Source organism: Salvia splendens, chromosome 6, assembly GCF_004379255.2.
Source record: "Salvia splendens isolate huo1 chromosome 6, SspV2, whole genome shotgun sequence".
Classification (NCBI taxonomy): Eukaryota; Viridiplantae; Streptophyta; class Magnoliopsida; order Lamiales; family Lamiaceae; genus Salvia; species Salvia splendens.
In genome coordinates this window covers 29,468,492-29,540,580 of record NC_056037.1, presented here as the reverse complement: position 1 = coordinate 29,540,580, position 72,089 = coordinate 29,468,492, and the positions used below count along the sequence as shown (strand labels likewise).

General features: G+C 35.7%; 5 protein-coding genes across 9 annotated transcripts; 2 read left to right on the top strand and 3 right to left on the bottom strand.

Annotated features, from left to right (window-relative positions):
* Positions 1–1,175: 1,175 nt before the first annotated feature.
* LOC121807812 lies at positions 1,176–9,848 on the bottom strand. 5 transcript variants are annotated; one of them, XM_042208147.1, is made up of 13 exons: positions 9,711–9,848; positions 9,379–9,480; positions 8,866–8,985; positions 7,325–8,155; positions 6,766–6,835; positions 6,611–6,684; positions 5,120–5,975; positions 4,738–5,036; positions 3,721–3,827; positions 2,781–2,928; positions 2,213–2,365; positions 1,894–2,053; positions 1,176–1,582 (listed from the first exon to the last, which is right to left on the bottom strand). In XM_042208147.1, the coding sequence occupies exons 1-12, from the start codon at positions 9,750–9,752 to the stop codon at positions 1,919–1,921; spliced, it is 2,937 nt and encodes a 978-aa protein (XP_042064081.1). In that variant the 5' UTR covers positions 9,753–9,848; the 3' UTR covers positions 1,176–1,582; positions 1,894–1,918. The 5 variants fall into 5 exon arrangements, 4 of the variants coding, with proteins under 4 accessions (XP_042064081.1, XP_042064080.1, XP_042064082.1 ...); XM_042208146.1 differs by having other exon boundaries at positions 1,898–2,053; XM_042208148.1 differs by having other exon boundaries at positions 1,898–2,053; positions 7,337–8,155.
* Positions 9,849–23,597: 13,749 nt separating this feature from the next.
* On the bottom strand, positions 23,598–28,451 carry LOC121809076 (amino acid transporter AVT1J-like). The gene is made up of 3 exons (XM_042209628.1): positions 28,301–28,451; positions 24,201–24,799; positions 23,598–24,119 (listed from the first exon to the last, which is right to left on the bottom strand). The coding sequence occupies exons 1-3, from the start codon at positions 28,449–28,451 to the stop codon at positions 23,598–23,600; spliced, it is 1,272 nt and encodes a 423-aa protein (XP_042065562.1).
* An 11,147-nt stretch (positions 28,452–39,598) lies between these two features.
* On the bottom strand, positions 39,599–44,097 carry LOC121807956 (amino acid transporter AVT1J-like). The gene is made up of 3 exons (XM_042208293.1): positions 43,820–44,097; positions 40,268–40,866; positions 39,599–40,186 (listed from the first exon to the last, which is right to left on the bottom strand). Exons 1-3 carry the CDS (start codon positions 43,983–43,985, stop codon positions 39,665–39,667), a joined length of 1,287 nt encoding a protein of 428 aa, XP_042064227.1. The 5' UTR covers positions 43,986–44,097; the 3' UTR covers positions 39,599–39,664.
* An 11,732-nt stretch (positions 44,098–55,829) lies between these two features.
* On the top strand, positions 55,830–58,833 carry LOC121808581 (uroporphyrinogen decarboxylase, chloroplastic). The gene is made up of 6 exons (XM_042209139.1): positions 55,830–56,094; positions 56,485–56,606; positions 57,166–57,276; positions 57,433–57,621; positions 57,968–58,093; positions 58,185–58,833. Exons 1-6 carry the CDS (start codon positions 55,995–55,997, stop codon positions 58,698–58,700), a joined length of 1,164 nt encoding a protein of 387 aa, XP_042065073.1. The 5' UTR covers positions 55,830–55,994; the 3' UTR covers positions 58,701–58,833.
* Positions 58,834–63,542: 4,709 nt separating this feature from the next.
* Positions 63,543–64,516, top strand: LOC121807429. The gene has a single exon (XM_042207659.1). It carries the CDS (start codon positions 63,551–63,553, stop codon positions 64,340–64,342), a length of 792 nt encoding a protein of 263 aa, XP_042063593.1. The 5' UTR covers positions 63,543–63,550; the 3' UTR covers positions 64,343–64,516.
* The last annotated feature ends 7,573 nt before the right edge of the window (positions 64,517–72,089 follow it).

Here is a 72,089-nt window from a genome sequence, read left to right as displayed (position 1 = left end):
TTCCTTCTCTCAAATGCTTCCGCTAAGTAGTTGTCTTTCTTTTGAGTTCTTGTATCGTTGAGATAATATTCATTTTTGAGTTGTTGAATGTTGATTGTTGAGATACTCTGATTTTATTCGAGCTATTCCCATTTGTTTCGAGCTATGGTCGAGTTGCGTTGTTTTCCCCTTTCTTTCCCGCTTCTTTAATCCCCCCCTAGTCGCGATCAACCGTGTTTCCTATCCTTAGAAAATGCGGGCGTGACAAGAGTTTAGTTTGTATTCCATTTATTTAGGTTAAAATTGAGATTTAATCATTTATTGCAATACTTTTTAATATAAAGAGTAGTGTAAATTCTCACATTATTCAAAACAAACAAGATGCATAAAATATTATCGTTATTTTAAGTGAAGTAATTTACTTTTTATACGTATATGTGGCGGGAAGTAAGAAATTTATTCTTTCTAATATAAAAAAATCATTTAGTCTTTGGAAATGTATATCAAGTTATGCTATGGTCTGAAATAAAAAGAAAGAAATAAACAGTCAACTAAAATGTGATTATTGGATAATTCAAATTTTCTAACTTGACTTCTCAAAGATGTTTTAAATTTTTATGATTTATTCATATATTTAATGTGGATATGTTTAATATTCCATATATTTTTTTCAAATTATTTTTTTATAAATTAAGCTATTAAATTTATATATTAATTTACCTTTTATTTGGATTAATGACTTGCATACCACTTTCAATAAACATCTTTACTCACACATATTTCCTTTATTTGTATATCTTATTCTAATTAATTCATACTCTTTGATCATTAGTCACACATCTTATTTTTGTCATTAATTTTATTATTTTTACTTCACTTAGATTATAAATTAAAATTGCATAAATGTTTCATTCACTGTGGAGTAGTAAATTCTTCATTTTGAGTGAGATAAGATAAGTACATTTCTGTTTTTTTAAATTTTCATATTTCTTTCAATTCTTATTTTCTATATATTTATTATATTTTATATTCATTATCTGAAACTCTTATGTCCCGTGTATAGCTCGGGTGTTAATACTAGTATTTGTAAAATTCAAGCTAAAAGTTACAATGGATAAAAATTTAGACTAGTATTATTATTTAAGAATAATCCTTAAAGTTACAATGGATAATAATTTAGACTAGTATTATTATTTAAGAATAATCCTTTAGCATTTTGACAGTATAAATACAAGCTATTCACAAATAAATCGAATCATAAGAATACTAACACCACAATCCTATGAAGATTGATAACAAACAAACGTAAATAGGTTTATACATATGCTATTATCACTTACAATTGACAAATAGAGTCTCGTGACCGCTGGCATCAATGCTCCTTGTGGCGTAGATTACAGCAAACTGTCTGGCGATTCTACTACCGGCAACTGTAACCGGTTTTCTTCTGCAATGCTAATGAGCTATTTTCATCAACTTTTTTAGTGCATATACGTAATGTTACACTTTTCACACGTACGATATTATGAAGGCCAATGTTTTCATCAATTAGAAACTCCAGTCCTTATGGAAGAAGGTTGCTGTTCTCTGAAGTATATTGCTCCTGTTGGCAAAAAAACAGTGTGTTAGAATTCAAGCACAAACTATATAACTAGATAACCTTGACGCTTATGAAGAAGGTAAGAGGATAATGGACATTGATTTCTTTGGTAATAGAGAAAGGGAAGGATAAAAATATTGAGATCACTCCAAATAGTTAAAGAAGCAAGAATTTATACAGTTTGGACAAGAGCTGGATTAGGCTCATCAATTGATATAGAATGCCTAATTAAATGTAATCAGCTTCAATGTAAGATACGTTTATGGTTTCAACTATTGCAACTAATTCAAATTGAAAAAAATAAAATGACGCACTTACGAGATATGACAATGGAAGAAATCATATTTCTTGACTTAATTCCATGGGTTCTAGGTGCCTTTGAAGCTGAATAGAAGGCGAATGCCGTGAATTCCCTTTCTCCTCCAAAGGAATAAGTTGTCCAGCAAATAAGCACTTTATGATCCAGTAAACCGACTGCATAAGATTCAAAAATCATGTGTCATTATCCCTGTGGACAGGACCATATTTATGCCCGGTTGATACTAGATCATTTATTTCCTAATATGTCCTTTTCATTTTCCAATTCAAATGAGAGTTCATTGCAGCATGAGACTGATGGCATCGATAACTAACCGTTACATGTATATTCTGGTCCATGGCACATTGTCTCAAGTGACGAGAAGCACAAGTCTCCTCCTCAGCAACAAGTACAGCCATTGAAATTCTCCCAGTCTCAAGAGTTTGTATCAAACCTTGCAGAGTTTTGAAAATCTGCCCACCACCATGCTGGCCAGGATACAGATCAAATAAAGGATAGAGCCATGAGTTTTCCGTCATGAAAATGAGCTAGCCAGATAGTATCTCAAAAAAAAAAGAATGGTAGCATCTTATCATACATGAGTAGATAAACCACATTCAAATTACTGCCAAATTATGAAGATGAACAGATTTATGCTGTTTAAACCTTATGGACATACTACGAGTAAACAGAAAAATGAAGGAATCTAATATCAAGAATGAATATATAATTGTCTAGGCAATGTTGTCCTTTAGTATATATTTCGGGCAATTATTTCCCCAATCCCACCATCCAATTTCACAGGATGTCGTCAGCAACAAAAGCATAAAAATTACAAGAATCCAAAGCTCTTTGGCATGCATATTGTTTCAAAATAACAGTATACAAGCATATGTATCATACCTTGAGAATAGTAGTAATGTTTGTAAAATATTTGGTCTTTCCATGAAGCATGACTCCTAGATTGTTAAAGACAAGAGAATGAGTGTTGTACTTGACAGCTGTATAAACTTGGTCATTTCTGCTAATATTCATGGGCAGGATCATGTACCTGAAAATTTGAACCATCAGAACATGATAAAATGAAAAAGCCAAAGGAAAATTAATAAAGAACCCATAAACAAATTCAAAAGAGACAAAGTTAAGAACCTTAACAATAAGGGATTGGTGGCACGTAGTAATTCATAGGATACATGTCAAATTGATTAAGATTGAGGGAAAAGATGCAAAAAGTTTATTAGTTACACAGCCAAAGCACCAAGTCCTATACCCTAAATGAAGAGGATAAAAGAAAAACCTTCTGTACATATAAAGATAAGGTATCGGATATTAAATAGCATGCTGCTTAATAAGATGGACCAAGTATAATTATGTCGACCGTTATTCATTGATAGGTGATAAGTGAGTGAGAATCTGCTCAAGCCATGTACAGAATGCATAGGTTTGTAAGGAAAGTTGAAGCACAGCCTCTTAAACCTTAAATGTTTAATCACTCGATGTGTCCATTGGTGGAATGTCAAAGTGCACACGAACCTAGATGCCTCTAATTTAGAGAAAATTGTCTAATAAATTAGCAACATTATTTTACCCAAAAGCTTTATTGTGCACAGAAGGCTTCCTATTAATTTAGAACATGAAAGATATTTTATGTCAATTTAATGATCCTACTTCGCTGATCATGCGTCTACTATAAATTCTCCAGGAGAAACAACTTTCAGGATCAGAAAAATACATATAGATGCAACAATCAAATGCATTTTTATTTAATAAGCTCAAGTATTTACCTAAAACTAAAAGAAACATGAAAGAAAATATTAGTCTTACCAACATATCACAAACATACCTGTTTGGCTGCACGACAAAACCTGCTGCAATGGAATCAATAAGCCAATTAACTTTGAGTACATATGCATTCACAGCACATCCATACAAAAACTTGAATGATTGTATCTGAGATAGCAAAAGAACAAGAATTAGACATTTATACAATGCAAGAGAATATTAGCAATTACTATCACCGTCCTTTAAAATTTTTAATGTACAATTGGTAAAGTAAGAAAGAGATAGAAAGAAAAAGTGATTGAAGTATTATTAGTGGATAATGGGTCTCACCTCATTAGAAAGAAAAAAGTTTCATATAATACAAAGTTTCTAATTTTAAGACACGGACGAAAATGGAAATAGTTTATATATTTAAAGAATGGAGGTAGTAGTAGCCATCTTTTAGGTGTAGAATAAATTTATAATACAATGTAAAAAGCAGCTCAATATTTATGAAGGGCAATATCAGGTATTGTAAAGTAGATACCTAATGTAGGAACATATTCCACTTTCGAATAAGACTTGTATGCCACGTATTAAATGTCAAAAGACAAAATAACATGTTTTGTATTCAAATAGTGGCCATTGCTCCCTATATTATTACTCAAACATTGCAACTAGAAAGAAATATCTAATACTCACAGTGTACAGAAACTAAGATGATGAAACGAAACAGAACCAGGTGCTGAGTCAGAAGTTCAGACTCAACTTTCGCTAACTCCTCTTCTAATTCCAATGCAGGAATATGAGCTACATTTAAAGTTACCAATTGTAGGAAAGACATTTAAAAAGAAGTTATGAGCCTCTTCGTATGTCATGATCCTTATAATTGCAGTTTTTCTGAGTTCAATAATTTCCCCCTCGACTCCTAGTGAAATGATTAATCTACAAACCAAACTTATGACCTTTGAAAGTTTATCTTCTTTACTTGATATTTGATGGGCAGCCTTCCACGACGGGATAAAAATTTGCGCAGAAAAATATATACATGCTTTATATACAGCTGAAGATTGAAAAAAACATTAAAGTCGGCTCTAACCTTCTTCAAACATAAAACAACTGGAAGGGCCCGAGATTTGGACCTAGAGCTTCTCTTTCCCTCTGCGTTTGCAGATGGAATTTGAGAGAGAACTATGCCACCATACTTTCTAATGAGACCATCAATTTCCTTTTCCTTTTGCTGAGAGAATCCAGTAAGCAAAAATTCCATATGCTGAAATATCAACCTTTTTTTCTTCTTATCCAAGTTCACTCTTAAATATCTGTCCATCTGTTGAGCTCTAGACTCAAGATGAGCACTAGGTCTAGTTAACCTTTTCGCAGCTCTGGTAGAATAGCCTGCAAAGATGTTAAAAGTCGTTAATATAGAACTATCAGCGACTCAAATTTATGAGTCATATGGAAGTAAGGGTTTTTCTTACAAGGTTTTGATGCAGTTTGCAACTTCGGAACTTTTTTGTTGTCTGGAATGTCCGTTTCCCTTTCAGAAAAGTGAACTCGTTTCCGCGTTGGTTGCTTTTGGGTACTTTGATTTTCACATTGTAATAGCTTTGACTGCAGTTTATCATAGGGCAAGTGCTTCACCAAGCTTTCTGGTTGTGTTTCTTCAACAAAATTTTGCCTACAATAAATAGAATCCTGGAAGTGGGATTCTGTTCTATGGCTAAATACAGGAGATAGACTTTGAGCAGTATTTTCTTTATTTAGAATTTGTAGATCAGCCCCAGCCTTCACCTCCATCAGAAATGAACATTTCTGATGACTATCTTTTCTAGAAAGCATTGTGTGGCTAGGCAACGACACACTATAATCCCTAAGAGCGGCTGATCGCCTAGAAACTTTATCCTCTGAGACATCGCTATCAGCTGTTTGCCTGGCAATATTTTCTTCTTCAGCTGGCATATTGTAAAAATAAGGGGTACCCAGCACATTATCTTTCTTAGATTCAATTGTAATAGGAACAACTGGGTCTCCATAGTTTAGATTTGGTAAGGAACACACATTTTCAGGAATACTAGATGGCACAACTGAGCAAAGGGGGTCCACCAAGGATGGACTTGAAGATCCTTCATCTTGAGAAAGCAACAAAACATCATTTGCTCCAGAGAAATTTTCACTGCGTATGCTCAGCTGAGAAGCTACTAAGGCCTGTTTATCATGATTCTGGACAAATGAGTTCACATCTGGAGCAGTATATGCAGATTCTGACAAAAAACTAGTTTGAGCAACAAAAGATTTTGGAATGCTGCATTTCTTAGTAGCACACTTCACTTCATTCTGCAAACATAATAAGAAATGCAAAAGAGGGAAGGTCAAAACTAACTTACAGATAAAAAGAAGAGATAAACAAACACACTAATCGTTTTTGAGAAAAAAAAAGAGATGACTCGTCACTCTCCTATTACCAGATTGTTGCTTCAGTTTTACCAAAGCATGTCTTAAGACTTTCAGTTCAGATTAGTTAAAGTTTTTCTTGAGGTTATTAAGAGCTTGTAGTTCTAATTCTATTAAGTTTATACTAGTAAATCATATACGTGTTACTAAAGGAATACCAAAAGAGAAATTGAGTTCAGATTAGTTAAAGTTTATCTTGAGGTCATTAAGAGCTTGTAATTCTAATTCTATCAAGTTTTTTACCAGTTACTAAAGGAATACCGAAAGAGAAATTCAGACGATTTATTCATGGTAAAACATATTACAAGGAACTACGTGAACACTGACAAAGTACAAAAAGTGCTTACGTGCTAAATAAATTACTTTAAACTAAAAAACACTTAGTCGAGAGGTTTCTTTAAGGTTGTGCAAAGTTGTTCCAATAGAAATTTTCAATCAAATTAATACATGTGTCACAAACCGTAATTTATTGATAGTAGTTTGATGAGACAAAAAATGCAACATCAACATTTACTTACATTGCTTGACCATCCACCAAGCCAGCGGCTCTGAAACCTTTGTTGAACTATATTTGGTTTACAATTATCGTTTTCTGCAAAGAGAAGAGAATTGACTAGTTGTGCTCGGAGTTGTTTTCAAACAAAATAGAGGGAATAGGAAAAAAGAACTGTACCCTTCATAATAGGAGAAGAGCTCACATAACTTTTATGTGGATTGCTTTCTGGTGTGAGTGTATTGGCTTCCTGAAGATTGGAGAAAACAGTAATCAGTACATTGTACAAAACTAAAGGTGCTGAATGTTATACATTGGCATTTGAAAATTTAATAAATAGTCAAATCACATTAAAACAAAAGGAAAAACTCAAATGCAATCAAAATTTATTTAAAAGTTATCTGGATCTTGTGAGGCAGGATAAGTTATATTGCCAGGGAAGCTTTCATTGCTACAGGCCTACAGCTACACCAAGTGCATGTGCATCGAGGATGTTTCACCAAAAAAATACTCAGTTACACTTGCATAATGTTTAATATGCATCTTGCCAACAATAAGCTAAAGGCAAAAAAATTGTGGGAACAGCCTATGTATATGAATTCTCATCTTAATATCAAATTGCTTAACTGTGTTCCTCCCCTGAACTTTACAAATCAATAGCCTGTCTAAAATGAAATGCATATGGTTTATTGAAAGATAGATGGAAAATTGTCAACAGATAAATTTGAATCAAGATTACATTCTTCCGAACCTCTGCCGCAACTGAAGGAAGGCAGTTTGCCTGAAAATTAACAGCCATTGAGAAATCATTGCAGTGTCCAGCATCAGTGCCCACATCACAAGATGGATTACAGTTTACAATCTCTTGTGGATCACCGCCACTATATACGGCAGCCAAAGCCTTTTTCAATTGTACGTCATTGTCAAAATTATAGTTACCTGAATTTTCACAATCGGAAGTACTTGTATTCTTGTGTTCAACTTCATCATTATGCTCAGATTCCAAAGTATCCTTAACTCGAGATACACTTAACTCATTTCCAGGCAACTCACTGAAGTGAATACCAGCATCTTCATACACAATTTCCATAGTTATATCATCCAAGTCAGATAAGTTATCTGTGTCACTTGTCATGGTAAATGAGTCGGGAAAGGTGCTTTCCCAAACTTCCAACCGTGCTTGCTTTAGCTTAAGAGAAGCTTCAAGTATAGCTGAAGCTGAGGAAGATTTTACAAGTGAATCACTGTTGATCAATTCATTAATGACCAGTGCTTCAGATGCTGCGATACAAAGCTCTACGGCATCAGATGCAGGTTCAGATAAATGTACATTGTCATTAAGCTTCAGCAGTTCGATCTTTTTATCATCCCTCTCCGACTCTTCCATTAGGGTGCAATTTACTGCACCAGAATCCGGATATGTACTTAAATTATCATCCTTCTGAACTTCTAAAGTTCCAATAGGTTGAGCCACAACAGGGTAATTAGTCTCTGTTTCACATGCATCATTACTTAGAGCTGCATTTTCTGAATCACTATCTGACGACAGACAAAGATGAAAGTGTTCCACCTTCAGAAAGAAAAAGACATAATGTAAGCCAGATTCTGTACATAATATATTTTCCACTGAGTAAAGAATGTACTATAAAGCATAGATTTCACATAATGGCCAAGAACAAGGTCCAAGGATACAGTCAAAAAGTGTGCAACAGCTTGTGGGACAATATGAGGAAAATAGCCACATTATGATTTCTCAGTTCAATAGTTACCAATGTTTCCTTGAACTTGTTTATTTTTCACTAGAAACTGCATCATAACTTCATAAACACAAACACTATTTTAGCATTATTTATGAAAAATAATATAATGTCAGACTTTATACGACTCTTAGTTACAGTCTAGAACATTTAGAATCACGAACAAACACTCTATTTATCATTAAGCTTAAGCCAGACAAGGGATATATACCTAAGATTTTCTAACCTTTTCAAGCAGCCTAAAAGAATGCCTCTTTTTTTAGGGCTGGTTAATGATGATGATGCATTATTACATAGATGCCATAACAGAGAAATAGAGGAAGAATAGGAGAATAAAAGTTTCTGTGTAGGATCATCATTCGTCATTAAATGCACACAAAGTCTACCTCTTTGCCGCTTTCTTAAAACAGATTTCGAACATAAAGATTGGGAATATAAAAACTCACAGTCACGGACAAATCCCCACCTATCTATTGCAAGGAAGGTAACGGAAACTGAATCCATTTTATCAGTAGAAACTTACATCATTAGCAGAATGAGCACAACTGAAGGGAGAACTATCAGTTCCAGACATAAATAATTGACCAATATCACATCCACCTTTGTCCCTCAACGAATCTCCACTGTTAAAGTCTCTAAATTCCTGTTAAATACATTCATGAGATTATGGCTCCTAGAGATACATTTTCGAGTAGAATATGAGATAAATAATTTTCACTCCATAAGAAAAAGAGATCTGGCATTTGTCTCCAGCAGAAACAACAAGCTGAAATTGGTTGTACACTACTTCATAAAGTTGCAACGAAACCATTTCATTCCTGTCCATGTATCAGCATTTCAATACTGACTGCCGCCTGATCGAACAAACCTCCCTATTGCAACAGCAACTTCAACAAATAGTATACACTTCACATAAAGTTGATCTATATTACTAATTCGAGCTAGCATTGACCAAATGAGAAACCAGTGAAAACACCTAGTAAATGCAGCACGAAGTTTAACAAAACATATAAGAGAAATTCTGCTTTCACCATACCTCAACCCGCTTCTCAAATGTAATGTAATCTTCCTCCATGGTCTCGGCATCCAACCATTCCTCATTGCATTGCTGAAGCCAGACAGGCAACCACGTATCCTCCTGCCATATGCCCAAAACAAGCAGTGAGTGTAGATTAATTCGTAGCCAAGACAAAGCGAAATCCCTCAGATTAGAAAGAAGCAGATCGAATTAGTACTTACTTATCAAAAACAGAAGCACGAATTCGACCATAGAGAAAAAATTTAAAAAATTCGCAGAGAACAATAAAAACATAGATTACAGCGGCGAAGCAAAGGGGAATGGAACAATTGAAAATAAATAAATCTTACCTCGGAGAATTGTGGAGGGCGAAAACCGGCTAATCTTCCCATAGAGTGATTTAGGCGAAAGATAGATTATTATGCCCTCGTAAAAGTGCAATTCCGGCGCCGGCAGTGCCTATTTGTTTGGCGCCAAGGGTATAGTTTCCCGGGAAATTGAAGTATTGAACGCCAGCGCCCATTTTATGTACATTTTCAGCAAACGAATTTAGAAACCAAATATGATAGAGGAAGAAGGCCCAGCCCAATAATCAATCTAATTTTCAATGTTTTTCAAAATTAAAGAAGAGGATGTAGGCCCAGCCCAACATCTAATTTTTTATTCATACTATAAATTACGCAATTAATTAAAATTGAGTGGAAAGTAAAATATTAGTAATTACTTAGTGGATGATAGATGTAACTAAAATTTAGTGAATGGTAATTATAGTAAAATAGTAGGACTATTATATACTTCATCTTTCCATTAACAAGTGAGACATTTCTTTTCAGCACATAATTTTACAAAATGGAGTTTTGTTTAGTTAAGTGGATGAGAATAAAGTAAGAGAGAGAAGAAAGTAAGAGAGGAAAAATTAAGTGAGAGAATGTCAAAAAGGAAATGACTCATTTATCTTGGACATCCTAAATAGGAATATGTTATAGGTTTTCAGCCATAAGAGCATATGCATCGGTGCTCGCCAATAAGGACGACGTCTGTGTCGTCGGTGCCGCATGCAGCTGCTCGCCGCTGTGCTCTTGTCGAAGGCACGGCCCTGCTCGATGCATCGATCACGTCCATGTCGCTGAGCAGGGTGATGTGGCGCGCTTTTATTGGCCAACGGCAATGCCGTTGGCATTTTCCCTTTTTTTAAAAAATATCGAAAATAATACCATATATATATATATATATATATATAGTTTCCAAAAATATAGCCGTTTTATTACTGTTTTTTTTGAATTTTTTTAAATTTTTTAAATACGAAAATCATCTATAAATACAGACATTCATCATCCATTTTTCACATCTATAGTTTTTTTAATTTTATGAATTTAATTATGTAATTTAAAATTTTTAGGATTTTAATTATGTATTTTTAAATTTTTAGGACTTTAATTATGAAATTTTTAAATTTTAGGGTTTTAATTATGTAATTTTTTATTTTTTAGTAATTTGTATTAGTATTTTGGGTATTTTTAATGTATTTTAATATTGTGGAAATGTTTTTATTTAAATTGAATAATAGAATAGTGGGACTCTTGAGCATGCTCTTGCGGAAGAACATGGATGTGGGTGTTATGCTCTTGCCAAATAGCATAAAGTAAAAAATGAATAAAAGTGGATCCGAACCCACATCCATGCTCTTTGGCAAGAGCATGGATGTGAATGCTCTAACTCTATAATTTTATGAGCTAATTGACTAGTCCATTGAATTCGGATTGAACTGACGTCCTATATTTTAGTGCTCTATCCGTCACATAATAAATGACACACTTGGTTAATTATACAAAATTTTAAGAAATGTTGTTTTAAGTTTTAAGTAGGGAGAGAGAAAATAATATTTATTATTGTGAAATAGTATTTAAAAAAAAGAAGAAATATAACATTTTTATGGAAAAAAAGTGTAACAATTCTTATTTGACGGATTAGATGAGTATATAGTTGCAGCTAGTGCATGTATTCCTTGTCACAAGTTTCTACTATAAATTTTCATTTCCTGCTACGTTCAAAAGATTAATTGAATAAATTAAACTGACTTCGCATAACTTTTCCGACAAAAGTAGATAACGAAGACCCCATTTTGGATTCTATAATGTCAGTTTCAGGCTTTTAAAGCTCCTTTTTTGCCAAAAAAAGGTGCTTTAATAATTTATACATGCATGCGTCAGGCGTGAAACTCGTTTAAGAATTTTTTTAATATAATTTATTACTACTATTTATTATAGTTAATTAGAATTTAATGAATAGTTAATTAGGATTATTAATTCATAACTATCGTTACTATCTAAATTAAAAATAATTAGTTTATTATTAGGATTTATTAATTCATAACCTTATTAAAAGGAGCTGCAAATTCCGGCGTCTCTCCCCCATATTCACATAGACTCATAGTCATTCATTTTATTTTCCTCATTTTAGACTAGTTAATATTTTAAGATGTTAATGTTACTGGTATCATTATCACGATTCCAAACTCATTGGTATAAAATCCCAAAACAAAATGTAGTAAGACCATCCACAACGCTGTTCCTATACCGTTCCTATACCGTTCCTTAAACCACTATTTGAGGGCCCCACTGTACTTTTTTACTCCATTCCTTAACTAAGGAACGGAACCTGCAACCCTTCGTTCCTTAACCGTTACTTAAATTACTATTCATTCAATTTCATTTTTTTTTATTTCCAACCCAATTCAATTTAAATAAACACACTTTATTAAAAAACACACAATATTAAAAAAAAATTCAACTTAAACTTAAAAAAAATAAAAAAAAGCACACAATTAAAATCCTAAAAACATAAAAAACACAAAATAAAAAACACACAATTAAACGTGGGAAAATAAAAAAACTACTCCGCCGGCGAATCATCCTCCGGAGGCGGTCGAGGTTGAGGGGGAGTCGGAAGGCCAAGTTGTGATGCCATATACACAATTCCGTTCCACCAGGCCGTGAATTGGGCGTACGAGAAGCGGGAAGTGTCCGCCATTGTGGCGGTCATGTACGCCACCATAAGTGTGTCCGAGCCTCCCCGCGAGCCCGATCCCGAGGCCGACTGGCTTGATTTGCCTCGGCCCTTCCTCGCTCTAACCGTCTTCGCCGCCTTCGTCCCTTGCGGCCGACGGCGCCCACGGCTGGATCCCCCGTATTCGTCGGGCATTGGATCCCCCGTACCCCCAAACACATGCGGTGTACCCTCGCTGGCCTCACCGGTGTCACCAGACGAGTAGCGGCCGCTCGCCGTGTGCTTCGTGCGCTTTGAGGTTGAGCCCGAGCTCGAGCGGACACCGCCGGCCCACCTTTCCTCGTCCTTGACGAGCTGCCAAATATCAACATATTTGAACTGTAGGCCGGTGTCCTGGTAGAAGACGCGCAAAGCCGCCCTCAGAATGTCGGCGCCCGAAGCTCCGCTTTGGTAGTTCGCCGCTTCGGCCGCGTAGATGCCGCAAAATTTTTTGACCTGTGCGTCGACTCGGCCAAAGTGAGCACGGAGCATTGTATATTTGCGCTTCCGGGCCCCTTTCGGCTTAGTCTGGTGGTAGACATCACGGACCTTTTCCCAGAAGCACTTGGCGGCTTGTTGGTTCCCGACGATGGGATCGTACGAGACGGTGAGCCAGGCGGTGTACACTGCCTTAGTTTCTTCGTTGTTGTACGGATGCCGGCCCAGATCCTCCAGTTCCCCCTCCTCCTCCTCCTCGGGTGCCTCAGACGCAGCCCTAGAGCTTCCACCGCCTCGGCTTCCTCCCTAGGTGGGTTCTACGGGGATATCCTCCCGAATCTTGGACAAACCCTGAGAAAGCCGCGAGCCGGGTGGTCGAGCGTAGGCATCCACATCGAAAGTGGGTGGTTGGTACCCACCCGGCGTCGCCGACCCCTGGGTACCCGGCGTCGACGACCCGGAACCACCTAGTGTGTTGTACATGGTCTCCCAATCGCCGAACGCGTTGAGATCCCACCCACCGGAGCCGCCACCGCCGTAATTCCCGTCGCCGGACATTTTGTGAAGGAGATTGAAATAGAAAATTGGAGAGGAATTGATGTTGGTTTAGGAAGAGTAGATGTGTAGTTGTGTGTGAAATGTAATAAATTAGGTGTATTTATAGAATAAGAAAATAAAAATAAAAATAAAAAAAATTAAAAAAAAGTTAAAAAAACGGTAATATGACCGTTTAAAAAAAAATTTATAAAAATATATTTAAAAAAAATTAATTATTGCGTCATCGCTGACGTGTCCCACTCGCGGGCCGGCGAGTGGGAAGCACGCACGAAGCGGGGAGCGCCACGTCGCCCGAGCGCGTGGCGGCACAAGCCGTGCCGCGTTCCGTGCCGTCGGCACGTGGAACGGAATGGGAGCGGAACGGTGCGCCGCAACGCGTTCCGCGGCGAAACCGTTCCGGCGAAACGGCACGCGGAACGCCGGCGGCACGCGTTGCGGGTGCCCTTATAAGCGATTTTGCCATAATCCTCACCAAATGTACTTTCAAATTCTATACCGAATCTCAGAGTACAATTCAACTACGATAATTTTTCCACAAACCCCAACACAATAAATTGTCTAGAAATTACTCTTATATATGTATAATTAATTAATTAATTATTAAGTTCGTTGTTAACTATACACTGAAAAAACAATAAATTTACTGACGGAATTTTCTGTCAGCTATTCCAGTTTTCCCGTCGATAATTACATCAGTAATTCAACTTTTTTATAGTGATAAAAGACTCGAATAAAGATATTTTTTTTAGTGAATAAGACTCGAATAAAGTTTTTTAAGTCAATAAATCACAATGTTCTTAATTATGCTATATCAAAATTAACGGAATCAATAAAATTGACTAAATTCCAACAGTTAACAACTTTAGCAGAACTTTGTTGACATTGGTTCACCTTTAGCAGATAATGAAGGCCCCATTTTGAATTCCATATCTTCACTATGGTTTGTCGTTTCAGGCTTTAGAGCATCCACAACCGTGCTCTTGCCAGCGGTACGGTTGTTGGCCCGACCCCACTATTTCTGCATGCTCTCTGGCAAGAGCACAACACCCACAGCTGTGCTCTTCCGCAAGGACGAGCACAATTAATTTAAAATTCAATTACACAAAAACATTTTCATAATACTAAAATTCATTAAAAAACCACAATAAATATTACAAATTACAAATAAAATAAAAAAGACATAATTAAAATCCTAAAAATTAAAAAATACATAATTAAAATCCTAAAAATTAAAAATTACATAATTAAAATACTAAAAATAAAAAGTTACATAATTAAACTCCTAAAAATTAAAAATTACATGATTATTGGCTAATATTACCCGAGGAAGACTACGCATCCGGCGGCATATTCCGTTTCCGGACTAGGAAACGGTTGTGCACCAAACCATTCGGGGTTCCAACCGTGAGAGGGCGGGTTGTCATCGCCTTGGCCGGACATTGTTAGGGTATGAGAGAATGAAGATGAAAATGGATATGAGAGAATGAAGATGAGAATGGATATTAGAGAATGAAGGTGAGAATTGTGTAGTTTGATGTGAATTTTTTGGTGTGAAAGTGGAGGTATTTATAGATGAAAGTGTGTATTTTTTGGGGGGAAAAAATAAAAAAATAATAAAAAAGTGTAAAAACGGTAATAAACGGTTATAATTTTTTTGGGAAGTGAATTTTTTATTATTTTTTATCAGTTTTTTTAATTAAAAACTGATTTTAAATTAAAAAAAAAACCTTTTAATCGCCGCGCGACACGTCAGCTGCTCGCTGGCGCGGCGCGAGCGCAGCGGCGGCGAGACACATCCGTTCCAGCGGCGCGGACGGCGGTGGCGACGGCTGCCACCGTTGTGGATGGTCTTAGGCTGTTCCTTGCCAATAAAAAGGTGTTGGAGAAGACATGACCGTTGGAGTCGTTAGGCGGAGCTGGCATATGACCGTTGGAACGGTTAGAAGATATTTTTGTTAGTTCGCTTAGAGTATGAGCTGGCAATGCTTTTGCTTTTAGCTTCTTCATGTTTAGCTCACGTATAAATAGCTAGCTACCGATTATAAACGTTTGATTCAATTCAGTAATGAAATAAGATTTCTTTCATCACATATTTCCCCTGTTTGTATTCTTCATCAAGTCTTGTTTGGTGTATGAGATCTTGTTTGGTAGTATTTGTATTTCTACAAAAGGGGCCACACAATCATTCCATACATGCGTCAAACTCGTTGTTTGGCCTTTGCTAACCGGGTATAAACATTCAAATTTAATTATTTATTTATAATAGTTAACTACAAGTTAGTCAATATATAATTAATATTTATTAAATCAAAAATATAGTTTACTGTTCATGATCAGAAACTATTAGTTATTATTATAATTTATTAATTTATAGTTAGAGTTTGATAATTCATTTGAACTTGACTAATATGCTTGAACAACAGATACACAAATAAATTAATTTTTTTGCTTCATCTAGATTTGAAATCATAGATTCAATAAAAAAATACAAATGCGGTAGATATTTGTGAATAACAAGTTAAAAAATGTTTCTCTTTTATACTTGCATATGGGATATGGCATTATAATTTTTATTTGAATTAACTACACTATTAGTCCCTGAATTTGTCGAAAAATGCACAAATGGTCTTTAAAATTTTTTATATCATTTTTTGTACGACTAAAGTAACCCTATGCACTACTAGTGTGAATATTTAATATTTGGGTGCATTTTGGACCTTTCTACTCTCCTTTTAATTTTTTTAGATTTTTTCTTCCATAATCATTTTCTTTTAAAAACTCAATTAAACCCTCATTTAAATAATATTTGATGCTTTATGATTGCAAAAATTTAAATAAGAAACTAAATGTTTAAATTATGCTTTATTTATTTTTATAGTTAAATATTGTTTAGTATACAGCTCAATCAATCTGTATATTTGCGAAGAAAAAATTAAATCTAATAGTAACATTTTTTAATAAAAATATTAAATTGAACTATAGAAAATTCAACTTAAAATTTTTAAATTTGAGAAGAAAAAAATATTATAGTGAACTATAATAATTTTTATTTAAAAAATATTACTTAAATATTTAAATATTACCCCTATATTTAAGTGAAAAATAAATATTTTAAGTATTGCACATTCCATTTAACTCATTTCCCCATTTTTCTTCACAAAATCAAACAATTTTTAAAACTCATGCCGAGTCGAAATAGGACTATAAATGATAGACGGATAGAGTATTATTAGCACCTAAAATAATACTGCAAGTGGACAATGATACTCCAATATAACCAATGGTATGTACAAGTAGTGTATCCATATATATTCCCTTTGTAGTAATGGGGCGCCCTATGGTCAATAAGTGAAATTTTATAAAAAAAAAAAATTAAAGCAAATCTCAGCCATTGGATCATTAGATTGGATGGTTGTGATAATAATATACGAGCTACATTATTAGCCGAGCTACATTATTAAACTACACAATCTACATTATGAGACTAAAACACGTTACATTATTAGCCGAGCTACATTATTAGACTACACAATTTATATTATTAGATTAATGGTTACATCACAAGATCCAATGACTGAAATTAACTTCTAAGTACTGCTATTTAAATAATCTTGCACTATCTAGTTTACATAAGTTGAATGTTTGTTTTAACTAACTAAACAAATATAAATGATAAATAAAGATAATAGATAGAAAACAAAGTTGAAACAATTAAAGAAGAGAATTTTAGGATATTGATTTTAAGTCGTGGGTTAATTTAGTTATAAAGTAATATCCAATTATGACTTCACTTGTACTGATCACACATATATAACCTTAATTAATTCTTCAATGTGTCGTGGATTATACACAAGGAGCAATTCTGCATTATGAGTATGAATACCAAAGTGAATTATTCAATCAGGCCAAACAATCAAAATCACTAGGAATACGAATTATCTAAATAAAATAAGATTTAGATATTGAATAAATAATCAAAATATCATTAGAGTTAACTACTTTTAAATCTTATTAAAATTCTGAGTATTTAACTATTATAATAGGTAAATAAACTAAAACAATTATAAAAAAGAAAACACGTTTAACATAATTTTTTCTGAATAATTCAAGCAAATTCTCTCAGTTAACCACCCACAAGAAGTAAATTGTCCCAATCCAATAATAAGATTGGGTTAGCGACGTATGTTTTATTTAATAAGCTGTAGATAAAGTGTTACTTTCGCAACCCATGTTGCTGTTACATTTCCTACTACACATACATAAATATGGGTGATCGACTCCACCATCACTTATTTTTATAATAGAAAATGTAGTAGGAAATGTTATAGGTGATCTCTTGTGGTTTTCCAATTAGGATTTGAGACATTTTTTTCGGGCACGGAGATTAAGAAAAATGTGTGTAATGTATTAAAGAATGAGAGAGGAAAAAGGAGAGAAAAGAAAATAAGTGAGAAAAAATGTATTAACTTTCATTAAAAGGAAATGACTCTATTGCTATAGAACGTATCAAAATGGCAAAATGATTATATCGTGGAATGAAGGGAGTAAATACATCGACAATAATACGACATAAATAAGGTACATTGATATAATAATCGAATAAAATTTAAAATCCAAACGTGCGATGATTATTGAACCGTTTAAATTTGAATTCATTCACATTCACTAACAAACATTTTTTAGATACGAATTTATCATTAATGTTGGATTCAAACTCATATTTAATTCGACATGTTAACTTAGTTTTCAAGTATTTTTATAATTTTGATCTGCTTTTAAAAATGGTTTCTGTTTTGTGCCACAGTCCAATGCTAATCAATTGTAATTTCTTAGTTAAAGTTCGTTCCCTTTTTTAGTGCACATCGCATCTTCGTAACTTTTGATCATTAATACCTGAAGAATTGGGTTCAATCGTTCATTCTTATTCATTGTTTAATGTACAAGATCATATACCTTTATATAGGCTACAAACTCACAACTTAAGGTAACCTTAATTTACATTCATTGCATATCAATCTATCTATGGTAAGCTAGGATTGCATATCAATTATGTACCAATCTACTGATTTCTTTCCTACACTCCCCCTCAAGTTAAGTAACATGATTACCGATACTTAACTTGCCTAGTACTTCTCGGAATGACTTTGAGTTTACCGCCTTCGGCAGAATGTCAGCCAGTTGATCTTCAGATTTGACATATGGCATCTCCACCACCTTAGCTTCAATGTTCTCCTTGATGAAGTGTCTATCTACCTCCACATGTTTGGTTCGATCATGTTGGACTGGATTTTCGGATATAATGATCGCAACTTTGTTATCGCAGAACAACCTACATGATTGATTAGGACGAAGGTCCAACTCTGTCATAAGTCTTCTTAGCCATAATATCTCTGTCAACCCACTTTTGATTCCTCGGAATTCTGCCTCTGTACTATGAAGTGCAACCACCTTCTGTTTCTTACTTCTCCATGTTACAAGATTACCTCCTACGAAGGTAAAATAGCCGGCGGTTGATTTTCTGTCGTTCAGGTTGCCGGCCCAATCAGCATCAATAAAGCCATGGATCTCCTTATGCCCATGCTTCTCAAACATAAGTCCGTGTTCAGCTGTCCCCTTCAAGTAGCGTACTATCCGCAACGCTGCTTCCCAATGTTCTTCTTGAGGTGCATGCATAAACTGACTTACTACTCCCACCGCATAGGCAATGTCCGGTCTTGTGTGAGATAAGTAGATCAGTTTTCCTACTAATCTCTGATATCTCCCCCTATCGGTCAACTTTCCTCCTTCCTTCAATTGTAACCCATGATTCTGAATTATCGGGGTATCTGCTGGCTTGCAGTCTATCATTCCAATTTCAGCCAATAGGTCTAGTACGTACTTCCTCTGATTTATGAAGATTCCCCTTTTTTATCGGAGTACCCATATTCCCAGAAAATACTTAAGTAGTCCCAAGTCTTTCATATCAAATTCTCTGAACAGGTTCTTCCTCAACTCGCTAATTTCCTCTTCGTCATCTCCTGTAATGATCATGTCATCCACATATATGATAAGACACGTGATCTTGCCATCCTTTTTCTTGAGGAATAAAGTGTGGTCTGAATTGCTTTGGGTGTACCCATACTTTTTCATTACTTTTGTGAACCTTCCAAACCATGCTCGCGGGGACTGTTTCAATCCGTAGAGAGTCTTCTTCAATTGACAGACTTCACCATCTCGAAAATTTTCTGTAAACCCAGGTGGAGGCTCCATAAAGATAGGTTTAGGTAACTCTCCATGGAGGAAGGCATTGGTCACATCAAACTGATGCAGTGGCCAATCCTTGTTGGCCGCAATAGAAAACAGTACCCTTACGGTGTTGATCTTGGCCACGGGGGAGAAGGTTTCAACGTAATCCATGCCATATGTCTGAGTGTATCATTTCGCCACGAGTCGAGCCTTGTACCTTTCTACCGTACCGTCTGGCCTTCTCTTGATCGTGAACACCCATCTGCACCCAACCGTCCTTACTCCTTTAGGCAGTTCGCCCTTCACCCACGTGTTGTTCTTCATCTAAGCCTTCATTTCAGTAATCATGGCCTCTTTCCAGTGTTTATGTCTCATTGCTTCTTCGGCTGACTGTGGAATTTCTTCCTCCTCATATAATGCGGCTGCAAAGGCTTTAGCCATTTTTGTCAGGTTTCCTTGCACAAAGTTTGACACTCCATACCGGCTCTTTGTTCCTATCTTCTTTGGGGAGTACCTCTTTGGCGGTATACCCCTCGTACTCCGAGGTGGAAGCACATATTGTCCAATATCTCCATCAATGGTATTTTCCTCCACTAGCTCTGTTTCAACAAGGTCATTGGAAATAGGGGTAGAAGAGGTATCTGAGTCGGAAATTACCTCGGATATCGTCGGAGGAGAACTTTGGGTTAGCGGTTGAGATGACTCGTGTGGTGAGACCTGCTTGGCGGTAGTGACAACTGGTTCTGTTGGATCCTCAATCGAAGAGCTTGACGATGGCACAACCCAACTTAGATAGTCGATAGTACTACCTGGATCACTCTCCCCCTGACTATCAAGGTGGGTTTGGTAAAAGAACTCGGTTTCCAGAAAATTGCAGTTCATGGTGGTGATAACCTTTTTGGTGTGAGGATCAAAGCATCGATACCCTTTCTGGTTTCGCCCATACCCTACGAAGACACATTTAGTTGCACACGGGGATAATTTAGTTCATTCGTGTTTTGGGACATGGACGTAAATAGTACAACCGAAGACTTTTGGGGAGAGGTTTAGGTAGTCGGGAATTTTGGCGGTTTTGGACAAGGTGTCAAGGGGGGTTTTCATGTGAAGAATCTTAGTTGGGAGACGGTTCATGAGGAAGATGGAAGTGGCAACTGCTTCTGGCCAAAACGACTTAGGGACTTTGGATTCAATCATCAAGGCTCGGGTCATTTCTAGGATCGTTCTGTTTTTCATTTTGCTACCCCATTTTGCTCGGGTGTATATGAGCAAGAAGTCTGGTGGATGACACCCTTTTCCTTGCAGAATTGGGTGACGGCATGGTTCACAAATTCCCTCCCGTTATCATATCTAAGGATTTTAATGATAGTGTGATATTGTGTTTGGATAAGTTTGAGGAAGGAGACAAATTTATCAAATACTTCTGATTTATGTTTCAAGAAATAAACCCATGTCATCCTAGTGCAATCATCAACAAAAACCACAAAATACCGAAAACCATTCCCACCCACAATTGGAGCCGGGCCCCATACATCAGAATGTACTAAAGAAAACATGGAATTCATTCGAGTATTTGTGGGTTTAAAAGATTGTCTGTGGCTCTTGGCCAAAACACAAGTTTCACAATAAAAATCAGCAGAAATAGAGAGGTTCGGATAAAGGAGTTTAAAATAACCAGGGGAAGGGTGCCCTAGTCTTCGGTGCCACAGCCAAGTTTCTTGTTTCGTGGACCCGTGAGCCAGCATCGCACTACCATGTTGAGCTATCTCATCCACGTAATAGAGTCCTTGCTTCTCAGTGCCACGCCCAAGAATCCTCCTCGTCTGAATATCCTGCAAGATGCAAAAATCAGGGTGCATTAGGAGTGTGCAGTTTAATTCCTTGGTGACATGGCTAATAGACATCAGCCTTTGAGACAGTGTGGGGACATATAAGCAGTTCGTAAGACGAAGAGTTGGAGATATCTCAATAGTTCTAGATCCTACAACTGTAATTAGTTCTCCATTGGCAGTTCTAATATAGGATTTATCAACTTCACAACTAAGATCAATAAAATCATTTTTTTCTGGAGTCATCGTATCTGTCGCCCCACAATCTAAAATCCATCCCTTTGTATGTGTATCAGCCAATTTTTCAACATGAAATGCAGAGGAAATATTCTGTAAAGGTGCAAAGGGGTTCTTTGACACATAGTCACAAGTATTGGGGTGCATTCGAAATTTCCGGGAGTTTATGGGGTCAGTTTTATAATTCAGCAAATCTGGGGTGATATTTAATATGGTGGGGTCTGTTTTCTAATATACCATAATTTTGGGGATTAAAGTATGAGAGTGAAGAGATGTTAGGGTTCGGTTTTAAACAACCAAACCCTTTACCTCCTTGATTCGCCGCCACCATCGTTTCACTCCCAGTTCGTTCGGCGAGGTTTCCAGCGCTTCGTACGCCGCCGCCACCGGATTGGCCCTCTTGGCGGTTCTCTCCAACACCGCCGGTTGTTTCCCTCTGAACCCCGACATCTGTCTGTCGGTGCTGGCCCTCTCCGCTTACTCCAACGGCGAATTTCGCCTTTTGCCTCTCCTCCCACCACTCCGGTTTCCCATGTGTGTTTTTGTCTTCCACAGTAGGAGCACCATAGTTTGGAGGTGTCGGGTCGGTGGTTCCCCGGTCGGCCTGTGGCTGAGGTGGCTGCGGGGCGTTGCGGTGGCCCGCTCCAGTCTGTGCGGTGTGGTGCCCCATTCCAATGCGGCGGTCGATTGCTCTGTGCAGCCAATCCGTGGCCGATTTCCCCAAATGATGAATCGGCTTTGTCGCCATCGGCATCTACGATGGGTATGCCGGATTTTGGTAGCATGACCCGACGTCGAGCCGCTTCCGTCTTCACCCACCCGTAGGCCGCTTCTACTGATGGGTAGGGCTCCTCCTTTAGTATCTCTCGCCTTATTGGGTCGTATTCTTGATTCAATCCCGTCAAGAATTTGATAAAGCGTTTCTCGTTTGAGTGCACTCTGTACTGGTCGATCCCCTTATCGCAGCATGTTACGGGTTGCTTCTGGCATCTGTCGATGTTGATCCACAATCTGTGGATCCTTCGGTAATACGTTTCTAAATCCATATCTCTTTGTCTGATTGAAATAACTTTCTCTTCCAAATCATAAATCAAATACTTATCTGCCTTGTTTTCGTATGTCACGGCGAGGCTCTCCCACAACGCCTTTGATGTTTGGTGGTGCGCAAAGTCGGAGATGATGTCGTTTTCGATGTTGTCTACGATCCACGAGAATACGATGAGATCGTTTTCTTCCCACTCCTCGAACCCCTTACACCCGGGGTTTGGAGGTTCATTCCGGATGTAAGTATAGGCTCCTCTGCCGCCTATCTTAACCTTCATTAGCCGAGACCATAGTGGGTAGTTCCTCCCGTTTAATTTGAACGCCACCATGATACTCTTGCTGTTCCTCAATCTTTTGGTTTCGTCTGGGGTGATTTTCTTTTCGTCCTCTGTATTTGTTTCTGACATGGTAAGGTTTGATTTCTGGATTTGATCTTGGCTAAAACAGGGTCGGGATTGATATTTGGCTGTGATGAAAGTTTTCTGAGCCTAGGATCGGCTTTGCTGCTCTAGTACTATGAAGAATTGGGTTCAATCGTTCATTCTTATTCATTGTTTAATGTACAAGATCATATACCTTTATATAGGCTACAAACTCACAACTTAAGGTAATCCTAATTTACATTCATTGCATATCAATCTATCTATGGTAAGCTAGGATTGCATATCAATTATGTACCAATCTACTGATTTCTTTCCTACAACACCCATAACACAACTTTATTCATTCACTTTAAGCTAGAAGACTAAAGAAGTTATAATTACATTTTCACCTTCATCACATAATATTCTTAAGATTGCTAACTGAAATAATCAACTTATATTCTTTATAGTGAATACAAGATCATCAGATTTCAAAACACAATCAATGTGAAATCAAATTGTTCAAAATCTCCAACAAAGCTGTATAAGTACCAACTACAAGCACAACAACACCAACCACCACAATCCCACACAACACAATCAACTCGCTCCCGATTCGGATATAAATCCCCGAGATCTTCATATAGCACAAGCAAGGCAGTATGATTGAAGCCGTGACGCTTAGAAACGCCCCCACCAGTGACATCAGATACCCAAAGAAAGGCACAACCATGGCCACAAAGATCGTGCTCGCCACCAATGCGGTCCTAATCAATATGCTCCACCGCATGCTACGCCCCGCCAAGAATCGCCTCTCGAGAGATTTCACAATTGGACGCGACATCAAAGCATATTTAGCCAACGGATTGACCAACGTAGTGTAGATGGCAACTTTGGAGCTGACCAGGTTAGTAGGGAGATTCAACGTCACTTGAGACTGCACCTCTGACCCGAACATCAGATACCCTAGGACAGCCATTGAAGCATAGCTCGTTGTGCAAACAAGAAAACATACGAGCAGAACCTGCAACCATCATATATGTCAAGATCAATGACAAAACTACTACCGTTGTTGGCGCCAAAACTAATTATTTCATCACATAACCTTGGAAAACTGCTTTTGGTTCCTCATGGAAGTGTACATCGTCGGGAAAACTGGATGCGCGCAATAGCAAAATGCATAAAGGCTAATCGCGGTAGGGATTCCTCTGCTCTGGAACAGAGTAACCTGCTCCTGAAATCCGATGCCATCAAAAACAGCACACCACAGAACAGAAGCGATGAGCAAAAAGGAAGCGACTACTCCAGTGGCGGATATGTAAGATAGAACGACCATGTTGTCTAGCCACACAGTAGGTAGCAAGATGAGTCCGATGATCAGAACAAACGCCTGCTTCCCGGTTACAAAATCCCCTACTCCAACAGCCGGAAATAAATTTTGTAGATTATCGCCTTCGAGGATAACAAAACCGGTTGCCACAAGATACAACTCCACGTTCGTTGTTACTGCTACGAACATCCTCCCATATGATCCGAATGCTCGCTCCCCTATATCGGGATAGCTTCGGATGTTTGTGTCCAAGTCCATGCATCTTTTGATCAGTAGAGATGTGTAGAATGTGCAACCAGCAATGAGGAAGAGTAGTATCAAGCTAAGCCATCCGCCTGATGACAGTGCATAAGGAACTGATAGTATTCCTACACCTGAAAAAAAATTAAAATATAGGTCAAAATTCGTAAATCAGATTATTCAATAAAATTTGGATGTTATGAATTTTGACCTAGAGGGTTAAAGGACTAGAGCAAATGGCTACGAATATTGGCACCTAGCTTAGAGAATTAGAACTAATTACTACGAACTATAACAGATTATAGACATGATAAATATTTTTTAATTCTATTAAAAGATCATCAAATGATCAATCTATTGTTATTTTGCTTGTCTTGGAAAAATAAGCAAACTATTTTTATTTTTATGTTTATTACTGTATAATACTCTCTCTGTCCGCCATTAGGAGTCTCATTTATTAACGTCACGAGTTTTAAGAAATGTTAAAAAAAGTTAGTGGAATAGGGGTCCCACTTGTATATATTAGTATTAAATGAAATGTGAGTGAAATGAGTTATTGGAATGTAAGACCCATTATCATTTATGATAAAAGTGAACCAGAATTACTATTCACGGACGGACTAAAATGAAAAAACGGGACTCCTATTCGCGGACGGAGGGAGTAGTAGTTAGTAGTACCTCCTTTGTCCACGATTTAAAGAACCATTTTCTCATTTTATGATGTTCATGATTTAAAAGTCTAGTTACTTTATTATATTTTTGGTATGCAGACCCCACATTCTACTAATTTTTTTTTCACTCACAATCTAGTAGTAATAAAACTAATACCTACTCTGTCCACCATTTAAAGAGGCATTTTGACTCGACACGAGTTTTAAAAAATTGCTTGACTTTGTGTGAAATAGTTTTTTTATATTAGTTTTATAATGAATTGTGAGTGTAAAAGTTAGTTGGATGTGGCGTCCATATACCAAAAATGGAAAAAAGAAAATAGTTCTTTAAATCGTAGACAATCAAAAAAATGACAAAATGACTCCTCAAATGGTGGACATATGGGGTAATAAAAACGAGACTCACATTCCCACTAACCCCTTTCTTTAATTTTCGTCACAAAGTCTAATAATTTTGTAAAATCTATACCTAGTTAAAATGACTCTTTAAATGATGGAGGAATGAGTATCTTCCAAAAATTTGACATTAGCTAGAATTCAAAAAATAAAACCCCACCAAGATTTTTTTTCCTTCCATAGAATATTTTCTTATAAGATCAGTTTATTTTTAATAAAAGCCTGAAGAACCACGTACTTTGTAACACATGTGAATGAGAGTGGATCACCTACTCCATAACTCCTACTCCACGCTCACAATAAAATAAAATAATATTATAAAATTTATAAACATGAGCAATGTTAATACATGTCCAATTTAATGATTGATTGTCTAATACATGTACGCGTTACCATAGTGTCGATAACGCTACATAGACTAAAGGGGTGTACGTTTTGCAAGATTATATCCGAGATTATATATATTGTGTTTATTTTTTAGAATTAATCCCACAATTCAATCCTAGATGGATAATCATGGGATAAATAGTCATAGCTAACTCCCTTATACTAAAATAATCTCACAACTCAATACTAGATTATATCTTGTTATTATTTTATCTTAGAAACCGAACACCACCCAAGTAAATAAAATTAATACTTCTATTTAAATTGCAAATTACTATTATCTCCTTTTCGGTTGATTCACACTTTTTTCGAATAAAAGTAAAGGGTTCAAAACATGAATGATGAGCACAAGTTACTCCGTTACCAAAAGTAGTAAAAAAATGAGAGTGTCAATTAATTAGGAACAGACGAAAAAGAAAATTGGTATCAACTAATAGGGGACGGAGGGAGTTATACATACGTATATATTTTTTAAAAATATCATCAGACATCCTTAGACATTGATATAATATTATTGAAAGTATTTCTGCATTTTTTTTAAAACTTTTTTGATCTAAAATATTCCCAAACTATAAGAATTATTTAGTTATATCTTTTATATGAGAGAAAAACCGTCACCACACTTGGTACATTTAATTCTGTTATAAGTATTTTCTAAGAGAAATGAATGAACTAAAATGACTATTCTCTTGCACATAAAAAAAATACTCCAGAAATAATTATTGTAGCCTATAAGATATTTTGATCCAAAAAAAATGCAAATATTTTTCCAGTGTTCTTATATTAGTGTTCAATAACATCTAATAATTTTAAGAAATAAAAACTACAGATGATATTAGTGCAATATTCATGAACTAAAATTACCATTATCACCTAAAGTTTGTGATTGTCATGACATGAACGTAATTAAAAATATATATGTGTTATGTATGACACAGCACATCCATCCTACTCAAATGGATAAATGAAAGGTTAGAGATAAGAGTGTCAGAATTTACTATTATGCAAATTTTGCTAATCCATGTATTTCATATAGATGTTAATTAAACAGAGTTAGTTGTATACTTTCGAAATTAAAGGACAAAACGGCTGCCACCAATATACTTACGGAACAGTTTACAGTTTAATAGGATAAATAACTTATCTATCTTAAATTTATAATATAAAATAATAAATAATAATTTAAAATATATGCTTCTATTTTATTTACTTTTCCTAACTTGCTACTTCATAATATAAAATTGGGCATATGCGTTGAAGCTACAAACTTAAACCGCAGTACTAATATTTTACTCGGTATAATATACTAGCATCTAAAATTGAGAATATATAATTGAGTAACAATAAATAATAAAATATAGCTAAATTTTGGTTCGTCCCACATTTTATAATCTAAAAAATAAATTCTGAAAATATTTATTTTTTTCAATTATCCAATCCTTCTCAGGAAAATTATGTGTTGGTATGGTAGTGAGTTTAAAATACGTTCATTTCGAACTTAATTGGATGTTTTCGTTTTGTCTAACCTCGTTGTATTAATGTGTTTTAAATTGACTGTCACGTCAATATACGATAAGCGAAAAATGGAAGGATGGCAGAATCGAAAATTTTTCAACCTTCGTGATTTATTTTTTGGATTTTGAATAATATGAGAAGACCAAGAATTTGACAGTTATTAAAAATGAATCACCCAACCTTTAAAAGTTTATATAAAAGGGGGATTACCCACACTTATAAAGATAAGATAAGATCATTACTAAGCTAATGTAAGACATGATCTAAGGATTTTAACACGACCCGTACGTGTGGGCCAGAATAAACACCAGACTTCCACATGTAGGAAAGACAAGGGAAGAGATAAAAAGAACCATCATCGATGTGGCCCGAAATGAACATTGGACTTCCACGTGTGAGATAGATAAGAAAAAAAACTATCATCGACTTGGGGGCCCCTGTGATATCATATTATAAATGGGTCATATTCACCCCCTTAAAAGGGTTCATAAGAGGAAAAGGTTATCCATAGATGAGATATGATCATCGCCTAGTCGATATGAAATAGAATTTAAAGATTTTTAGCACGCCTCCGCATGTGTGGGCCGAATGAACATCGGACTTTCACACATGGAATAGACAAGACCAAAGATAATAGAACCATCATTGATTTTAGTAGTAAAAAACCTGATAGAGCATTAACGCCGTTGAAGCAGGTTTTGAAGAAAGATGTTGACCCCAAACCGGAGTTGTGGCGGCGGAGTTGGTGTTGGTGAGCATTATCTGCCAACAATGGTATTCCGATCGACAGGTCGTCGCCGTCTGCTGCAGCCTTCATCGGAAACAGCTGCCTATTTAGGTTAGCAAATTTTCTATTTTTTTATTTTTTATAATATTATGTTATGTGCGAATGGATACGCATTTATAGAAACAAAACGTGGAAGAGTGAAAGTGAGGAAGAAGAAAGAAAGGGTCGATTTTGGACTTCACGCCTAATAAAAAAATTCGGCCCAATTATTAAAATTAGTCTTGTTTGTAATGCCTCAATTTTTTATATGCTAATGGAATGATGTGATGGGCATATCGTAACGAAAATGGTTGATTTTTATTATTCATTTCAGAATATAAGAAGATACTAATAAAAATTAAGTTGAAAAATATCATTATTTAACTACTTGATTAATTGATTTAGGTGAACGGTACAGTTGTACACAGATTTTCTTCTATTTTGTAATGATCCATTAATTAAAATAAATAGTATAGGGAAAGATGGAGAATTATTTTTTATACTTGTGATGGACATGGACTATTAATTAAAATAAGTAGTATATGGCTAATTAAGATGGAGTATTAATTTGTTATACGGATTTAGTTACATGCGTTTATAATTAAAATTTACAAGAATAAAGATTGGTGCCCAAATATTAATAGTCTTAGAATAAATTTATATATATCGAATTAGGGTTGGTGCAAAACTAGATTTAATATATCATAAATTTTAATAACATTTCTAATACATGAACAGTATATACATTTGTGTATGTTAGCCCAGAAGTAGAATAATTGAATTCGGTAATACGTAATATTGTCTTTAAATTTATTTTTATAATAGAAAATAATACTAATATATATATTTTCAATATCATTATACTTTCAGTCACTATGTACACACATAATTCCATGTATTATGTAGTGCTTTTTTTTATCAGTAGTTCAAATTTGTGAAGAAAAAATGAATAAAGAATATGTCAAAACATATTAAACGGGATATTCCCACTAAGAGAGAAGATTACAGAATAATTGATTGATTCAATTACGTAATGTCCTAGAATAGATTGATTACATTAATGGTATTTTCCATAGATAGGGAAGAGTCTTCCCTATATATTAAGGGGTTGTAAATCATTGTAAATCAATCAAGCAATACACAAACATCTTCTACTCACAATTCTTTCGCCAATATGATCTGTATCGCCTCTCTCGATTACCATGTTTAAGATGGTATCAGAGCAGGTTTATTCGAGCTTGAGACTCAGAGCATGTCATCATAGTCTCGAGTACATTCCTCGACCTTTTGAACCCTGCAAAATAGCCAACAAACAGGATGTCAGAATCCGAATCCGAAACCTCCCCAAACACAAACCGCCCCATAACTCTTTCTGCTGAACAATTTGCAGAATTCTTGAGACTAAGTATGTCTCAAAACTCTCCAAAACAACAACCCCAAGCCGAACCCCAACCAGAATCGTTGGGCGATGTAAACCTGAAAACCAAGCTCGATGGGTAGAACTACCCCCTATGGCGAAACTGATGGGACGGGCCATCGGCGCAAAGGGTTTGACATCTCACATATCCGGAGTTTCAAAACCCCCTCCACCGACCGACCCGAACTACACAAGATGGCAGCAGCGAGATCACTGTTGTTTCAACTGGATCATCAACAACATCGACGTCAGCCTCGTGAATGAGGTCTCCCAATACGAAACGACCCAAGATCTATGGGAAAACCTGGCCGTTACGTACTGAAGCGGCGCCGATCCATTCCAAATTTCAGACCTGCACAGACAAGCATACGAGATGAGACAAGGAAATCTGTCGTTGGAAAATGTATGGCAGAAATTCCAAGACTTATGGATCTCCATTGACAGCAGAGACCCAAATCCGATGGACACACCGTCCTCCATGAAAAATACAATCAAAATGCCCAACGACATAGGCTGTATCAATTCATATGGGCGCTAGACGACCGATATGACAAGATCAAACGGGAGATCCTGAACATGGACCCCATTCCAACAGCCAGAAAAGCCTTCGGATTGGTCAGACGGGAGTCCGTCAATGAAAAACTGATGAATCCAAAGTCAAAAGAGTCTGGAATCGGGGTCGGCCTTGCAACTTTCGACCGAAGTCGAGTCCACTCCGCCCAGAATGCCCTAAATCAGCCACCACCATCCAAACCCTACCGGCGATACAAGGACAAGAGCAAATTGGTGTGCAATCACTGTGGGGGTAAAAAGCACATGAAAGAAACGTGCTTTCACCTCCACGGGTTCCCAGAATGGTGGGAGGAAATGAAGAAGGCCCGCCAACAGAAAAACGCTCACCAGAACAACGGCGGAGGGAGAACGGCATCAGCCGTGACAATCGGGGACCGAGCCACCTACTCCGATATACCGGGGGCGGAGTCGGTCCACCGATGGCAATGGAGGCGACAACAAAAACAAGGCGACGGCGGAGGAGAAAGCCGTGGCCTCAACATCGATTGCAAGAGTATGGTGAGAAGGTAAAGTGACGGGAGAAGCCACCACCGGCGACAGGCGACGGACAGCGGCGGCTAGGGTTCCCACTGGAGAAAACCCAACGGCGAGGGTTCCCGAATTGAAGGCGGTTAGGGTTCCCGAAGTGAAGGGAAAAATTCCCTTAAAAATGCCCAACTTTCATCAATCCAAAACCAACCCCCCCCCCAAAACCTAAAACCCCGTTCTGAACCCCCTCACTTCCAGAAATTGCCAAATGACCCCCGAAACCAAAATGCCTTCCAGAAACTACCCCATAACTCCCAAATATTACGTACTCACCCCAGAAACCAAAAACCGCCCAACATCCATCCCCTGGAAAATTGGATATTACATTCCGAACCCCACACAGCAAAAACCTTACAAATTGCACCCCAAACTTCTAAAAAATTCAACACCCTACCTTCTATACCATGTAAAAATTCCTTTGATACCTTAGCTTGTTCCTCTATGTCCCAAGCAGGTCCAAAAGATACTCACTAGATTTTTGATTGCGGGGCAACAGACACAATGTCGTTCGATGCTTCTGATTTTCTAGCCATCTCAAAATCCACTAAATCCTATGTCCAAACTGCCAGTGGGAACCTAGCTCGAGTCCGCGGGGCCGGAACAATCAATATTTCGCCCACTTTACGCATGTCTAACTGTCTTTTTGTACCATCATTATCGCATAAGCTCCTATCTATCAGTCAAGTGACTAAAGAGCTTCATTGTAAATTACTAATGCAGCCTCAATTTTGCATGCTACAGGATATCAAGACGGGGAGGATAGTTGGGCGTGGCACTGAGCGCCGTGGACTGTACTATGTGGACAAGATAACCCAACAGAGTGTCGCATTGCTGACTCACGGACCGACAGACAGGCAGGCTTGGCTTTGGCATCGTCGGTTAGGACACCCGTCCATAGGATATCTTCGCATGCTTTACCCTAAATTAGTTACTTCTATTAATTCCTTTCATTGTGAAACTTGTCTGTTGGCAAAAAGCCACAGACACACTTTTAAGTTGAACAATACTAGAATGAAAATTCTGTTTGCTTTGATACATTCTGATGTTTGGGGCCCTACACCTATTATTGGGGGACAAGGTTTTCGCTATTTTGTGCTATTCATTGATGATTATTCTCGCATGACTTGGATTTATTTTTTGAAAAATAAGTCTGACGTTTTTGAAAAATTCACTGAATTCTATACCCTTATCCAAGCCCAGTATAAACAAAAAATTCAGACCCTTAGGTCAGATAACAGGGGGGAGAGGAGGGGGGGGGGGGAATTTGTCAATACAAAAATGCAGGACTTTTTTCGGGAAAAGGGAATAGGACATCTTATACATACACTCCAGAACAAAACGAGGTCGCAGAAAGGAAAAATCGGTATATCCTTGAAATTACCCGTGCCCTTTTAATTGAATCCAAAATACCCAAATCATTCTGGCCCGAAGCCGTAGCTACTGCGGTCTACCTTATGAACCGCTTGCCCACTGGGATTCTAGAATTCAAATCTCCCTTAGACCTTTTTCCAAACGGTTCGAGCTGCCATCGTCCCTATCCTTGGAACCTAGGGTGTTCGGGTGTACATTCTTCGTTCATATCCCTAAACACGAACGTACCAAATTTTCCCCATGTGCTCTCAAATGTGTCTTTGTTGGTTATGGAAAAAATCAGAAAGGCTATAGATATTATGACCCAACCACTAGGCACATACACACCACCATGAATTGCGACTTTGTGGAAGGCGAGTATTTCTATAGCCAATCTAGTAGTCAGGGGAGACACAACCTTCAGATGATCATCCGAACAGTGACCTACTAAATTGGCTACCTACACCCATACCTGGTCCAGGGAAAATCCACTCAGGGGGAGTTACAGTCAAGCCCTGTCACAAATGTTGGTCCAATAGAGGAGGTTAACGGCACCATCGGGCCGTCAAATCCTATAATACAGAACGAGGAGCAAAGTCACATTGACCAAACATCAACCCTGTCTTCAATTCCTGAGGTAAATAGTTCAAATATTGATGATAGTATACCCTCAGAGAATACTATTGTTGATAGGAACAATGGAGCTGAATGTGAAACTAGTGGCGGATATGGAGATACGGAACAACCGTACGAGCTACCACTAAGAAGTACAAGAGGAGTTCCTTCTCGGAGATACTCACCAGAATGGAAAGGAAAAAAGGCCAAGTATGCAGTAGCAAATATCGCACACGGACAGCTATCAGAAATGGCCCGAGCATTCGAAGCTGCCCTGTATGAGGAGGATGAAATTCCACAATAATTCGAAGAGACATCAAGACATAAACATTGGAGAGAAGCTATGAAGAAGGAGATAGATGCCCTCATAAAAAAGGGAACATAGGAGAAGTGCACATTACCCAACGGAAAGAAGTCGGTCTGATGTCGATGGATTTTCACCATCAAAAGAAGAGCAGATGGTTCGATCGAGATATACAAGGCGAGACTTGTGGCGAAAGGATACACACAAGTGTATGGAATAGATTATGAAGAAACCTTCTCCCCGGTTGCAAAGCTGAACACCGTCCGAGCCTTATTGTCTGTAGCAGCGTGCAAACACTAGCCCCTACACCAGTTTGACGTCACCAATGCCTTTCTTCATGGAGAATTAGAAGAAAATAAGGAAGTCTATATGGAAGTGCCTCCAAGATTTTCGGCAAAATTCGGAATATGCCAAGTGTGTTGTCTAAGGAAAACACTATACGGGCTAAAGTAATCCCCAAGAGTCTGGTTTGGAAGGTTTTGCCAGGCAATGGTTAAACAAGGGTTCAAACAAAGTCATTCAGATCACACACTTTTCACGAAGAAAAGGGGAAACAAGATAACTTGTCTGATCATCTACGTGGACGACATGATCATCACTGGGGATGACAGTGAGGAAATTCAAAACCTGAGAGAGAACCTATTCAAGGAATTTGAGATGAAAGATCTAGGAGCATTGAAGTATTTCCTTGGAATTGAAGTGTTGAGATCCAGACACGGGATATTTCTGAGGCAGAAAAAGTATGTCCTAGATTTGTTGGCAGAAACAAGCTTATTGGAGTGCAAGCCGGCAGAAGCTCCCATGATCCCAAACCACGATTAAAGATAGATGAAGGAGCTGATCTTGCAGATCGAGAACGGTATCATCAACTAGTAGAAAAGCTTATCTACTTATCTCACACTCGGCCAAGCATTACTTATGCAGATGGCATAGTTAGCCAGTTCATGCACCGACCACAGGCTGACCACATGGAAGTAGCCTTAAGGATCGTCCGATATCTGAAAGGAACTGTGGGCTATGGAGTGTTCCTAGCCAAGAGAGAAAATCTGGAGATTGACGGATACACTGATGCTGATTGGGCAAGCAATCCCGTCGATAGGAAGTCCACAGGGGGCTACTTCACCTTTGTTGGAGGCAATCTTGTCACGTGGAGAAGCAAGAAGTAGAAGGTGGTGTCCTTATCTAGTGCTGAAGCAGAGTTCAGAGGAATCAAGAGTGGACTTATAGAAATCATGTGGTTAAGGAGGTTGTTAACAGAAATTGGCTACCCACCTGTACGGAAGAGTCGATTATTCTGTGACAACAATGCAGCAATCAGTATCTCAGAGAATCCGATGCAACACGACAAAACTAAACATGTGGAAGTCGACCGACACTTCATTAAAGAAAATCTCAAGGCAGGCACCATTGAGTTCCCATTTGTACGTTCTGAAGAACAGTTAGCGGACATCTTGACCAAAGCTGTCCATCCAAAATCCTTCAAGGAGATTTTGGGCAAGTTGAGTATCGGGGATACCGTTGCTCAACTTGAGGGAGAGTGTCAAAACATATCAAACGTGATATTCCCACCAAGAGAGAAGATTACAAAATAATTGATTGATTCAATAACATAATGTCCTAGAATAGATTGATTACATTACTGGTATTTTCCATAGATAGGGAAGAGTCTTCCCTATATATTAAGGGGCTATAAATCATTGTAAATTAATCAAGCAATACACAAACATCTTCTACTCACAATTCTTTCGCCAATATGATCTGCATCGCCTCTCTCGATTACCATCTTTAAGAGAATAGGCTGATCAGTTGAAATTTCATAGAACAAACCTAATGAAAAATGTATTCCTTAAAAATAGAAATACTCAATGTTACAAAATATAGTAAATATTCCTTGAAAAAAAACCCTGTAATATAATGTAATTCCAATAGCTAGTCATAGACTTATAGAGAGCCTACCATCATATAACGCCTCGTAATACAAAAATAATAAACACAATATAAAAATTTATAATGGCTAAGTTTCATACATTTATTATAAAATTTTAATCAGTATAGCTTTAATAGAAATATATTTAATAAACAATGTACTAAACATGCATTAATAAATTTCTTAATGAATACATTCGAGAAGAGACTATTTAATCATAAATTGTTACACTTTCACCAGAAAAAAATTAATATTTTTATTAAATTATTAATACATATTATAATGACAGTTTGGCAGAAAAGATATAATATGATTTTTTTTTGCCAAACAACTCAAAAATAAATGAGTTATCAACTTTAAGATAAATTTAGAATAATAGGATAGGGTAGCTTTAAAATACATGCTATCCTAAGTTTATATCAAAACTAAAGTTAAATATGAATTTTTAGATAAAAAAAATGGATGGTGGAGATCTAGGATTTACGCCGGTAGTAGTCACCTGAGAATAGGGTGTTAAAGGTAAAATGGGTTGATTGATAATTGTCCTATATATGCATATAATTCGAGAATACACACATTTTACTGGCATTGCATGTATTGTACTTAACCACTTAACACATTACATACGTTGTACTTAAGGCATTGCATATACTACACTAGGAGCACAAATACAATACAATTGTTCGTAAATTTGAATACATAACAATATTACAATTCTTTTGGTATTACATACATATACTTTAGCCATTACATGCAGTATATTTAGGGCATTACATACAACTGCTTGTATATTCAAAAATATATTTAAACAACATTACAATTTTTTTGACATTAGTACATTGAACTTAGGGCATTATGTACATTTGCATATGCCACCATAGCAATGCAACTAAGAGCATTAATCTGTAAGTCATTATTAAAAAAAAACTACTACTACAAATTATAATTTCGTGCAATTTGTTTTTCATCAGAATGTTTGCAATTGAAATTTCGTTAGAATTCTCGTAAAATTATCTTTAATTTTATTTGAAAAATAATAAATATTTAAGTTGTTAATTAATCTCGGATTAGTATTCAAATACAGTCAAAATCGAGCGTATTGGCGTTGACCATCAAGTTTTGACCGCTCCTTAAAAAGGACGAGTTTGGGAACGTTTTCGTTTGTTTTTTATTCGAATATAAAAAAACAAATGTTTTGGACCAACTTCGTAAAATGGTCATATGTTTAGGATAAAAATTGACTTTACTCTAAAGTTAAGTTTTAAGGGTGTTTTTAGATATTTTTAAGGATTGACTTTGATTTCTTAATTTACCCCTACTACATAAAATAAATTATATAGATTTGCACGTGATTGATCATCCAAATCTAACCGTTCTAGTTTTTTTTGATGCATTGAGAAAGGCTCAAAACCGTAAAAGGCGAGCAGAGGTCCAATGTACACAGGAAGACTCAAAAGCAAGCAAAAACAACAGAGAAAAAACTAACACAAGAAGACCTATAAACCACAAACTAGAACCAAAGTAACCAAGCAACAACACCCCAAAGACGCAGCCAAAGAGAAAAGAGGAGCTAGAAAAGTCAAACCCCGAGCTTCACCACGCAACAAGCCTACAACTTTTAATTACCGTTCCAACCTCTGATATTTATCAAATCTTCTGTTGATGAGGTGAGTGAGAGTGCAAACCTTGGGCACCAATTCCTAATCCACGAGTGAAGGCGCAAGATTAACATTTTCTTCTCGAAGTCCCAATTTGGTTCAAAACCTTGAAATATCATTTTATTCCGATTAAACCAAATCGACCATGATATCATGTAAAATAAAGAGATCCACAACTTTATGTCAAACTTGCGGAAAGGAGTGCCCAACCAAGAGAGGAAGCATGCTACTGGTTCTTTGAGTAAGCAAAATGATAAATTCCACCTGTTGCAGCAGTAGTACCATAGACTACTAGAGACTCTGCAGCTGAAGAAAATGTGTTCTAAGGTCTCCGGTTTAATCTTAATTTAGTGATAAGAATAAGTTTTGATATGCTTCATTTCCTATAATAATAATATTATGTCTATTTACAATTAATATTAATTATATAAGACATAATTATTATCTTATTGCATAATAGTATGGTTTTCAAGAATCATTATAATTACATAAAAATGTGATATTAAATTCCACAAAATGCAACGTAAATAATAGAGAAAGAGTAAAGGTCAATTTTGGTCATAAAAATATGATTAAAATACGAATTTGATCCAAAACATTCACTTTTTGAAAAACAGATCCATAATAAAATAAAAATATCGACGAAATAGTCCTTTTTTATGGTTCCATCAAAAAACTAATGGTCAACGCTAACTGCATAGTGGCATGCCTGTTAGTTTTTTTACAGAATCGTCAAGAAAGGACCACTTCGACAAAGATTTCATTTGTTATGGACCTGTTTTTCAAAAAATGAATGTTTTAGATTAAATTCATATTTTGATCATATATTTAGATAAAAATTGACATTACTCAATGAAGAATCACTATTCTTATAAAGAAATTATGATTGATATTGACATAATAAGACGTAATAAAGATTAAGGTAACAAAATAAATACACCGAAGAAGGAAAGCAAATTAGCACTTTACTTCATACTTCGGTCAATTCACAATTTGTCTTCACGGTAAATAACAAAAATATTGGAAAACCTTAGAGAATTGAAACTAGTCAATAGTCATTGTAACCATGATGTTGGAATTATTTAAATTCGACAGATTTCACGTATGACTAATAGTAGGATGTATAAAATTTATAATCAACTACAATGAACTTTCAACTATGAACATAAAAACTCTTTGTATATATACGAGGTCCTTGAATTTGGTGTATAATAATATTCATGATACATTTTTACTATTTGTGTTCATTTCGACTGAAAATACACCCTAATGCATAAAAGACATTTTTAAACTTACATTAAATTGAGGCAAAGTTGTCATTAATTATCTCTCTAATATTAAGTATGATTTTTTTCTTTTAATTTTGGTATCTGAAATGATACTTTCAACTTCAATTATAAAAAATACATCATGTTTGGTTGGGGGAAAGTAAAATTGGCAAGAAAAATAATTCATGGGAAAATGAATCCCGGGAACATGATTCCCAATAACTTTACTTTCCTGTATTTGGAAAATATCAAAATTTTAAATTTTATATTTGATTTAAACACCAAACTAAAAATATACTTATTATTATTTTATTTATAAAGAAGAAGAATAATAAAATTTTAATAAATTATTAATTCCAAAGGATAATAATTATATTATTATATTTATTATTACGATGAGTAGTTTAAATATGGATCATCCATCACAATATATAATAATACAATTATAATTATAGTTACATGGAGTATTATAATCATAAATGTTATAATGATTAATATTATTATTATTATTATTATAATATTTACGAATATTATAATTAAATCAATTTTATAATTTAAAATTTTACTACGATTTTATTGTTTAATTATTAATTTATAAAATAATAATTAGCATTTATTATTATATAATTTATATTATATAATTATTTGATTATTTAGTAAATTATTAATTATTATTTTAAAAACATTATAATTAATAATAATAATAATATATTGCATTAAATATGTAATAATCCTAAAACTGAGAAAAAGAATACCTAAGAAAAGTTAGAATTTAGAATTCTGGAAAGTTGTACTAACTTTCCTTGTTCTCGGGATTTTGATTACTTTCCCGGTTTGATTAAAAACGAAACAAACAAAGAAATTTAAAATTTAAGAAATCAGATTACTTTTCCAGACAGAATCCTGGCAACCAAACATGCCCCACATAACTTTATACAATGTTGTAAGTTACTTTCGTTTAGGTATGTTAGAAGTTCAAAGTATTTTTATTTTTATCATTACTATTGTTCTAATTATGTTTAATTAATCCTTATTACTATATCATAGTACTGTAATATTATTTGCTATTCTACAAATATTATTGTTATTACTCCTAGCTTGACTACAGGAAAAAAAAATTAGACTTAACATAAAATCAAGTCAATGAACCACACTAATTATTTGGCAACTAATTAAACGATCGATTGTGCTTCTCAAAATTTTGAGAGATTATTGTTAACAAGTTGAACATATGAATTATTAATATCATCTTAATGGTAACAAATAATGTTTGAGATTATGTACGTGTAAGAGGTGCTAGCACTACAAAAAAAGCTCATTTTCGAGCACTGATTTGCAAGCACATCGTGAGCTTGCAAATTATGACAGTTTTGCAAGTACAATTGCGAGCAAAATAAAAAATAACGACCACTTTTTATATAACCAATGGTTTGGGAGCAAATAGTATTTATATATTCACACAAGCTACATCAAACTAGAAAACTAAAGAAATTTAAGTATTAATTTCATCTTAATCACATGATATTCGTTATACTGCTAACCAAAAAAATCAACACAATTACAAGAATAAGGAATAATTATATCGATTATAGTGAATACACGATCTTCAGATCACAAAACATAATCAGGATGGAATCAATTGGTTCAAAATGTCCAACAAAGCTGTATAAGTACCAACTACAAGCACAACAACACCAACAACCACAATCCCACACAACACAATCAACTCACTCCCGATTCGGATATAAATCCCCGAGATCTTCATATAGCACAAGCAAGGCAGTATGATTGAAGCCGTGACACTTAGAAACGCCCCCACCAGTGACATCAGATACCCAAAGAAAGGCACAGCCAAGGCCATAAAGATCGTGCTTGCCACCAATGCGGTCCTAATCAATATGCTCCACCGCATGCTACGCCCCACCAAGAATCGCCTCTCGAGAGATTTCACAATTGGACGCGACATCAAAGCATATTTAGCCAACGGATTGACCAACGTAGTGTAGATGGCAACTTTGGAGCTGACCAGGTTAGTAGGGAGATTCAACGTCACTTGAGACTGCACCTCTGACCCGAACATCAGATACCCTAGGACAGCCATCGAAGCATAGCTCGTTGTGCAAACAAGAAAGCATACGAGCAAAACCTGCAACCATCATATATGTCAAGATCAATGACAAAACTACTACCGTTGTTGGAGCCAAAACTAATTGTTTCATCACATAACCTTGGAAAACTGCTTTTGGTTCCTCATGGAAGTGTACATCGTCGGGAAAACTGGATGTGCGCAATAGCAAAATGCATAAAGGCTAATCGCGGTAGGGATTCCTCTGCTCTGGAACAGAGTGACCTGCTCCTGAAATCCGATGCCATCAAAAACAGCACACCACAGAACAGAAGCGATGAGCATAAAGGAAGCGACTACTCCAGTGGCGGATATGTAAGATAGAACGACCATGTTGTCTAGCCACACAGTAGGTAGCACGATGAGTCCGATGATCAAAACGAACGCCTGCTTCCCGGTTACAAAATCCCCTACTCCAACAGCCGGAAATAAATTTTGTAGATTATCGCCTTCGAGGATAACAAAACCGGTTGCAACAAGATACAACTCCACGTTCGCTGTTACTGCTACGAACATCCTCCCATATGATCCGAATGCTCGCTCCCCTATATCGGGATAACTTTGGATGTTTGTGTCCAAGTCCATGCATCTTTTGATCAGTAAAGATGTGTAGAATGTGCAACCAGCAATGAGGAAGAGTAGTATCAAGCTAAGCCATCCGCCTGATGACAGGGCATAAGGAACTGATAGTATTCCTACGCCTGAAAAATTAAAATCATAAATAAATCAAATAAACATTTAGAATTACTAAATGGCAAGAAAAATTATCTCTAAAAATTGAAATTTAAAATTCAAAAAATAAACCACTCATCCCTAGACACGAAACAGCTCTCTACAACATAAAAATCTAGACTAAAGGCTCATTTTGGTCCTTAACGTACTGCAATTTTTTTATTTTGGTCCAAAACCTTATATTTTGAATTATTCGGTCCATCACAAATAAAAACGGGTCACATTTGGTCCATTTTGGATGGTTTTGTCAAAAAATTGACAGAAACCCTAAGGTGGAAACCAAATTCTCGCAATATGTTGACGTGGTAGACGCCGATGTAGGTGGAATCGACGAGATTCCCCAAATAAACAGCTAGGGTTTGGTTTGTGGAGAGTAGAGAGGAGTACCTCGTGACGTCCTTCTTCACTGTCCAGATAATGCCGGCGGCGGATGGCTAGGCGGTGCAGCTGCGGAGGCCTTCGGCTCCGCCGATCCAGACGCCACAGATGCGGTCGAATTGCATGCCCTTGCACGTCGCCGTCCACCCGAGGACGATTTTGGCGGAGCTTGGGGAGGGGCAGTGCGGCGGCGGTGTGTAGGCGGCGAGGACCGGTGGCTAGCCGTAGGTGAAGGAGAAATCGTGCTGGAGAAGGAGGTAGGAGCATGGTACAGTGGCAGGGAGCTGGATTGGTTTGGTGAGGGAGGAGGAGGACCACAGGTGATGATATGGCGGAGCTTGGCGGCGGAGATGCTGGAGGGGGAATTTCCGTCAAATTTTTGACGGAATCGTCCAAAATGGAACAAATGTGACTCGTTTTTATTTGTGAGGGACCGAATAATTCAAAAGATAATGTTTTAGACCAAAATAAAAAAAACCCAATATGTTAAGGACCAAAATGAGACTTTAGTAAAAAATCTATTATTAAGATAAAAAAATTTTAACAAAAGCCGGAAGAAGGACCACGTATTATGGAACCAGACTGATGGAATATAGTCAGGAGTAGTAACAATTTCTGATGAATAGTAACGACAACACATTCCACGTGTATAATGGTGATGCGACTACACCCATACTCTATTTTGATTTTTGTCCTATTTAATGATTGATTGTCTAAATGCATATAAGCATTGCCATAACCTTCACGGACATAGTGATAATGATCAATTACGTATATACTACTACCATTTATGCTTTATTTCTAATCAGATGGTAAAGAAGCAAAACACAATTTGTAAATGAATTTGGATGCACTAGATATAGAATGTTAGGTATGACAAAGCACATCCATATCAATCCTACTTAAATTGATAAATAAAAAGGTTGGAGATAAGAATGTCAGTTTTTTCTATTGCACACTTTCGAAATTAAAGGACAAACGGCTGCCAAACTAATATTTTATGAATATTGAATATTCTACAAACTTAAAACGTAAAATAGCATCTATAAAATGGAGAATGGAGAACAATATTAATTTACTGATTAATTAATGGAATTAGTTAGACATGATAAAACTTATCATTGCTAACTTTCAATACTTATGGGTTGTTAACGTGACAATTGAAACTAAAATAATATATTATAACTATCCCACATCGATATTCACATAGACTTGAAATTACTATATAATTCTAATGGGTCACTCCTCCTATCACCAATTGGTTTTAGGATGAAACCCATGAATTTCTATCATGGTATCAGAGTGGGTCACTGATTGTGGGTCAAATTTAACTGATTCATCAATATATCTGGACTGAAACCGAAAAAAATGACTGACCCATCAGTATATCTGGGCTTAAAATTTGGGTCAGTGGTCCAACCGATCAGAAAAATATCTGGCCTTAAAATTAGGGTCAGTTGTCCAACCGATCAGAAAAAAATTGGACAAGTAGTCCAATCGATCAGAAAAAAAGTCCAACCCCTCCAAGGTTCACATTGAAGGGTTTGAGGGAGGGTGTTTGGCAATTGAAACTAAAATAATATGTTGGCAATTGAAACTAAAATAATATATTACAACTATCTCACATCGGCATTCACATAGACTTGAAACCACTATATAATTCTAATGAGCCACTTCTCCTATCACCAATTAGTTTTATGATGGAACCCTTAGATTTCTATCAGTTAAGTTTCAATATCATAAATATTTATAAATCAACGAACTAATATTGAGTCATGAAATGATATTTTTTATAATACCATCTGTTATTAAAGAATACTACTATGATTTTCAGTTCTCATTTTAATGTCAGTCTTGAGAATAAGACCTGTATAATTTAACATACTTCTAAATCCAAACTATGTTCGTCCAAAACCACCTTATAGGATAAAAGTGGAAATCAATACTACTCCTATGTAACACCATATGTGGACAATAGAAAAGAAAAGATAAACACAAACAAGTACTCCATCCGTTCGTCATTAGACTATTTCCAAGGGACACTAAAACCTAAAATCAGATAGATAATTAGCTTCAATAATAGTACTCTAAAACCATTCCTATTTTTAGTTTTTGGGAAAAAAATATACTTATCTTTAGATTTATTTAAACTAAACCCAAACCAATTTTTCGAATTTCGTGAGTAAAGAAAAATATAATATAAAGAATATTCTTTTAAGTTTAAATTTAGTGTAAATGATTGGAATAAATTATTTTTAAGTTTAAATTTAGTGTAAATGATTGGAATAAAATTATATTTAATTTGACATTACACTAAATGAGTTTGAATTTAGTGTAAATGGTGGAAGATATTTTTATGAGTCTTATTCAAGTTCGGCACTAGTTTTAAGAATTATAAAAAAATGGATGGAAAAAGATAGTGGAAACTGGAAAGTGAATCGGACCTATCATTAATAGTAAAGGTGAATTAGGACTCATTATGACGGACGAACTAAAATAATCAACTGGGACTCTTAATGGCGGGCGGGGGGAGTAGTAAAAAACCTGACAGAGCATTGACGCCGTTGAAACAGGTTTTGAAGAATGATGTTGAGCCCGAAACAGAGTTGTGGTGGCGGAGTTGGTGTTGGTGAGCTGACTCATAGTCATCCTCTCCTTTATCCGCCAACAACGGTATTCCGATCGAATCGCCGTCTGCCGGAGCCTTCATCGATGAGATTTACACTCCAAATTTTGTATTGTTGTAATGTTATGTAAGAATAGATATGTATTGCAAATGCATTTATAGAGAGACAAAGGAGAGGGAACAAGTCGTGTTAGAGGGAAATTAGAGGAAGTAGAATGTAAGAGTAGATTTTGGGCTTCAGGCTTATAAATAAATATGGCCCAAGTATTAAAATTGGTTATGTTTGTTATGGTCCAATTCAGTTTTTAATTAATTCATTAATAATGTTATTAACACAAATTCTTAACGCTATTATTTACTATGGTCTGACTTTTAGAACTAAAATAATCGGAATATAAGAAGATGGTAAAAATTAAGTGGAAAATCTCATTAATAAAACTATTGAAGTATTCTGAAGTAGATAAATAATCTGACTATACAACTCCATTAATTCTCACTAATCTCAAGAAAAAAGTGAAAATTGTCGAAAAGCAAGAATATTACGCATCCCTAATCACCAAAATCAAATATCACAGCAAAATCAACAATAATGAAGGTTAGACTCTCCCTATTGAATACCATAACTAGAGGGTCACCTACCTACTCAATATACATGCAAGTAATTTATAAATTAATTGCAACATGTGGAAAGCAGATTGACCCTAAACTGTGAGACACTCTGTCCCTCCAACAAAAAAAAGGAGCCTTGACAGGTGGCACTTTTCAATTGGTCAGTTATTTAAATATTTTTTTCTACTTTTCTTTTATTTTCAGTTTCTTTATTTTCTTTTTTTCTTTTTTTGATTTATTATTATTTTTCTTTTTCTATAACCTGTCAATAGTATAACTAATTAGTTAATACACATATAAATTTATTTTTTATTAAATTAAAATATAAAATAATTTGTATAATCTTTATATATTTTTTTATATAAGTGAAGTAATTATAAATTAAATGTTTATTAAGAATATGTGAAAAAGAAAACAAATATTCATTAAGGTGTGGTTGGGATCACGTATGACAGCAAATACTCATAAGTTGGGGGTTGTACACGTGGAAGAGAGAAATGAATATTTGAAAAAGTTGATTAAGGTTAGGTTGAGTGGGCGTTACTGACGAGGATAGTCTTACGCAGCGGTGGAGGGAGGCAAACTAGCCAAGGGCTTAGGAGTCGCAGACCTAGGGAGGTAGAAAGACAAGAAGAAGAACCAGTTTTAGAAATTAGGCGGTAGCGCAAGGCATCGGTGGAGCAGAGGTGGGAGAGAAAGTGAGGTGACAAGGTTAGTCGCAGTGGTTGGGCCGAGATGAAATGTCGTGAGATTAGGGTGAAAGTAATACTACCGAGACAGGCCATGACCAATGAGACACGGGCCGACGAGCCGACTGACAAAGCTGTCCAACCAACCGAATAACAGACTATTCGTCGAGAGATATGAAGTCGGGGTGTAGATAAGGCAACCGAACGATACCTAAGTTGTGAAATCCATATCTCTGTAATTCCATTCTTCGCGTGATTTATATTATTTGTTTAGTTTATTAACTTATTTGTGTCTACTTTCATTAATTTCAAATCAAATTTCTTGTGTCTCTAGATTATCGTTTATGATGCTTAATATATGATGGTCAGTTGCAATCTTATTCCATGTGTTCGATACCATATGTTTGTCTTTAGCTATGCTATTTCTGCCTTATATACTTACAAGTAGTTGTAGTGCTAATAAATTTTGCATCAGCAAAGGTGTCCTCTATCTCACCACCGTTCAGAATCAAGATCATTGGCATGGGCTAGTTTTAGTCAAGAAACAATCGTTCCATTTAATTTTATTTGGGGTTGTTGAATACTTGTTTGAGCTTTCGCATTTTTCGTAGCTTAAGTGTTCTACATGAGCTGGACTCTGATAGGTTAGTGTTATTTTGGATGTTTGGATGTTGTTTTTATTTGGAGGAGAAAGGTTTCATGCATGTTTGGTGTTAAGAATCGAACACAATCGATAAAGCAATTAGAAACAGAAATCTAAAGCATGACGAAGAATTACGTGGTTCGGTCAATGTGATCTACATCCACGGACAACAAAACGAATAATTTATTCACCTCCGAACTATCAAGAACATACAACACTATCAATCAAACTCTATCTCTCTCTCTAAATGAATGGAAGCAATAACCGTAAGATGCTAACCAAGAACCAAGACGAGCTAAGACGTTTTTTGAGCGAACTGACTACTGTGTGTATGTGTGTGTTGATTCTTATATGTGAATCGATTCAACTGAATTGAAAGGGGGGACTCAAGAGTGTAACAAACTCCCAACTGTAACTCTTGATCTTCATAATTTCCAACAGCTAGTGTAAGCTAACCTACTCCAACAGTCATGAACAACTCGGTGCAAGTCCGCAGCTGATCCGCTACTTCTCAACTCCACCTCTTCCCATGTTCCCTCAGCTCCTTAATCACATTCACACTCCACAAATCTCCACCTTGAATGTGAGATATAAGACTGCTTAGTTGTCAACACCTGCCCTTGCTCATTTATCCACCACATTAACCAACTCCAAACAATACTTGAATTTGGTAGTTGGTAATGGCTTTGTCAACATATCTGCAAGATTGTGATATGTGCTAATCTTTACTACTTTGATCTCTCCCTTGTCAATCTTATCTCTGATAAAATGCATCTGCACGTCGATGTGCTTACTCCTTTCATGAAATACTTGGTCCTTTGCAAGGCACAAAGCTCCACTGCTATCATAATTGATATCCACACTTTTCTGTATTATCCCAAAATCTGCCAGAATGCCTTTTAGCCATTTGCCTTCCTTCACTGCCTCAGTGAGTGAAATATATTCAGCATCCGTAGTTGATAATGCTACCACTGACTGCAGACTTGATTTCCAAGAGATAGCTGATCCATAAAGTGTAAATACATATCCCGATTGTGACTTTCTGTTGTCAAGGTTGGAAGCATAATCAGAGTCGCAATATCCAACCATAAAATTTGTTGTTGTGTCTGCAACTCCTCCATACACAATCCCAACACCTTGAGAAGCTTTTGCGTACCTCAATATCTACTTGACTACCTGCCAGTGACTCTTCCCCGGGTCACTCATGTACCTACTCACGACTCTCATAGCTTGAGCAAGGTCTGATCTGGTACACACCATAGTGTACATTAGACTGCCTACGATATTTGAGTATGGAATCTGGTCCATCTCATTCCTCTCAAAATCAGTCTTCTGGGTCTGACCGGCTGAGAGTTTGAATTGCTGGCTCAATGGTGTTGAAACTCCTTTGGAGTCTGCCATCTGGTATTTCTTCAGCATTCTTCCTATGTAGTCACTTTGCACCAGCCATAATCTTTTGCTTTGCCTATCCCTTATGATATCAATGCCCAAGATCGTCTTTGCACAGCCCAAATCCTTCATTTCAAAGACTGAACTGAGCTACGCTTTATGCTCTGGATTTCCTCAATCTATAGTCCAGCTATTAGCATGTCATCTACATACAACAACAACCATGCTACAGTTGTTCCATTTCTATACTTGATATACACACATCCATCAAACTCAGATTTCTTGAAACCATCTTGTGCATTTCTTGAACAAAGGTCATATACCACTGCCTACTGGATTGCTTGAGACCATACAAACTCCTCTTGAGGAGGCATACCTTATCTTCATCACCAGGTGCAATAAATCCCTCTGGTTGCATCATATAAATCGTCTCTTCAAGGCCTCCATGAAGAAAAACTGTCTTCACATCCATTTGGTGCAATTCTCAGTTCTTTTGTGCAGTGATAGCCATGAGAATCCTTATAGAACTATGCTTGATGACTGGGGAAAACACTTCATTGAAATCAACTCCTTCCTTTTGTGAATATCCCTTGGCAACTAACCTTGCTTTGTATCTTAACTTCTCAGTTACAGTGACTTCAAAATGAGGGCGTTGACGAAGATGGAAACTGGGAAACTGAGAAATTCACAGGCCGCAATGGTTTTGGTTTATGGCGAATCAAAATGAGGGTGATTCTGGTGCAATAGGGTTTGGCGGAGGCGCTCAAACCAGAGACGAAGGTAGAAGCCCTAGCTGATTCAGATGGGAAATCTGCGATCAAGAAACAGGAGATGCTCGAGCGCGCTCATAGCGAGATCACTCTTTGTTTGGGAAATAAAGTCTTGAGGGAAGTGGCCAAGGAGAAAACCGCAGCCGATGTATGGTCCAAGCTTGAGAGCCTGTACATGACTAGATCCTTGGCCAATAGGCTATTCATAAAGCAGAGGCTCTATTCCTACAAGATCCTTGATGAGAAAGGAATTGAGTAGCAGCTAGAGGAATTCAACAAGGCAGTGGATGATCTTGAGAATATAGATGTCAGCCTTGATGATGAAGATAAGGTCATCCTACTCGTCAATGCTCTGCCAAAGTCGTTCAATCATCTCAGAGATACAATGTTGTATGGCAGAGAAAAGATGATTACTCTTGAAGAAGTTCAATCGGTATTAAGGGCAAAGCAACTCCAAAAGTCCAGCACAAAGGCAGTTGATTCCACAACAGAAGCTCTCAATGATTTTGGAAAACACTTCATTGAAATCAACTCCTTCCTTCTGTGAATACTTGTTGGCAACTAACCTTGCTTTATATCTTAACTTCTCAGTTCCAGTGACTTCAAACTTTCTTTTGTGAATACTTGTTGTCATAATATTGTTATGTTTTACATTTAATGAATGTTTATTGCATATTTAAATGTATAAGCAACGTAACAAAGTCTACGTCTTTGTTTTAGTAGATCGGTTGTGGGCGTCGTCTACTTTAAGGTAACATGATCAGTTCTGAACAAAGAAAAATAAGAATTTCACAACCTAGATAGGCCTAAACTACCTATCGTGAAAGGTTGCAATGTCAATCCGCATATTTCTAAGCCTTACTGAAATAAGATGAGATTGGTGTGGTATAGCACTGAATTGGATCTAACAGCAAGACGAGTCTTTATGCTATCTACTGAAAGACAAGGTCTTGATAATTAATTTCTTAATCAATGTACGTTAGCATTGAGTATACGATATTGATTATGCACTACTTTTTTTTAAATTAACTCCTATACGAAGGAGGAAATTACAAATAAACTCCTATACTATAGAAAGGAGGAAATTACAAATGATGTCAAGAGGGCTCGAACTCGACACCTCATACAATAATGTCTAAGCTCTTTGCTGCTAGGACAAAGGCTCTGGACTGATTATGCACTACTTTGACTTACCAAAAGGTGCGGGTTTTTCGCAACCCAAGAATCCTGGTATATTGGGTAGTGGTGATTGATATCTAGCGGTGCTAGGATCGCTATTATATTGAATCGTGCGCGAGGTGAGTCTCGTTTGATAACGTCCACAAGAGGTACTCGAAACAAGGTTTTATTATTCGGAACCTAGCTAGTTGGAGTTTGATTACTCTGTGAATAATAAATAAGTGTTTCTTGCTAAGTCCACTCTTGGAGTTAATAATATGTTAATTAATTAAGTTCATAGCAGACATTAATTAATTAATGGACGTTTCTATCTTAAGCACGGGAAATGAATGACAAACAAATGGAAATCCGGAATATTTGTAATTTCGGATTTGGATGGGGAGTGCAATATTACTTCTGTAGTGGCTGCTCGTAATATTCCAATATAAGCTTATATTAAATTGTGAGTTCAATTTAATTAGTAAAAAACTAATTGGGGAAGGCCATATATAAATTCTTCGATAGATCCCTGTCTGGACCCAATATGTGACTTAATATAAATAGGAGAATAAAGGAGACAGAAAACACACTTATTTTTCATCAAAAATTTTGTCCCCCTCTCCTTGCACAAGAGGGACGATTTTCAGCTCCCTCCGTCAGCAGTTTTCTTCTTCTTTATTCAAGTCCTAGTACTCTGGTGAGATCAGCCCACACTGATATCAGCGTACAGTCTGGGAACCAGTCAGAAGTTCCGTAGTTTAGTACTCAAGATCTTCACGTGGAGAAGGCGCTAGCCAACTTCGTTTCTTTGAAGAATCAACAAGGTAAATTGGCTAACTCCGTAGTAAGCATGTTTTAGTTTCAATTACGCTAAAGCATGATTAAATTCAAGTTATGAACATGATACATGTGAGAATTACGCGAATAGATTATGTCTAAATAATATGCTAAATAGATCAGAATTATTATGTGATCAATTTCAGGCACGCTTCCGCTGCCAACCCCTTCAATTGGTATCAGAGCCAGTCTTTGGCTCTAATTATTTGGATTTAAATTTCGCGAAATTCATGTATGCATATGTTATTTGATTGCGAAGCATGTTCTTAGTGTTTTTGTTTATTTTATATGCATGTTGAACTCAAGAACTATCGAATCAAAGAACTTGAATTTTTCGATCGTACGAGATGTGCGATCCGTCGGCGCTTGCGCTGAGACGGATCGCACCACGCACGATTGAGAAAAGGGCGTCGAATTGAGTGGGAGCAGAGGAATTCACGATCACGGGGCGACGCGCAGATGAGCGTGGGCTCTTGCGCGCCGCAGACCGAGACCGCGAACCCTAGGCGGTTCTCTCCCGGAAACCTCAACGGGCGGCGACTGGCGAGGCATGGCGGTTCGTCCAAGAATTGTTGAGACACCGCGAGCCGCCAGGCCGGAACCCTAGGCGGAGGATACCCCAACGTCGACCCAGCAACGGGGAGGATGGTCGCGCCAGACGTGGCTGCTATGCCGGAGCAGTGAGAGCGGCGGTCCCGTTGGAGCCAAGACGACGGGGAAGGGGGGTGGAAGGCTGGCGGCGGTCGTGCGCTGACGCGAGCTGCTGGTCTGAGATCGCCGCGATGCGTGGCCGAGGACAGCAGCGTCGCGAGCGCGGGCTGCCGGCCGAGACTTGCAGTGGCTGTCTCGTTGGCTTTTCCGACGAAGAACTCCTCGGATATTCGTCGTTCATCATCCGTGCAAACCTCGTGCGATGAGATATCGATGATGGATTATTTTAATGCTTATTTAATTCCTTAATTAAAAGATATCATTAAAGTATTATTATTTAATGGAAATAAAATATTTTGGAAAGATTTCCCTAGAATTTAGGAATATTTAAATTATTGACTATATCTATGGAAATAAATAATATTATTTTGATTTCTAGATGATATAGAAAAGAATAATTTAATAGTTTCCTAATTATTATATATCTAGAATCCTAATAAGGATAGATATGTAGGGATACATTAAATAATCTGATTTTTCTTCCTAATCTTTAACATGAAAATAATTTGAATTTAATTTTTCATGTCTAATTAAGATTTAAATAATTAGTTTATTTTAGAAATATCTTATAGTAGACATGAATAAGAATTAAATTCTAGAATAATTAATTTCCTAAAGTAAGATACTAAAAGATAATAAAAGATTTAATTATCCAGTCAATTAAATGCCAACATAATTTAATTAAGCCCTTTTCTGCCTTAAGGCTAAGGATAATTAAAGAAAAACCATAACCAAAATATCTTAAGCGATAATTATGAACTTAAAGTTTGTATATGGTCTCCATCGATTGGTTTGCAATTTATGAAGTTGATTTCTAATATTATCGCCAACCATTATATGGGGACAATATTCCTAAGAAATAGTAAGTTCATGAGGGCGGACTTCTCAAATATAAATAGTACTCCCTCTATCCCATTAGAAATGAAACGTTTTCCTTTTCGGTCTGTCCCATTAAAAATGGAAACAATACTCTCTCTACTTTTTCTTCTCTCTTACTTTACTCTCTCTTCATTAACTCACAAAACAACACTACATAAAATCCCGTGGCGAAAAGCAAATGTTGCATATTTAATGGGACGGAGGGAGTATGAACTAGAATGTGGTTTCTAATATTATCGCCACCTATTATGTGGAGATAATAATCCTAAGAAACTACGAGATTCAGGAGTTCACACAGAATTTATGAGATAGTTTGATTTTATTAGCAGCGCATGAACATTGTTATGGGAGTGTGTTGTAGAAATGAGATTCTGTAATGCTAAATCTGGTGGTCTTGCTTAGGCAACATTAGGCGGCCATGCCATTATGTGATCTCTGGACTATTCGTCGGTTTTGTGACCAGCAAAATGCTAAAATTTTAATGTGTATTGACCTCTTATGGGGGGTACAAAATTTTAATTTTACAGTTGTAAGATTTTGAAAAGTTTTATGGTTAATCTACTCAAATTTCTTACATAAGTTTATGACAAATAGTAAATCTTCAGTTTTGCAGTGCAAACTAAATCGTCAAAATGTCATTCAATCCTCTTTCTGCAATTCTTAAAGAAAACAAACTCGATGGCAAAAATTACATAGAATGGAAACAAAATTTGGACATCATTCTCACAGCTGAAGAGTACAAGTTTGTACTCACTACTCCACAGCCTCCAGTGCCGGCGGTGAATGCCGCGGCAGGAGTTAGAGATGCCCATAAACGATGGCATAAGGCGAATGAGATGGCTAAGTGCTATATGTTGGCTTCTATGTCTTCAGTGCTCAAGCATCAGCATTCTACCATGGCGACTGCCGCCGAGATTATGCAAAATCTCACAAATCTTTTTGGTACTCAGAATCGAGCGGCTAAGTCTCGAGCCTTTCGGAGTATCATGACGAAGACAATGAAGGAAGACACGTTTGTGCGGGACCATGTCCTCGAGATGATGAGCCACCTCAACCAAATTAAGGTTTTGGGAGGGACGATCGATCCCGAGTCCCAAGTGACTATTATCCTTCAGAGTCTTCCCCCTAGCTTCCAGCAGTTCAAGCTCAACTTCGAGATGAACAAAAGGAATTACACCTTGGCAGAGTTGTTGATTGAACTTCAGTCGGCGGAGGACCTTATGGTTCAAGCTAAGGTAGCTATACTAAGTTTGGCACCTCATTCATCTGGCTCTAAGCCTGGCGTAGGAAAGAAGAAGGCATCGAACCCTGTTGCGGCTAAGAATGCTAAGACAGATAACACACTTATTTTTCATCAAAATTTTCGTCCCCCTCTCCTTGCACAAGAAGGACGATTTTTCAACTTCCTCCGTGCGCAGTTTCCGTCTTCTTTATTCAAGTCCTAGTACTCTGGTGAGATCAACCCACACTAATATCAGCTTACAGTCCGGGAACCAGTCAGAAGTTCTGTGGTTTAGTACTCAAGATCTTCACGTGGAGAAGACGTTAGCCAACTTTGATTCTTTGGAGAATCAACGAGGTAAATTGGCTAACTCCGTAGTAAGCATGTTTTAGGTTTCAATTACGCTAAAGCATGATTAAATTCAAGTTATGAACATGATACATGTGAGAATTACGCGAATAGATTTTGTCTAAATAATCTACTAAATAGATCAGAATTATTATGTGATCAATTTCATGCACACTTCCGCTGCCAACCCCTTCAATTATCTTCATCAGAGTTTGAAACCTTGTTCTGCTTCTGCTCAGTGAAAGACATTTTATCCTCAAGGAATTTCACATCTCTACTGATCACCAGTTTGCGATTTCCTGGTTCTATTGACCATAATCTGTATCCTTTCACTCCAGGCTGGTAACCTAACATAATGCACCTTAAAGCCCTTGGCTCTAATTTGTTCTGTCTTATGTGAGCAAAAGCAGCACATCCAAAACTTCTTAGGTGAGTGTAGCTTCCATTTCTACCAAACCATCTGTAATCTGGAGTGTCAAATTCAATGGTTGTGGATGGGCATTTATTGACTAGAATTGCAGTGGTAGTTACTGCTTCCCCCCATATTTTTTTAGGAACTCCTAAGCTTAGCATCATGCATCTAACTCTTTCCATGAGTGTCCTATTCATTCTTTCTGTTGTGCCATTTTGCTGGGATTATTGGGCACGGTTCTATGCCTTTTAATACCCTTATCAGCACAATATTTCTGAAACTCCGAGGATAAAAATTCCAGACCATTGTCTGTTCTTAAACATTTCAGAGACTTTCCCTTTTCTGACTCCACTTCAGCACACCAAACCTTGAATTTCTCAAAAGCTTGTGACTTTTCTTTCAAGATTTGGTTTTAGTGGTTTATTTCCATTCACGAACTTGTGTTGATTTTAGTTTAGATCCCGTATTTTAATCCTAGTTCTTAGTTTCAAATCTGATTGCAAAATGGAATTCGAGTTCAAAGGTTTTCGTTGCTATTTCGATTTATTGCATATTTAAGTGAGATTCGTTATATCTAGGAGTTTACTTGTGATTTAGGCAACAATGATTTGTTTTATGCTGTTTTAAACCACTTTTAATGTTCATACCATGTAGGATAAAAAGTCACGTTGAAAACCACGTTGATTTAATTGTGTCAAGTATGATAAAAAAAACCTCGTAAGTTAGTCAAATATAGTAATAGACATGTTCTAGGAAATACCAAACAAAATGCAAAGTTTGTGATATTATATACTAATTTTAAACTTTGTAGAAAATACTGGCAAAGTTTATGGTTTTAGGGACCAATTTCCCTAATTATTATACAAAAATTATATTAGTCTAACAATATACAGATCATATTGATTTGTAGATATAAAAATTATAGTATTATTCATTAATTGTCTACTTTATCATTATTATACAAATTATACGGTATTAATTATTATTTTATTGCACATTTAAAGAATGTATTGAAAAAAATAGCAACTTACCTACATTTAAATCCAATTATTTGGACATGCCCACATTCTATCAATGTGCAAATTATGAGCAACATGCAACATTCACATTTAACTAAACTATTCTAGTTAATGTTACTATTATTTTCTATAAATTTGTTTTAGAGAAAGAATAATGCAAAACAAATAAAGAAAATGAGAAGATAAAAGAAAGTTTTGTATCCCATATTGGAAAATGAAGAATGAATGTTATAAACATGTACTTCAACATATTTTATCCTCATTGAAATCGAAGTACTCCTATAAAACATTTAAGAATGTCTTTATAAAAGTGAAACAACCAAAATGGTCTTTTACAATTCATAGGCCCAACAAATAAGTATAGTTATTTTGAAATTCTAGTAGTATTAATTTATTTATAATAATTGATTATTAAATATAAAATCAACTTTTATAAATAAAAATATTTTTTTTACAATCTTAATTTAAAGCGTCGGTTCCAAATATTCATAGGCCCAACAAATAAGTATAGTTATTTTGGTTCGACGGAATCTTGAACAGTAACCGGCTCGGATAAACCGGGAAACTAGCCACTATTCTTAACTGGTGCCACGATTTTGGTTCTGGTTCATGAACCGATGGTTCCAAACGAGCAGTTAGCCACTGGTTCAAATTCGGTTTGTGAACCTTTAGTGATAGGGTAGACAACTTGTTAATGAATTTGATTTTAGATAATTACTCTCCATCCACCAAATGTTACACACATTAAACTCGATAAGGGATTTAAAAAATGTGAAAAAAATAGTAGAATGTGGGTTACACTTGTATGCTCTCTCTTTCCACCCTAAGTGACACATTTTTCTTTTTAGAATGTCATACCCTAAATGGCACATTTCTTAAAATAGAACATTACTCTCTCTATTTTTTTTTTCTCACTCTTACTCTATTCCCTCTCTACTTAATTCACAAAATAAGAATATAAAATCTTGTACTAAAAAAAATTCTATTTTAGGTTGCATAGAATAAGTATATTAATTTTATATAATGAATTAGTGGAATCAAAACTGATAAAAAAAGTAAAGTGACTAATATATGTGTACCGAGTGAAAAATCACAAATATGAACTATATTTGGTGGGGAGGAGTAAATATTTTTGAGAATTTCTTAGATATGCAAATTTTTTAGATGAAAATAATTTTTTATCTTTGAGATGGTATGATGGAGTGGACTGTGGACCCATTGAACGACGCTGATTGAAACGCAATTAGATTTCCAGATAGCGCTCCCTTATCTTTTCTTCTATCTCCAATCCAATCCCATGTTTCTGTTAACCCATCCATCTTCTTCCTCTTTCGTTTTCAGTGACTCGCTCACATTGAGATAAATTTTCCCATTTCAATTTTTTTGTAGCGATCTTCCTAAAGAAAGATGGCTTGCCTTTACAGCAGCTCAGTTTCATCGATTTCCACTAAATTGAATTTCCCCTCTCTTTCTAATCACAAACCCAAGTTCGTTTGCTCTGTTGGAGGTAATCCCTTTTCCCCATCTCATGTTTTTTTTAAAAAAATTAATTTTGGGAAGTTGTGATGTTTCTTGCACGACAACCGTTTACTTTTTTTTCTCTCCCTCAAAATGTGGAAATTTGATGAATCTGATGTTATACTCCTACCTAGTTTGATAAAGATTTAATCTTGATGATGGGCTCCTTACTATTTTTATGCTTTTGCATTTTGAAGGACAATTCTGTTGTTTCTGTTGCACTGCAATTTCTTGGGTTGTTGGGCATCATTCTTATCGAATTGTAGGGGAACCGCTTGCATTGTGTTCTTGATCATGAGCTTCGTTGCTTGTTACCGGTGGATGTTTTTCAAAATAGCAAGCTCTTACCCTTTTCTGGGTTTATATGCTGTGTTTGTAGGTGCTGTTGCTGAGCCAAAAGCTGTAAATGCCACCGAGCCATTGTTGCTTAATGCTGCACGGGGGAAGGAAGTGGAGAGGCCACCTGTTTGGCTTATGAGACAAGCAGGGAGGTACATGAAGGCAGGTTTATAAGGCAGATGCAACTCTTTTTATTTATCACCACCTTTCTTAAGAAGGCGGCTATTGTTTTGGTTGCGAATTGTTTCTCAATTTGAGTAGTGTCTAGGGAACATGTAGTTTCGTATTTGAAAAGAACTTTTGGGCTGCTGTTGTGGTTTGACTAGAGTTATGTGAGAGTAAGAACTCCTTAGGTTCTAAAGCAGAATGACACATTGTAGTAAGCATGTGAATATGCTTCCCCCTTCTCGGATATGGTTGATAGTTTGTTTAATACCTGCATATAACAAGTGTAGCTGCTGAATTCTTAGTAGTATTCTCGATTATCATATTCTCTGGGATTGATTGACAATTAGATTTCGATATGCAAATGTTGAAGAGCTAACTCCTTTTGTTACATATTGTTGAAAATATCAATACTAGTTCGTATTTATGACAAATCGGTTTGTCATAGTTGGTTGTTTTATAAGCAGGCAATCTTCTTTCATTTTGATTATGTGATTGTTTTGAGTAGTCTTTATATGTTATGCTGAAATGGCAAATGTTTGATTGGTTTTGATAGAGTTACCAACTCCTCTGTGAGAAGCATCCGCATTTCCGTGAAAGATCAGAAAATGTGGATCTTGTGGTGGAAATCTCTCTTCAGCCATGGAAAGTTTTCAAACCTGATGGGGTGAGATGTCTTTCTCATTAAACTAATGTTAAACTGTCGGTATTACTAATCATTGATTTTTTTTTGAAATTGAAACAAACCTCGTCTCTTGATGTGTCTCGTTTTAAACACGGAAATCACTATATCAATTCGTGTAATCTTTTTTATGTACTACAGGTGATCTTATTCTCTGATATTCTTACACCTTTGACTGGTATGAATATACCATTTGACATAGTGAAAGGCAAGGGTCCCATCATATTCGATCCGATACGCAACGCTGCTGATGTTGAGAAAGTGATTGAATTCGCTCCTGATGAGTCAGTTCCATATGTTGGAGAAGCTTTGACTATCTTGCGCAAGGAGGTCTGACCATTCCCAACCTTGATTCATTGTTCATATTGTGTAGCACGTTGTAGAGCAAAATATGAGTTGATGCTTGGTTTCGATTAAAGACTCTTGTATATACATTGTATGTGCATTTTCCACGAATCAGTTAGAAGTTGTGTTTGTCAACATTCGGGAATAATTGTCTGAACATATGCACTGGTAGGTTTCTTCTCTTGTTCATGACTTTTCGCTCTCATCAGATATGTAGTTTCTCCTCTCAATATTTGGCCATTATTTACGTTTCCGTTGCACATTTCCTTACCTTGAGCACTAAGAACAGTTTCATGCCCTTGTTTCATCAACACATTTGCATCATTGTTAGGTGAACAATGAAGCAGCAGTGCTCGGTTTTGTTGGGGCACCGTTCACCCTGGCTTCGTATGTTGTTGAAGGAGGTTCCTCAAAGCACTTCTCGAAGATAAAGAGACTGGCTTTCTCGGAGCCAAAGGTAAAAGTTTCGATATCCCCATATCTATTAGTCTTAATGAAGCCCGCGAATCTTTTCGTTTTCCATCTCATAATCTTGAATGCTTGTTTAGGTCCTTCATGCTTTACTTCAAAAGTTCGCGACGTCCATGGCCAAGTACATCCAGTACCAAGCTGACAAGGGTGCACAAGCCGTTCAGATCTTTGACTCGTGGGCGACGGAACTCAGCCCCGTTGATTTTGAGGAGTTCAGCCTCCCATACCTGAAGCAGATCGTGGATACGGTGAAGCACACCCACCCGAACCTCCCGCTGATCCTGTACGCGAGCGGCTCAGGTGGCTTGATCGAGAGGCTGCCCCTCACGGGCATGGACGTTATCAGCTTGGACTGGACTGTCGACATGGCTGAAGGAAGGAGGCGCCTGGGCCCCGACGTGGCAGTGCAGGGCAACGTGGATCCGGGCGTCCTTTTCGGGTCGAAAGAGTTCATCACTGAGAGGATAAATGACACAGTTAGGAAAGCTGGGAAAGGGAAACATATATTGAATCTTGGACATGGGATTGTAGTTGGTACACCTGAAGAAAATGTGGCTCATTTCTTTGAGGTTGCTAAAGGCCTTAGATATTAGGAAATCTTCGCTGTTTTTTTTGTAGGGTTAATCCTTTGATTGGTGTATTAGATGTAGCTTCAAGATAAAAATATTTAATTTGAATATGTAATTGTTGGATTATGCGACTTAATATATATTTTATTATTATTATAAGTAAAAAGCTACTGCTATGGGTGGGTTGGTACGATATACCGTACTAAGAACGTCATATCGTATACCGTACCGAATACTGCGGTATGACAAAATATCATATTGTTACCATACCGAAATTTCAGTATATCGCAACCGAGAATTCGGTATGGTTAATTTTTGATACCGTTATTGCGGTATACTGCACTTTTACGGTATATCGTAATACCATTATGCAAAAAAATCTATTTTATATGCCATACGCAAAAAATTTGAAAGTAAGATTTTCGGAGATTTTTTCTTTTAAATTCTACTTTAGATATAAATATATTAAATATAATATTTCAATATATACTGATTTTTTGGTATGCATTAAGGATTCAGTATACTGAATCTACGATATATACCGAATATTCGGTATACCATGGTATACTGCGGTATGAGAAAATTGATACCGTTACCATATCAAAAGATTTCGGTAGAGTATTGTATCGTACCGAAAATTGTAATATACCGAAAAACTGATATTTTTGGTGTGGTAAATGGGGTATTTTGATATTTTTTCCCACCCCTACTGTCAGCTAATATATTTTGAGAATTACATGCAGCATAAGTCTATGTGTAAAAGGTAGATCCTATTTTGGACCATTCATTCATCCACCAAGAATAATAGGCTCATAAGGATGATGACCTAACTTTGGGGGGTGTTTTTAAATTATTTACCTGTGAAGGTTTAATAATGTAAAGTTAATTGAATTTCAATGCACAATTCCTTGTTCATAGTTGAGTTGATTATACAGTGAAAAAATAATGTGTATATATGTTGAAATTATTGGAAGTTTGAGCATTCACTTTCTTACATATAATAAATGTTATAAACGGAACATTCATTATTTACATTCATCACCTAAAATTGGTCCCCCAATTCCCACCACATTTGATTGATTATTTTCTTGCTTTTGGTTCTTTTCTCCTTGTTTGCTGCTCTCCTCTTAACTTGTGCCCATAATCTATCTTTCTGCATTTATTTAAATCTAAGTACTTGTTTATTTATTTTGTGTTTGGTCCTTTTCTCAATAGTACCCACCACCCTTTATGTAATGAAACTTCCACATATGTAGAGTGGGAGATGGTTTTAGATCCTCCTTAAATGTGCATTTCACAAGTATAAGATAGTGTTCCATCAAAAGTAGTAGTACTAGGCTTTATACTAAACCATTTATATTTGCAACAAAACATTGGTTACAAAATTGTAACTTTTGAAACATTGAGATGTTTTAAATATTTTCTTCAACATTGAGACATTGATTTTGGGACTGTCCAAAAGCAAAAACATGAGTTATTGAGGACTCAAATAAAAAGGTGAATAATATCTTCCAATATGGATATTTGGGACGTTTACACCGGCCAAAAATTGGATGCATGCATATATTTCAAATATTATTCTAGAACTATAAATCATTCATATGTAACATTTCAATGAATCTCAATCAAACTCGATTTCCGCACATAATCAAGTTCTTTCGAAAATGTAGGGTAATCACATCATACATATTTCATCAATGTTTTAAATTGATACAAAATATTTTAGTTTATACTCTAAATTATACAAAAAGTTTTATTAGTATTTCAAGTTAATAAATTGTCATACAAAAAGTTAATACAATAAACAAGAAGAAATGTTTTAACTAGAAATACATTGAAACTTTTTGTGCTATAATTTATGTAAACTTAAAACTCTTTTTATTAGTTTGAAACATTAATTAATGAAAATTTTATATGTATGATGTAATTACTCTGAAAATATAACCACAGGAGTAGTATTTTTTTTTCCATTCTTATGTTTGGCTACGAGCTGACCCAAATTTTATTTTATTCTATCAATTTTAATAATTTATATAGTACTACATTACTACTACACAAGGTATAATATTAGAAAAATGAAAAATATTTGTACATTCGGACATTTTCACCATTATTGACACTTGCTAATACACCTAATGGAGGATGGGTAGCAGATTCTCAATAATCTAGGCTGTGCATTAAAATATTAATCCCAATTACAACAAAATATTTGTACCCTCAAAAAGGATTTACTACTCTAATGTCAGATTAGCTGTCTCAATTAGATAAGCAAGCTTTCCAAGAACAAAACAAAATGATATCTTGGCTCTGTGAAATGACAAGAATACCCTCCTCGTGGGGTGAAAGACACAAATCTTTGGGGGGCAGTTCCGTAATTTCAGATGAAGTTGGGAAATGCACTGTCTCACATGGGTTGTAATTAGTGTCATGTGATCACATGCCTAAGACTCCTCCCATGTTATTATGATCTCTATTTGTAGATTAAGAGAAGACTAATCTTTTTTCTCTGACTAATCCTTGTCTAATAATTCACTTGCCACAATCAAAATTCAGACCCTTCATTATAAATTAGAAATTCAAAGATAGTCACATTATGGAAATTTGAGTCCATGTATTAATATATTTTTTTTCTTTTTTCCTAAATATATTCATTATATTTATAATTTATAAATATTGGATCTTTATAGATGAGGTATAACTATATACGACAAAGGGAAAAATCTAAAAAATGTCAGCTTATTAATTACCGGTCAAGGGGAATTATGGCTCAAATTAATTCCCATGCAGCTTTAACCAATCAGGGAGTACAATAACTATTTAATAGTTTGTCTATATATCAATGTAGGGGCCTAATTAATTAATCCGACTTAGCTTCATCACTTTATTGTCATCCACGTTGTAATCTTACTGAGTATATTTCACTCTTCCCCAAATATCTGATTATTTATATAATACTCCATAATTTTGTCAAATTGAAGAAAAGTTAGCAATGGGATTAGTGGACAAATGGAGTACTTATTCATAATGATGTAAGAAGTTTGTGGCAATATAGTATATTTTTAATTGAATGACTTTACTACAAAAGTAAATTCAAACTCATCATTAGTTACAATTAAACTTAACCCACTAAATTAAAACTAGTAGGATAAGTAGGCGGGATTTTAAGCATTAATTTAATATTTTATCATTGGCACCCATATTACATGGTAAATACATATTGCTGAGAATATTTTAATCCATATAAAAATTACTAACATGGCATTCTATCTTTTGAGCCAAACATGAATAAATTTGTAATTAGATTTTTAATTACATACTCCAAATGATGGAGTACATAATGTATTGATGGTATGATACAAATTATAACACATATATAGTCGAATATGGATATTTTATCAAATGAAACCCTATCATATATAGAATTAAGACTGAAACATAGTAATTGTGAACATAAAAAAGGAGTTGTTTGAATAAAACTAGTGGATAAAAATGATTAATGAAATTAAAAGGAGGTAATTGTTGAAAGGGTTTTTTGTCTTGTAGCTCACAAGGTATCGATGTGCTGTCCCTAACACATTAAACAGCCTCAGTCCATTTGTTTGTGATTAAGCAGACCACCCAACTATTTTTATTCTCACCGTCCAAAACATTTTTATTCCAAAATAATCTTGATCTTGGTAAAATTGTTGAATTCTATATATGATTTGTGGGTGTCTAAGTGACTAATGAAAAAGTAAAAGTGAGACACTAATCAAGGAGACTCGGCATAATGGTCAACCGGTATTCATCAAAATCTTCGTACTTCAATTCCATTCATCAAACTTTCTAGCTAGTAAATGAGCAACTTGTTATAAAATAATGGATTTGTATCATAACCAAGTACTATTGTACTATATAGTAACTCACAAGTAAGTTGCAACAATATATATAATTACTACTCCAACTTTATAACGCTTTCCGTGTTTCAAGAATAAAATCACTAAATTTTAGCCCAAAGTAGACAATATCATTTTTATATAAATACTACTCACTTCGTCTCATTATAGATGACATACTTGAGAAATGACATATGATTTTAGAAGATGTTATTTTGTGTTTTCAGTGAAGAGAGAAAATAATATATTTATATTAATATGGGAGAGGTTTTTCCAAAAAATGAAATATGATATCCCTCTGTTCCATAGTAATAGAGTCATTTTGTCATTTTTGTACATTCCATAGTAATAGAGTCATTTCTTTTTTTAGTAAAAGTCAACACATTTCTCCACACCTACTTTATTCTCTCTTCATCTCTCTACCTTTTTCATTTTCCACTTTATTCTCCTTTTACTTAACACACCTAATACAATTTTTTTTAATCTCCGTGCCGAAAGGAATGCCTCAATTACTATGGAACGGATAAAGCATCTTTTGTGAGACAAACTAAAAAGGAAAGTGTGACATATATTATGTGGGAGTACATGGTTACAACCGTAAAGCCCATCCCATCAATTTTTTTTCCAAGTACAATTGTTTAACCTTATGTATATGGGAGTATTTTTCTAGTACAGATCTTCATTACTCTCTTCATCCGTGAAACATTGTCCACTTTTGCCATTTTGATCCGTCCGCAAAATATTGCCCACTTTGCTTTTTTCCATTTGTTGTAATGAACCCCACTTTCCACCAACTCATCATACTAACATACTATTGTAAAACTAGGACCTACATTCTACCACCTTAAAACCCGCACTAGTTAAATGTGGACAATATTTCACGATAATAGAGAGAGTATAATTTAGGGACTATATATTATTATAAATGAGTTTAGTCACATTAAAGAAAACATCATGATGTCGCCAATGCGAACATCTCTCAACTCAATTACTCAACCCATGTTCACTCTTTATAAACTCATGCAAAACACATCCACATTGTCCTTCCTACAAACTATAAACTCCATCTCTCTTTCTTCCATCTCAACCATCAAATTAAACCTAATGGTATCACTCGAACCCCCGACGGAGACGAGCCCCGTCCCCGCCCGGATCTCCTTCTCAGCCGAGTTCCTCGACGACACCAACTTCATCTCCATCTGCCCCAAGGAGAGAGATCAAAAGGCCGACATCCCAAGAACCGCCGCCGACTTCGAATTCCTCTCCGGCGCCGCCACCCCCAACATGACCACCGCCGACGAGCTCTTCTCCGAGGGCAAGCTCCTCCCCTTCAGGCAATCCCAGCCCCTCCACAACCTCACCCTCAAAACCACCAACTCCGATGAAACCCTCTCCGCCGCCCCGCCGCCGCAGACGGTCAACGCCGACGACGACCAGCGCCGGATCAGCTGGTTCCTCGACGACGACCCCTCGCCGCGCCCCCCCAAATGCACCGTCCTCTGGAAGGAGCTCCTCCGCCTCAAGAAGCAGCGCTCCTCCACGCTCTCCCCGTCTCTTTCCTCGTCTTCGTCCTCGTCCTCATCGTCTTCAACCGAGGAGGAGAGGAAGAAAGGAGGCAATAATAATAATAATAATAAGGCGGCGAATAAAGTGAAGAAAGGGCTGGAGAGGACGAGATCGGTGAATATAAGGATTCGGCCAATGATTAATGTCCCAATCTGCACGGCGGCGAGGAGCACGGCGCTGCCGCCGCTCTTCCCGGCGAGGAGGGGAGGGAAGTTGGAGGGCTAGGGAATTCATTACATTACATTACATGAGATTTTTATTTTTTTTTGTATTTTTTCATGTATTGATTTTTTTTACTGTTCTATATAGATTATTGTTGAATTAATTGATCTGGTGGACAGTTGATGTAGAGTGGTCATTTTGTGTTTAGTAATTCTGTCATGAACTAATTAACACTGTTAAGTAATTACTTAATTACAGTTTTTGATGAGGTTATTATATTTTTATATGGGAAACATGATCCACTTATTATGGAACTCTACTCTTAATTATTCTGAGATATTGATTACAGTATTATTTTTTTGCTGCCACCATGTTTACTATTTTATTCTAAGTTTCGTTGCTGTAAAATCTTCTTCTTTTTCTGTGAAATAGTAAAAAAATTATAAAAAACTCGATGATTTGTTCGGGAACATTTAATACGAGTACTAATTAGGCCTCATTTATAACAAAATAATGGAGTATCTTTACATAGTATGGTACATACTTTTATTACTCCCTCGTCTCTTAGAGCATCTACTATTGTGATAGGCTAGCCGAGAGAGGATGAAAAACAAACGCCCGAGAGGTCGGGCGTGGACTAACTGGCTAGCCAATCGCTGGCCGCCTATTGCGCGGCAAGCGATCGGCTAGTCAATTTTTTTTTAAATTTTTTTAAAAAAAATCTATTCCCATTTCATTTTTTTCTTCAATTCATTTCGTTGTTGTTGTTTTTTGTGTTTTTTTTCTTGGGAGGGCTAGGGCAATTGGCTAAGCTATTGCTAGCCTATTGCTAGGATGTTGCTTGGCTAGGGCATGATGATGTGACGGGATGAGTTTTTGGCTAGGTTATTGCTAGTCCACTCCTATTGTGAGTCCGAATTTTATATATTAATTTTATAATAATATGTGAGTGAGAATTAGATAGTTGAATGTGAGATCCATTACAAAAATGTTAAGAGTGATAGATAACAAATTTTTAAGGGACAAGGGTACTATATTAAACTAAATATATAAAAATACATAATATTGAACATAAAATATGAATCATAAAGAGCATAAAGTTATATAATAGTTTTTGAGAATTTGAGTTAATTCTTTTAATTACTCATGTTAAATTAGTAATTTAACGTTATATATATGCTAGTAAGGAACATCCAGAGTGATATACAACCAAGGGAATCTAAAAAGATATCTTTTCTAATATCATATATGTATCAATGTAAACAAGATATGAAATGTTAGGGATTTTTACTAAAATATGAACAATAGGATATCCGGAAATGCGTGAAACACTTTCAGATCAAATTAATTTGGTGGTTCTACCAATATTTGATCGGATACAATTCAGGTTTAGAAGTTTCGTATGTTGATTCTACGATCACCACTTTGAACCGAAAATGATCAATAAGAAGATGCCTGAAACGAAACGTCACGTCTTTTCACGGAACGTTGTGTCTCTTCGTTTCTTAACCGATTTTAACTGTTTTTTCAAAGGGTTTCAAAAATTGCAAATTAGTCCTTCGACTATCAGAAATTATATTTCCGGATGAATTTTCTATACCGCTCGACCCCAGCCAGGGGCTCTGCCCCTTGGACCCCGCCAGGGGCTGCTGCCCCCGAACCCCGTCTAATCGTAATGAATTCAAACAAGCGTGCACTTCGCACTTTCTAAACTTGTATAATGTCTTATTATAACAATATTGATCAATCAAGTTAATCCAATTACACTAAAATAACAACATGAAACTCTTTCTTCGTTCGATCCAAATTAAATGAATCCTTACTGAAAATGGAAGAACATGAGTCCCCAACACATTCAATGTGATCTTTAAGTTGTTTCTTCACTCATTGAAATAAAAATCTCATCTCGCAAAAATCTTATAATTGAATGCAACTACACATCGTAACAAACAATATATATATATATATGGATGTATTCATTTCCTTTTCCTATATTTCCTCATTTTTCCTTTTTAATATCAGCCATTAGATTAGAGAAATGGACGGTCAAGATCAACATTGGGTAATTAATCCCGTGTTGCATTATTTGTCCTATTTTGTGCATTATGAGGGTACAATAGTAATCTAATAATGGCTGGAAACCGCTACGAATAATGCACCACATGGTCACGAGTAATGCATATAATTGCCTATATAATGCACAATATGTGAACTGCAATGCATACGAACAAGATGTGTTGTGTTATGATGTTTGACACACGTTTCTTGTTTCCCCTAAGGGTTTAATAAGCTTAGGGGCTAGGGTATAGTACGTAGACATGTATGTAATCTTCACATGGTAACGAGTAATGGATATATTTGACTATATAATGCACAATTTGTGAACTGCAATGCATACGAACAAGATGTGCTATGTTATGATGTTTGACACACGTTTCTTGTTTCCCCTAAGGGTTTAATAAGCTTAGGGGCTAGGGTATAGTACGTAGACATTACTAAATGCACGTATGTAATCTTCAATCCGTTGATTAACCCATATACACAATACCTCTAATAATGCATAATATACTGAGATAATGACAATTAACAGCTACATAATGCACTACCTAAACCAAATATTGCACATACGTATATTCCAATAACAACAATTTGTTAGTAATGTCTACGTACTATACCCTAGCCCCTAAGCTTATTAAACCCTTAGGGGAAACAAGAAACGTGTGTCAAACATCATAACATGGTACATCTTATTCGTATGCATTGCAGTTCACATATTGTGCATTATATAGTTAATAACATCCATTACTCGTGACAATTTGGTGAATTATTCGTATCGTTTTATAATTTGTTATTAATGCGTACGTACTATACCCTAGCCCCTCAGCTTATTAAACCCTTAGGGGAAACAAGAAACGTGTGTCAAACATCATAACACAGCACATCTTGTTCGTATGCATTGCAGTTCACAAATTGTGCATTATATAGTCAATTATATCCATTACTCGTTACCATGTGAAGATTACATACGTGTCTACGTACTATACCCTAGCCCCTAAGCTTATTAAACCCTTAGGGGAAACAAGAAACGTGTGTCCAAACATCATAACATGGTACATCTTATTCGTATGCATTGCAGTTCACATATTGTGCATTATATAGTCAATTATATGCATTACTCGTGACCATGTGGTGCATTATTCGCAGATACCAAAATGTGGCAGTTACTTTTCCGTCAAATGTCAATAATAACCCTGTAATGCATACAACCACCTTCTATAATGCAACACGGAACCAGTTTTATAGAATCAATCTGATTCGTTGATACCTTAGATCTAACGCGTAATATTAAGAAGGAAAAAGGATCTAAGATGTGAAAAGGAGAATAACGCTCCCATATATATATATATATATATATATATATATATATATAGATCTATATAAGGGTGCATTATAATGATAACCTCAATTTTCGTAATAACCCTATAACTAAATCTGGACCACACATTTTTAAAATCACGTGGTCTAGATTCAAACTTAGCTTTCCTTCATAAAAAAAGCGCAGAGGGTAAATATGTCATTTCGCTTATTTAATTTCTGAATTTCGCTCATGATAAAATTTACGTATCCAAATTTCGCTCATTTAAATACATGAAATCTTATTTCCCATTATATACAGATGTATGAGATTCAGTTGTACGTAAAATCTTATTTCCCATGATATACAAATTTCCCTCATTTAAATACGTAAAATCTTATTTAAGTATCATTTTATCATTTTATCAGTCAAAAATATCATTTTAACAACTAAGAGTATCATTCTATCCGGCAAAACTATCATTCTATGCAATAAACCTAACATATATCATTTTATCATTTTATCAGTCAGTCAAAAGTATCATTTTATCAACTCAGAGTATCATTCTATCCGGCAAAACTATCATTCTATGCAATAAACCTAACATATATCATTTTATCATTTTATTATTTTATCAGTCAGTCAAAAGTATCATTTTATCAACTCATAGTATCATTCTATCCGGCAAAACTATCATTCTATGCAATAAACCTAACATATATCATTTTATCATTTTATCAGTCAGTCAAAAGTATCATTTTATCAACTCAGAGTATCATTCTATCCGGCAAAACTATCATTCTATGCAATAAACCTAACATATAACATTTTATCATTTTATCAGTAAGACAAAAGTATCATTTTATCAACTCCGAGTATCATTCTATCCAGCAAAACTATCATTCTATGCAATAAACCTAACATATATCATTTTATCATTTTATCAGTCAGTCAAAAGTATCATTTTATCAACTCAGAGTATCATTTTATCCGGAAAACTATCATTCTATGCAATAAACCTAACATATATCATTTAATCAATTTATCAGTCAGTCAAAAAGTATCATTTTATCAACTCAGAGTATCATTCTATCCGGCAAAACTATCATTCTATGCAATAAACCTAACATATATCATTTTATCATTTTATCAGTCAGTCAAAAGTATCATTTTATCAACTCAGAGTATCATTCTATCCGGCAAAACTATCATTCTATGCAATAAACCTAACATATATCATTTTATCAGTCAGTCAAAAGTATCATTTTATCAACTCAGAGTATCATTCTATCCGGCAAAACTATCATTCTATGCAATAAACCTAACATATATCATTTTATCAACTCAGAGTATCATTCTATCCGGCAAAATTATCATTCTATGCAATAAACCTAACATATATCATTTTATCATTTTACGTGATATTTGACGAAATTCAGAAATTAATGAGGGAAATGACATATTTACCCCCGCGCTTTTTTTTATGAAGTAAATCTAAGTTTGAATCTCAACCACAAGATTAGAAAATATGTGTGGTTCAGATCTGGTTATAGGGTTATTACGTGATTTAGGGGTTATCATATGATCACAACTCTATATATTTCCCTCATTTAATTTCTGAATTTCGCCAAATATCACGTAAAATGATAAAATGATATATGTTAGGTTTATTGCATAGAATGATAGTTTTGCCGGATAGAATGATACTCTGAGTTGATAAAATGTTAATATGTCATTTCCCTCATTTAATTTCTGAATTTCACCAAATATCACGTAAAATGATAAAATGATATATGTTAGGTTTATTGCATAGAATGATAATTTTGCCGGATAGAATGATACTCTGAGTTGATAAAATGATACTTTTGACTGACTGATAAAATGATATATGTTAGGTTTATTGCATAGAATGATAATTTTCCCGGATAGAATGATACTCTGAGTTGATAAAATGATACTTTTGACTGATAAAATGATATATGTTAGGTTTATTACATAGAATGATAGTTTTGTCGGATAGAATGATACTCTGAGTTGATAAAATGATACTTTTGACTGACTGATAAAATGATATATGTTAGGTTTATTGCATAGAATGATAGTTTTGCCGGATAGAATGATACTCTGAGTTGATAAAATGATACTTTTGACTGACTGATAAAATGATATATGTTAGGTTTATTGCATAGAATGATAGTTTTGCCGGATAGAATGATACTCTGAGTTGATAAAATGATACTTTTGACTGACTGATAAAATGATATATGTTAGGTTTATTGTATAGAATGATAGTTTTGCCGGATAGAATGATACTCTGAGTTGATAAAATGATACTTTTGACTGACTGATAAAATGATAAAATGATATATGTTAGGTTTATTGCATAGAATGATAGTTTTGCCGGATAGAATGATACTCTGAGTTGATAAAATGATACTTTTGACTGATTGATAAAATGATAAAATGATATATGTTAGGTTTATTGCATAGAATGATAGTTTTGCAGGATAGAATGATACTCTGAGTTGATAAAATGATACTTTTGACTGATAAAATGATATATGTTAGGTTTATTGCATAGAATGATAGTTTTGCCGGATAGAATGATACTCTGAGTTGATAAAATGATACTTTTGACTGATAAAATGATACTTAAATAAGATTTTACGTATTTAAATGAGCGAAATTTGTATATCATGGGAAATAAGATTTTACGTATAACTGAACCTCATACATACGTGTAACTGAACCTCATACATCTGTATATCATGGGAAATAAGATTTTACATATTTAAATGAGCGAAATTTGGATACGTAAATTTTATCATGAGCAAAATTCAGAAATTAAATAAGCGAATGACATATTTACCCTCTGCGCCTTTTTTATGAAGGAAAGCTAAATTTGAATCTAGACCACGTGATTTTAAAAATGTGTGGTCCAGATTTAGTTATAGGGTTATTACCGAAATTGGGGTTATCATTATAATGCACCCCTATATATATATGTTTTTTTCAATTATATATGTAACAAACAATAATTAATCAATCATTTTGTGTGGATTGGTGGAAACGATTAATAACTAAATGCATTCATGATTGGCTCAAAACACAATAAGCATATATCAATAAATTCATTTTTGTGAAAAAAAAAACAATGATGCACCTTTGATGTAGTAGATAATTATCTCTCTGTCCATCTTCATTTTCCAATTGTGTAATTCAAGAAAACCTAAGGAAAATTATAACACCCTATGTTTATCTATCTTTTATATATAACTGAAAGTATTTTTACATGACTCCCAATTTTAGAGCATAAATAGTAAAATAGGAGTATCTACCCAAATTGGACACATGTGAATTTTGAAGAAAATTACAAAGATGATTTAGCTTTTTTATTTTTTTCCCTACCCAAAATTGGAAGATCAATTACAATTTGTTTTCTATTCTTATCGGTCGGGTAGAATACAGATTTTGTCGTCGTTCAGAAACTGAGAACAGCGATGGAAAGAATCATCATTTTAATGATAGGTCAACAACGATTCATATATTAAATTTTATTCATTTTATAAAAAAAATTCTATTTCAACTCAAATTTCATTTTCTGGAAATTCGAATTATTTGAAATAGATGGCTTGCCTTTTTAAAAATAAAATAAAATAAAATAGGAATAAGAGTATGTTTACAATTATTTTTATTTAAATAATTTAGTTACACTTTCAAAACATATACTCTCTTCGTCTCAAGGTAGTTGTTTAAGATAGTTGAGTCATTTCATTTGTTAGTAAAAACTTTATTCTATTTTTTTACTTTACTCTCTCTTCATCTTTCTTATTTTATTATCCAAATCAATTATTTAAATTTTGTGCCCAAAAAAATGTCCTAACTACTTTGGATGGCCGTAGTGTATGTTATTCATATATAATCACTTTTTTAGTAGAGATTTAACAATGTTCTATTAATCAACTTATTGCTTTAAATTATATCATGGCATCTCAATGAAAAGAATATAAAATACTTTTGTTAATTTCTAAAAAAAATAACGAAACTAAATAATTTTGTATAACAGAGTGAATATCTTTTTAACATACTTGGCCGCGAAACGGCAAAAGCATCCACTGTCCTTAGAGCATCCACACCCATGCTATTTGGCAAGAGCATGGATGTGGGACCGGACCCACTTTTATTCATTTTTTACTCTCTGCTCTTCCTCAAAAGCATAACATCCACATTCATACTCTTCCGCAAGAACATGCTCAAGGGTCACACCATTCTATTATTCAATTTAAATACTTCAATTACTAAAAACATTTCCACAATATTAAAATATATTAAAAATACCCGAAATAATATTACAAATTACTAAAAAATAAAAAACGTACATAATTAAAATCCTAAAATTAAAAATTACATAATTAAAATCCTAAAAATTGAGGTTGAAAGAGTTGTTTGGTGTAG

Excerpts from the sequence above, each read along its gene's own strand:
- LOC121807812 (XM_042208147.1), bottom strand. The coding sequence starts at position 9,752 with ATGGGAAGATTAGCCGGTTTTCGCCCTCCACAATTCTCCGAG. Across the intron at positions 9,481-9,710 it reads GCCCTCCACAATTCTCCGAG|GAGGATACGTGGTTGCCTGT; the intron begins GTAAGATTTATT and ends GGCATATGGCAG. Across the intron at positions 2,929-3,720 it reads TTTGTCGTGCAGCCAAACAG|GTACATGATCCTGCCCATGA; the intron begins GTATGTTTGTGA and ends TCAAATTTTCAG.
- LOC121809076 (XM_042209628.1), bottom strand. The coding sequence starts at position 28,451 with ATGAAGGCTGCAGCAGACGGCGACGACCTGTCGATCGGAATACCATTG. Across the intron at positions 24,800-28,300 it reads CGGCGTTAATGCTCTATCAG|GTGTAGGAATACTATCAGTT; the intron begins GTTTTTTACTAC and ends ATTTTTTTTCAG. Across the intron at positions 24,120-24,200 it reads ACCAAAAGCAGTTTTCCAAG|GTTCTGCTCGTATGTTTTCT; the intron begins GTTATGTGATGA and ends TGATGGTTGCAG.
- LOC121807956 (XM_042208293.1), bottom strand. The coding sequence starts at position 43,985 with ATGAAGGCTCCGGCAGACGGCGATTCGATCGGAATACCGTTGTTGGCG. Across the intron at positions 40,867-43,819 it reads CGGCGTCAATGCTCTGTCAG|GCGTAGGAATACTATCAGTT; the intron begins GTTTTTTACTAC and ends TTAATTTTTCAG. Across the intron at positions 40,187-40,267 it reads ACCAAAAGCAGTTTTCCAAG|GTTTTGCTCGTATGCTTTCT; the intron begins GTTATGTGATGA and ends TGATGGTTGCAG.
- LOC121808581 (XM_042209139.1), top strand. The coding sequence starts at position 55,995 with ATGGCTTGCCTTTACAGCAGCTCAGTTTCATCGATTTCCACTAAATTG. Across the intron at positions 57,277-57,432 it reads AAGTTTTCAAACCTGATGGG|GTGATCTTATTCTCTGATAT; the intron begins GTGAGATGTCTT and ends TATGTACTACAG. Across the intron at positions 58,094-58,184 it reads TGGCTTTCTCGGAGCCAAAG|GTCCTTCATGCTTTACTTCA; the intron begins GTAAAAGTTTCG and ends ATGCTTGTTTAG.
- LOC121807429 (XM_042207659.1), top strand. The coding sequence starts at position 63,551 with ATGTTCACTCTTTATAAACTCATGCAAAACACATCCACATTGTCCTTC.